The sequence below is a fragment of the Ursus maritimus genome, unplaced genomic scaffold (assembly GCF_017311325.1).
Source record: "Ursus maritimus isolate PB19 unplaced genomic scaffold, ASM1731132v1 scaffold_19, whole genome shotgun sequence".
NCBI lineage: Eukaryota > Metazoa > Chordata > Mammalia > Carnivora > Ursidae > Ursus > Ursus maritimus.
The window spans coordinates 15,181,339-15,252,001 of NW_024424341.1; the positions used below are offsets into that span (position 1 = coordinate 15,181,339).

At 49.4% G+C, this 70,663-nt stretch overlaps 2 protein-coding genes across 4 annotated transcripts in view; both read left to right on the top strand.

The window, feature by feature from the left end:
• Window positions 1-9,171: 9,171 nt before the first annotated feature.
• Window positions 9,172-19,450, top strand: GINS3 (GINS complex subunit 3). 2 transcript variants are annotated; one of them, XR_571450.2, is made up of 4 exons: window positions 9,172-9,583; window positions 16,091-16,324; window positions 17,946-18,559; window positions 19,100-19,450. XR_571450.2 is itself a non-coding variant. In XM_008702577.2 (3 exons), exons 1-3 carry the CDS (start codon window positions 9,398-9,400, stop codon window positions 18,174-18,176), a joined length of 651 nt encoding a protein of 216 aa, XP_008700799.1. In that variant the 5' UTR covers window positions 9,172-9,397; the 3' UTR covers window positions 18,177-19,450. The 2 variants fall into 2 exon arrangements, 1 of the variants encoding a protein (XP_008700799.1); XM_008702577.2 differs by having other exon boundaries at window positions 17,946-19,450.
• Window positions 19,451-60,882: 41,432 nt separating this feature from the next.
• NDRG4 (NDRG family member 4) overlaps window positions 60,883-70,663 on the top strand; it is a 43,903-nt gene continuing 34,122 nt past the window's right edge. The window contains exon 1 of one of the 2 annotated variants that reach the window (XM_040633382.1): window positions 60,883-60,975. Coding sequence is in view for 1 of the 2 variants with exons in the window: in XM_040633381.1 (XP_040489315.1) it covers window positions 61,569-61,605 (37 nt within the window). In the remaining variant the exon portion in view is untranslated. Of the gene's footprint in view, window positions 60,976-61,491; window positions 61,606-70,663 lie in introns of those variants that run through there. The other variant, XM_040633381.1, reaches the window with a different exon arrangement.

The window sequence follows — 70,663 nt, forward strand, 5'->3', positions numbered from 1 at the left end:
ATAACATTGACAGAAGTCGCTGGCTGGGATTCAGCTGACAGATGGACCTGGCTGGGGGTCCAGGCTGGCTTCATGGTCATGTCTGCTGAGCACCTGGGTTGGGGTGGCTGGAAGGCTGAGCTCAGCTGGGAATGCGCACAGAGCATGTCCATGGAGTCTCTTTACAATGGTGGCCTCAGAGTGGTCAGTTTTCTGATATAACGGCTCATGATCTGGCAACAAGTGTTTAGGTAAACAGGACAGAGGCTGCATGACTTTTTATGACCCAGTTTCAGAGTCACATAGCATCACTTCCACCACGCTGTATGGGTTGAACTAGTCACAAAGCCCAACCAGATTTAAAGAAGTTGAAGTTATGTCTTAAAAATTGCCATGAGAGCACTGTGCCCTCCAGCCACAAATTATTTGCTTTTCTTTCATTTGCAAAAGACACACACCCTTTTCTAGGACTTCTGTAAAATCTTATCCCATTATGACATCAGGACAGGTTCTTCAAGAGATGCCTTTCCTTTTTTTTTCTTTTTAAAGATTTTATTTATTTATTTGACAGAGAGACAGCCAGAGAGAGAGGGAACACAAGCAGGGGGAGTGGGAGAGGAAGAAGCAGGCTCCCAGCAGAGCAGGGAGCCCAATGCAGGGCTCGATCCCAGGACCCTGGGATCACGCCCTGAGCCGAAGGCAGATGCTTAATGACTGAGCCACCCAGGCGCCCCAAGAGATGCCTTTCCTTATCCTGGGCTCCTTGCGAAGCTTCTATTGGACCACATCCTTAGTACAAGCATACCTCCGAGATACTACAGTTTCAGTTCCAGACCACCCCAACAGAGTGAGTCAAATGAACTTTTTGGTTTCCCAGTGCATAGAATATTTATATTTACACTATACTGTAGTCTATTAAATGTGTAAAAGCATTATCTAAAGAATATACTACCTTTATTCCTAAAAAAAATGCTAACCATCATCTGAGCTTTCAGCAAGTCACAATCACTGACCACAGATCACCATACCAAATATAATAATAATGAAAAATTTTGAAATATTGTGGTTATTACCAGTATGTGACACAGAGACATCAAGTGAGCAAATGCTATTGGGAAAATGGCACCAACAGACTTGCTCAATGCAGGGTTGCCAAATCTTCAATTTGAAAAAAAAGATGCAATCTCTGCAAAACTCAATAAAATGAGGTATACCTACCTGTATTAGAAGCACTGCTGTCTAGCTGAGAGGAGCTATAAAACATGCCCTTAAGACTCTCAGAGAGCTTTTTGTACACCTGAGTGGATCATGAAGAACCATCTTGTGTTTCTGAGGTCATAAACATACATCTTACAGTCAGGTATCAGTTTCCCCCAAACAGTATTTTATTAGTTGGCATCCTTATAGAACGGTCCACATTCTGATTCTACCTACTAGTTTCCTCTTGGTATCTTTCAGCTTATTCTCACAGTGCCCCCACCCCCAACCCAACTCCCATATTTCTAGAGGATTGATTGGATTCAGGTTGGAATCATAGGTGAGTCAGCACACATACTGCATATCTACAGGCACAGCGACTGTCCCACTGCTCATGTGTTAGGTTTGAGCTCTTCCATATGGTGGTGACTAGCAGATCTCTCCACTGTAAAAGTTCATTTTCCTCTTTGTGATTAGTGCGTAATCTGTGGGATGATACTATGAAAAATACGGAATGCTTCACAAATTCATGTCATCCCTGTGAGGGTCCATGCTTATCTTTCTGACATCCTCGTAATGTCCTAGGCAAGCAAGCCCTGGCCTTTAAGGCTAAATGCGGTCATAAGGGTCACCCTGATCCAATAATACTAGTGTCCGTATAAGAAGAGGAAGAGAGGGGTGCCTGGGTGGCTCAGTTGGTTAAGCAATGACTCTTGATTTTGACTCAGGTCATGATCTCAGATTCGTGAGATCGAGCCCCTCATCAGGCTCCGTGCTCAGCATGGAGTCTGCTTGTCCCTCTCCCTCTGTTCCTCTTCTCTCTCTCTCAAATAAATAAATAAAATCTTAGAAGAAGAAGAAGAAGAAGAAGAAGAAGAAGAAGAAGAAGAAGGAGGGGAGGAGGAGGAGGGGAAGGGGAAGAAGGAGAAGAAGAGGAAACAGCAAGGATGTGCATGCACAGAGGAAAGGCCATGTGAGGACACAGCAAGAAAGTGGCCATTGGCAAATCAAGGAGAAGAGCCTCGGGAGAAACCAACCCTGCTGACACCTTGATCTTAGACTTTCAGCCTCCAGAATTATGAGAAAAATTTCTGTTGGCTAAGCCACCCAGTCTGTACTATTTTGTTATGGTGGCACTAGCAAACTAATACACAGCTCTTGGAAGACACCTAAGACTTATGGAGGAGTTTAGAATGTATTCTGTGACCAATAGGGGGTGATTTGGGTTGTAGGCTGGGAGTAACAGGGTCAGATCTTTTGGACAGGAAGATAACTGCCAGAGAAGTACAAAGGAACTTTTGGGCAAGGAGAGAGTAGAGACAGAGAAAAATCGGCCAGGAAGGATTTTAAGAGTATGGGTGAGAAATGATGAGGGCTCGAACAAAGGCAATGGGACAGACAAAAGAATGGTAAGAAGGTAGAATCAGCAGAACGTATTGACCAGTTGGACACGTGGAAGCGAGAAAGGAAGCAATATTGAATTCTCCCAGGTTCCTGATTGGGTAGCGATTGTAGTGCACGTTTATTTGTTTCCTGCCCAGCTTCCCCCATCCTAAGAACACCCAGAATTGACACCAAATCTTCCCTATTGTGCAGCTTATGTGCTTTGGGGAAGCTCACCCTATCCCAACAGTAATGGTGGGCTTTCACTGACTTACACTAATTAGCACATTCCATCGGTCTGGCTGTAGTTTTTGGTTCAGGAGCGAGCATGTGGTCTAAACATGCCAATGAAGGGGAATGTCAGAACTCTCGACTGGAAGGTTAAGACTAAATGCTCTCCCTCACTGGACAAGAGCATGGAAGCTTGTAGGCCAGACTTAACTGGCAAACATTTTGTGACCCCAGAATGAGCCATAGACTAGAGCTGACCATAGGCAGAGCAAAGCAAAGATAGATCTCCAGAGACACCCTTGGGCTGTTGGATCAATTGACCATGAAGTCCTGGACTCTCCAGTTATAGAATCTAGAAAGCCCTTGACATTTAAGCTGGTTTGAATTAAATTTTCCTGTTACTTGCTGGATAGATACAGGTGATCAGGTGAATGGTGGAGCCATTAACCCGCATATGCAAGGCAAAAAGAACGGCTCCTTTGAAAAGAAAGAAGTTTCATCTCAAACTTTGCAATCCCACCTCTTTGCTCAAAGATGATCCCTGGGTCTGGAGTGACCCCTCCTCGCATTTGTGGACCTGTTAAAAAAGTCCTCCTCACATCCAGAGGCCCCATTCTTACGCACCTTTCTTTGTAAGGCCTTCGTGGACCCTTATTCTGTCCACATTAGAATTCACCCCTCTTTCTGAGCTTCCATAATATTTTGGACACAGTTCTATCCTAGCTTTTATCACCTCGTGTTACTATTTCCTCTACTGGGTGCCAACCTCCTAGACAGTCCAGAACACGTTATATTCTTCTTCGTGTCCACACCAGTAGTCCTGCAGCCTCTGAGCATCTCAATGAATAAATGATAGCATCCCTCCCCCATATTCTTCTTATACTAATGAATTTACTTGTCACTCCACCCACTTTGGACTGAGGGAAACTCTGGCTATCAGATCATGGATTAAATTATATAAAGATTACCCAAAAAAGATGAAAATACAGGAATGCGGGGAAGGGGTATTTTTATGAAACTGGGAACACAGAAAAAGAAAAGTTGGATCAAACAAGTACCTCGATTATAATGATGTGATCACTGCTCCTTTGCCAAGTTCGGAGGGTGACACACACACTGAATCTCTCTGGATGTATGAGATGGGTTTACAATGTCTCCTAGTACTGCTGAAGACTGTGGGAAGAATCTAAAATCAGCACTACCCACACAGAAGGTCGCATCATGCCTATCAATTTATTTTGATCTCATTGAAGGCGTTTTGGAGCCGTGCTCAAGAAATAGCTCAACCAAAAGAACATTTAAATTATGTAAAAATGAACTCCAGTGATTTAAATCCATTAACCTTACATAATAAAATCTCAAACATAGTACTGTAATTTCAAAATACGAAAAAAAAAGAACTTTAATAATGGGAACTCAGAGGAGATAAGTTCTATCTGAATCTTTGCAGGAAGAAGTTGAAGAATACCGATCTGTCCTCTTCAAGTCCACCTGGAAATGTGACTTTCTGGGGAGGCAAGTGCAGCCAAGCCTAGATCAATGATGATAATAATGAATGATGATAGCCTGGAGCCTCAGAGTGCGTGCTACGTGCCAGGTCTTATTTGAGGTGTGGAGGACACAGCAGTGAACAGACACATCTGAATAATGATGGTGAGAAGGACATTTACTGAGCCCTTGCTACGTATGGGCCAGGCCCTGAACTAAGTGCTCTGAGTATATTGGCTCATTCATTCCACTCCTACCATTATTTGTCCCCATGTTACAGGTGCAAAAACTAAGCTTCAGGTAGGTAACTCCTCCAAGGTCACAAAGCCAACTGAGGTGGTGCAAGTAGGATTCTATTTATGCTGTTGGATTCCAGAAGTCACACAGCAGTTGAGTATAAACGGCTGCTGGAAGTACTCCATGGGTAGGGGGCTAAGCCATTTCAAATCCTGTTCACTACTTTTGCTTACGCCTTCATATTTACAGTTGGCACGAAGGTAAAATTCAGTATAGTTCTGCCAAAACCGCAACAACTTTAAGTCAGGGGAGCTCAACCAATGAGTTCTCATCAGGGCATTTATCAATGACTTAAGTTCACGAATCTAGAAGATTATGCAACCTAATCTGTACCTTGGCAAACTATTTTTTACCACTTTTTAAAAAAGATTTATCTATTTATTTAAGAGAGAAAGTATGTGTGCATGAGTGGGGAGAGGGAGAGAGAGACTCTCAAGCAGACTCCCCACTGAGCACGGAGCCTGATGTGGGGCTTGATCTCATAACTCTGAGATCATGACCTGAGCCAAAATCAAGAGTTGGATACTTAACTGACCGAGCCACCCAGGCGCCCCTATTTTTTTTTTTACCACTTTAATTCAATGTTCTCCGTGTTTCACTACTACCCTTTGTGATGGTCATAATATGTGCACACCACTTGTACTATTATTTACTTAAAATTGATTCATTGTTGTTTGCTTAATGTTTTAAAGGAAAATAATATCACCTCTATAAACAAAGAACCAATAATTCATTCAACAAATATTTACGAAGTGCCTAATATGAACGAGGAAGTGGGGATATAGTAATGAAAAATATACCTCAGGAATCCCTGCCCTCGTGGAGCTAATGTTCAAGTAGGGGTGACAGACAAGAAACAAGTTTAAAAAGTAAAATATATAGTACATAAGAGAGTGATGGTCCTAAAGGAAAAAAAGAAGAGAGGGTCAGTTGGGGAGGGCTAAAATTTTGGATAGGGTGGTGAGGGAGGCCTCACTGAGAAGGTGACTTTTGAGTACAAAGACCTGAAAGGGACCACCCATGTGGAAATTCAAGAGAAAGGCCATCCAGGGAGTGGGAACAGACAGTGCCAAGCCCTGAGATGAGCATGCCTGGGGCTTTCAACCGTAAGAAGGTCATGGGCAGAAGCAAGACTGGACAGGAAGCTGTTGCAAAAATCCAAGCAAGAGATGATGTTGGTGTGGACCACAGTGATGAGAAATAATCAGATTCTAGAAATATTATGAAGGCAAAGCCAACATTTGCTGAGGGACTAGTTATAGAGTATAAGGGGAGATCAGTCAAGAAAAACCCTAGAACTTTTGGCCTAAGAAGCAACTGGAAGGATAGAGTCCAATATATTTCTTTTTTTTTTTTTTTAAATCCCTCCATGGATCCTCCCCCGTCCCCCGGATCTGGATTTCTGTCACTTGCGTCACAGCCTCCCCACTCAGTGGAAGAAATTTAGAAAGCACCAGTATTCAAAAGAACAGATTTTAAGCTGCTTGCGGTTTTAAGCTGTTCAAAAGAACAGATTTTAAGTCTGTGTGTGTCCCACAGTTCTAAGATTCTGCAGTCTTGAAATGATGACGTTGGGAAAAGTAGTGTTTTTTTTTTCTTCAGGGATCCAACAGACACCTTTGGAATACCGAAATTCTGTATATGGTAATATATTGAACATACTCTGAATATCGTAAATATGCTGAAATTCTGTCTAGTGCAATTCTGGTACATAGATTGATTGGCTGGGTAGTAAGGAACACAAGCTTTCAGAGAGAAAAGAAACATTCCTGGCTCTTAAAATAAAGGCTATAAACAGATCTATACTTGACAAACTATGTACCACTTGTGTCAAGTGAATTAATGCAATTAGTTAGCATCATAAGCTCAAACTTTAATTTCACTTTTTCTGGCTTACTCAGTAGTTCAAAAAGAGGAGAGATTAAATAGAGCAAAAATACACAAGAAGTGAATGAGTTTCATGGTGAGCCAAGACATCCCAGAAGAAAAACAAGGGTATCTGATTTTATCTTAAACACTGGCCTGTTACTTTAGTATTAAAATAGCTGTGGTATTTGAGTTTAGAGCCAATGGTCTCTGTACAAAAATAATGCCTTTCTTGGCACTGATAAATCATTAATCATCCATCTTAACAGTTTCAACATCAAAAATAGCTTACTGGCCTTGTCAGTAAATAACCTGCATTGCCTTCAATTAGACAAATTAACATATTCACTGCATCGACCCTACAGTCATTTCATCAAATTATAAATTTTGACTATGAGTTATGTTTACTTTTACATTGGATAGTATAGCAAACTGAACGTTTAAAATATGACAAAGTTAAAGACTCTCCTGTAACTACCTCTAAATAGAGGCCTAACTAAAGGTTCAAGGCTGGTTTCTCTGCAGGGCTGCAGACTTACCTGTCTAGTGGCTCCTGTACTCCATCATAAGTGCCATACTCAAACTCACCTGTTACTCCAAATTGCCCATATTTCTGTGCTCTGTATATCTGTTAGTGACATCTCCACTCATCTGGTGAACCAGGCTAAAAACTCGAATTATCTTTGACCCCTCTCTGCCCTTCACTTCCTATATCCAATTAGTTGCCAGGTATTGTCTAATGAATTTCCAAACTGATGTCCCTCAATCGAATCTCTCCCTTCTTCACCCCACTGCCAGAATTCTCTTCTTAAAGCTCAGATTTATGTTGTCACGTGCTCAAAAAATCTTACTTTTTTCTATTTCCAATGGAATAGTCTAAGGTTTTAGCACCCAAACTTTCTGCAATTTGGCCCTGATTCCCCCACCGCCTCTTGTTTCGATTACACCAGGATTTAATTCATAAAGGTGACTGCGTAATGACAGAGTGGTCAGTGCCCTTGAAAAGTTTTATTGCTCACCTTTCCCAAGAGAAGGGGGCACATCGTGCCATTCAAAGCCACACAGGGAAGTACCAGGGTCAGGAAGAAAGCAAAAGGAGTGAGAGGAGAGCATGACCCAGGGCCTCTATTGTGGTTTCAGTGAGAAGAAATGGGTGAGGCAGAGCAGGTCAATTTGATCGAGCTTAGGATGGGATAGTTTGAGTAATGTCAGTGGACTCTGGGCCATAAAATGTGTCTCTCATGGTCGAGTACTCAGCCCTGGGGTAATTTAGGGCAGGGGAACTGTTGCCTTGGTAAGAGTTAAAGGAAGTGGTTGGTGATATAGGCTTTCGACTGTTTGGTTAATGGAAGATGTGTTCACAGGCAAGTTGTTACTCTAGGAATTAGCTCACCCAAAGAGGGACAGCTGGGGGGGGGGGGGGCTAAGGCCACAAGATGTCACGGCATCTTAAAATGCAGGGAATAAGAAACATGACTAATATACATCTCCCTTCCCATGAACGCTTTGCTCATAGCTCTACTAACCCCAGAAAATGCCTTTCTGTATGAAGTTCCACAGTACATCTCTCAGCACTGCCGCTTTCCATAACTGTGACTGAATAGCACCCCAAGTCTGGTAGCATGGAACTGTTAACCTTAAACATAAAACTGCCAGTTATTTTCCAGCAAAAATAGGTTTATTCGGAAATAGCAGAAAATGGCCATCCAGGGCAAACAACCCATGGCAAAACCAAAGTCAAGACCAGAGAACACACGAGACTTGGCTCATTTATGGGGGAGCCGGGCAGTTGAAGAAGCTGTTATAAACAAGAAGTCCATTGGAGTAAAATGGGAGTTCAAAGTACAGTGGCTTCTCATTGGCTGAGTCGGGACTGTTTCTCATTGGCTGGGCCTTTGGAGGAAAGAAATCCTTTTTTCCTCTGGCTAAGGTAGTAAAATTGTATACATGTGCAAGATCCTTCTCTCCCTGTTGGATTTGCATTTGGCAATGAGTGGTAGGGCATGAGAGCTCCCCCTGCTGAATCTCCTGACTCCATTTTAGTGAGGTTTCTCTTTATTTTCACATCACCATGATGCCTTCCTTACCCCTCTCCCCCAACTAGACAAGCGATTGCACCTGACACAGATACCCATTCAATCTATAGGGTGGCTGGCAACATATGACGGCTATGACCCAAAGACAAACTGGGCCAATCAGATTTCCTCTTTTAAGGATTCAAATTAAGAGCCACAAAGGGAGATTTCCAGGGGATGGTAAGGTGAACTAGGAGGCCCTGAAGTAAACTCAGGACCTTTGTGAGCCAGACATAGCCTAGTGCTCCCCCCCTCCCCATCCCTTATCCACGTCAAAATACTACAAATAGTCCATAACTCTCTGGGGCTAGTGCGGGAGGTTTTGTTTTGTTTTAATGTTTCTTTGAAGTACGAAGATTAACAGATTCAGTGACAAAACTGTAGTAAATAGGTATGATTTGATCAGGCCTGAGACGGAGGCCACAATGATGCCCTTTTATAAGCCCCCAAACGTGTCGCAAAGTGTTTTTTAACTTCGTGAAAGCATTAAAGGCCCACATAAACAAAATCTAGTACAAATGCATCCGGCAACTTCAGTGGGCATTTCCAGCTCCTTTCTAAGGTTCCCACAGTGAGCTTACACTCTGCGGGATAGAAATCCTCGGGGCGGGGGTGGGGGGGTGGGTACTGCGCCCTGCCCCTGATCACGTGGGAACACGTCCGCAGGCTGTCGATTGCTTCTGCCTGGGCAGATCCGCCCGGATCGATTGCTCTAGTCTGACCCGTCCCCGGCGCGGGAAAAATTTCAATCCCGCCTGGCGGCCGCAGCGACCACCACAATCTTCACAACTCTCACCTGCCTCCGCTTTTTAGGCTTTTACATCCCGGACTCCCGGCATCACACGAGTGGAAGCAGAGAAGTTCAAGCCGCGGCCGCCGCCATGTCTGAGGCTTATTTCCGGGTGGAGTCGGGTGCGCTGGGGCCCGAGGAAAACTTTCTGTCCTTGGACGACATCCTCATGTCCCACGAGAAGCTCCCGGTGCGCACAGAGACCCCCATGCCTCGCCTCGGTGCTTTCTTCCTGGAGCGGAGCGGAGGGGCCGAGACTGACCACGCGATCCCTCAGGTAAGCCTTGAGACGCGAGCTCCCCGCGGAAAGACTGCAATTCCCGGTGGGCCTCGCGGCCGTGCCCCGACCGTGCTACCCCTGGGATTTGACGTTTTAGGGGGCAGCCGGGCCTTACGCACAAACGAGTTCTATCGGCCGGCCTCAGCGCGCTGAAGTAGTTTCTTAGCCTTCGCCTCTTGTGTGAAACCAAATTTATCCGAGGTGGTCTGATTCCATTTTTGAAGCTGTCCAAATTGAGCAGTGCCCCCACCCGCCCCGTCCTGTGTCGAAAGCTTAAGGATTGGCTGCTACTGACCACTTCAGGATCGGGGTTCTGATCACGTTTGTCTTAAAACGACAGCTCTGGGTTCTGTAAGAGGTTGTGATACGTCAGGGAACCGCAAATTGCTAGATTCGTTCCTGCGCAATAATGATGGTATCAGACCGTCTACTGAGGGCTTTAGGGCGGGTGTGGGTGGGGGGGAGGAAACTTTCCCACCTATTACCCCTTTAATCCTTCAACGACCCTATAGTCAGATATGGTTACACGCTAGGAATCTGAAGCCCACAAAGGTTGTGTACCTTGCTCAGGGTCCCGCAGCAAATGGTGAGCTTGGGATTAGAGCCTGGACCTGTAGGACTTCACATGCCAGTTTGTCCCAGGAACGGGCTCTTCATGGTTATTTTGTTATTTCCTCTTTAACCTACCTTTTGTTTGGAAGGGTGTGTTAGCTTGGCGTGTTTGTTTTAATTTTTATCAAAGTAAGGCATATACAAAGTTTTAAAGGACAAATGGTACCAACAAAATTTACAACAAAAAATAGTGGGCCCTGCCTTGCTTTCCCCCACTTTTCCTTGGCAGCTCCACCCGGTCTTTCTACTTTTTAAATAGTTTATTCAAGATCGCCTCTGTGTTTTTAAATAATAGTCTTAAGCTTGTTTTTTTGGTTTGTAAAAAATTAAGGCATTATTTCTCAGCTTTGCATTATAGTAGATAAGGATTTTGTTCTGGGACACGCTGGTAAACAGAGATGCGCTGCCCGTACTTTACTCATATTGCCTCCGCTTTACCAAATGCCCTTTCTGTGTGCCATCTAGGTCACCGCATTGCATTTAGCGTCCCGTCTCCTTAGGCTGCTCTTGGCTGTGACGGTTTACCAGATTTTCCTTGTTTTTAATGACCATGACAGTTTTGTGGAGTGCCCGTCAGATAATTTGTGGAATGTTCCTCAACTGGGATGTGTCTGATGATTCCCTCATGGTTAGACTGCGGTGACAGGGTTTGAGGAGGAAGATCACAGAGGTGGAGTGCCGTTTTTATGGCATCCTATCAGGGGCTCATACTGTCAGCATGGCTTATCACATTGATAGGAACCCCGATCACCTGGCTGAGGTAGCGTTTGTCAGGATTCTTCACCCTAAAGTTTTCCAGGGCGCCTGGCTGGCTCAGCTGCTGAAGTGTCCAACTCTTGACTTCTGCTCAGATCGTGATCTCAGGGTTGTGGGATTGAGCCCTTATGTGCTGGGAGTGAAGCCTGCTTAGGATTCTCTCCCTCACCCTCTGCCACTTCCCATTTCTCTCTCTCCCTCTCTCTCTCTTTTTCTCTCTCCCCCTTTCAAAAAAAAAAAAAGTTACTTTTTCCTACCTTTTCATACTGTTCTCTTTGGGAGGGAGCCCTTATGCACAGCCTCACGTGAGGCCTGGGGAGTTATGCTCTACTTCTTCGAGGGCGGTGTCTACATAAATTATTCGGAATTCTATGTGGGAGATTTGTGAGGAGGTTTTTAATGACATGTTTAATTTCATTCATAGATATAGGACTATTCAGATTTTTTATTTCTTCCTGTGGTTCTCTTGGTACATTGTTTTCTCCCCTAGGAATTTGACGATTTCATATACATTTCCAAATATAGTGGTATAAAGTTCAAAATATCCTTTTACTATCTTTCTGACATCTGTGGGATTATATTGGTGTCTTGATTTTTAGTCTCGATATGGAGAAATTATGCTCCTTTCATTAGTCTTGCTAGGAGTTTATCAATTGCATTAGTGTTATATTTTTTTCTTCAAAATTTTATTTAAATTCTAATTAGTTAACATGCAGTGCAATATTAATTTCAGGAGTAGAGTTCAGTGATTCATCACTTACATACAACACCCAGTGTCCCCACAACAAGTGCCCTCCTTAATGCCCATCACCCATCTGGCCCATTCCCCACCTGCCTCCCTCCATCAACCCTCAGTTTGTTCTCTATAGTTAAGAGTCTCTTATGGTTTGTTTCCTTCTCTCTGTCTCTTTTTCCCCCTCCCATATGTTCATCTGTTTTATTAGTCTTTTAAAAGAACTCACTTACAGCTCTGTCAGTTTTCTCCTTTGTACCTTTGTTTTCTAGGTCATTAGTTCTTATAATTAGTTCTTTCCTGCTACTTTATTTAGATTTAATTTTCTATTGTTTCCCATGCCCACAACCCTGCCCATGCATTTTGAGATGGGTCCCAAAGTCATTGATTTTTCAGCCTTCCTTTATGCATTTTTTTAGTTCTACATTTCCTCAGAGCACAGCTTTAATTGCATTCCACAAGTTTTGATTTGTCGTATTTTATTTTCATATCAATGAGTTCAAAATAATTTCTAATTTCTATTGCGATTTCTTGTTTGACTCATGGTTATTTAGAAGACCAGTGCTTAATTCCAAACATGTTGGTATTTTGCTCTTCATCTTCTTTGTTTTTGATTTCTGGTTTAATTCATTCCACTGTGGCCAGAGAATGTAGTCCGAAAGATTTCAGTCTTTTGAAAGTTAAGGCTTGTTTTATACTGCAGCATAAAATCAATTTAACCATTCTGTACGCACTTGAACAGGTGTGTGTGTTACGAAGTCATGGTGTGTGATAAATAATGTAAGTTAGGTCAAGGTTGCTATTTGTTTTATTGAGATCTTGTATATCCTTACTGGGTTTTTTGGCTATTATTTATCTAAACAGGTATGCCAAAGTCTCCCACTATGATTATAGATTCGTCTATTTCTCCTTTTACTTCTGTCAGTTTAGACAGATACGTATCTTTTTCTTGTGGATATGATGACCCTTTTATTATTGTCAAATGTCCCCTTTATCTCTAGTATGCTCTTTCTTTTTTTTTTTTTTTAAAGATTTTATTTATTTATTTGACAGAGAGAGACAGCCAGCGAGAGAGGGAACACAAGCAGGGGGAGTGGGAGAGGAAGAAGCAGGCTCCTAGTGGAGAAGCCTGATGTGGGGCTCGATCCCAGAACGCCGGGATCACGCCCTGAGCCGAAGGCAGACGCTTAACGACTGAGCCACCCAGGCGCCCCTAGTATGCTCTTTCTTTTGATTACTATCTGCATGACATTTTTTCAATCTTTCTGTGTCTTTCTGTTTTAGATTTATCTCTTTTAAGCAGCATATAATTGGGTTTTGTTTTTATTTGGTTAGACAATTTTCTAATTGTATTTAATTTGTTTACATTTAATTTAATTATTGATAAATTTTGTTTATTTTTGCCTTCCTAGTATTTACTTTGTGTCCTGCATTTCCATATTTATTTCTGGGATCATTTTCATTCTCCCTTCAAGATTTCCTTACTTTGTGTCTTGTGGTGATAAATTCTCCATTTCTGCCTGTACACAGGGTCCCCAAGACGAATCCCTGGTTTGATTATTCACTAAGAGAACTCAAAGGACTCAGCATACAGTCATTCTTATGTTTAAATTCTAATACAATAAAAGGATACAGAGTAAAATCAGCCAAGGAGAAAGGGTGTGAGGAATGAAGTTTGCAGAAAGCTGGACACAAGCTTCCAAGAGTCCTGTCTCACTGAACTCACACAGGATGCATTGAATTTCTCCCATAATGTATTATGACAACATGTGTGAAATATCTGTGTACCAGGGAAGCTCATTAGAGACTCAATACCCAAGGTTTTATTGAGGGCTAGTTACATAGGCACTCTACGTAACATATACCAATATTCCAGGCTCCCAGAAGGAAAGCAGGTATTCAACATAAACCACATTGTGCAAACTGTTCAAGCACAGTGAGGCACTCGTATCCATTCTGAGAATAGTGGGAACGCTCCTGAAATTCAGGTTCCGGGACACCCACCAAGGACCAACTTTGCAAGCAGGCCCTTCTAAAGGAGGGCAGTCTTGGGCTTGCTATGTTAACTTTCTGCCCACTTCCTGTGTGAAAATGTCTTTATTTCCCCTTTGCTTTTAAAGAATATTTTCACTGGGTATAGATTTTTAGATTTGCAGTTAATTCAGGCCTTTTTAAAAGATATCATTTGAGGGCACCTGGGTGTCTCAGTCAGTTAAGCATCTGCCTTTGGCTCAGGTCGTGATCCTGGGGTCCCTGGGATTGAGCCCCACATTGGGCTCCCTGCTCAGCGGGGAGTCTGCTTCTCTCTTTGCCCCTCCCCCCACTTGTACTCTTTCTCAAATAAATAAAATGTATTTAAAAATAAATAAAATAGGGGCGCCTGGGTAGCGCAGTCGTTAAGCATCTGCCTTCAGCTCAGGGTGTGATCCCAGCATTCTGGGATCGAGCCCCACGTCAGGCTCCTCCGCTGGGAGCCTGCTTCTTCCTCTCCTACTCCCCCTGCTTGTGTTCCCTCTCTTGCTGACTGACTCTCTCTCTGTCAAATAAATAAATGAAATCTTTAAAAAATAATAATTAAATAAATAAATAAATAAACAAATAAAATAAAAGATGTCATTCCATTTTCATTGTTTTGTGTCTTCCATCATTTCAGTCGAGAGGTTGGTTTTGACTCTTCTAGCTCTTTTTGTAAAGGAGATGTGTTCTCACCCCCACCAGCAGTGCCTTCTGAGATTTTCTCTAGGTCTTCATTTTTCAGCAATTTGATTAAGATGTGCTGAGTTGTGGTTTTATTAGTATTTATCCTATTTGGTGTCATAATGTTCTTTGCATCTGTGATTTTATAACTCTTTAATTTTGGAAAATCCCATGACCATTGTCTTTTCAGATACTACCTTTGCTTCAATCTATTTCTCCTCTCTTTCTGGGCTTCAAATTACATGCAGGTTAGACTGACTTACTTACTTTCTTTCTTTCTTTCTTTCTTCCATATTCCATATGTCTTTCATGCTCTTTTCTGTATTTTCTTTCTGTGCTTCAGTTGGATATTTTCTGTTCACCGTTTTTTCAATTCATGACCCTCTATCTGTGTCATATCTGGTAAGCCAGTCAAATATGACTTAACCTATCAAGTTCTTTTTTTTTTTAAGTGGGGAGGGGCAGAGGGAGAGGGAGAATCCCAACGGAGGGCTTAATCTCACAACTCTGAGATCATGACCTGAGCCAAAATCAAGAGTCAGATGCTTAACCAACTGAGCCACCCACGTGCCCCCCCCCCCATTGAGTTCTTAAAGTTCAATTCTTGCGTTGATCTGGAATTTCCATTTGATTTTTTAAAATTTATTTTAAAGTTGGTGCCTACTTACTCTTGATATTTGGTACAGAAATTGAACTTAGGAGTGCCTGGGTGGCTCGGTCGTTAAGCGTCTGCCTTCGGCTCAGGGCATGATCCCAGGGTCCTAGGATCGAGCCCCACGTCGGACTCCCTGCTCCGCTGGGAGCCTGCTTCTTCCTCTCCCACTCTCCCTACTTGTGTTCCCTCTCTTGCTGGCTGTCTCTCTGTCAAATAAATAAATAAAATCTTAAAAAAAAAAATTGAACTTAATTGTCTCTTTTTTTCTCAAATCTTGGTCCCTTATGTTCTGGCTGCTTTGGCAGCCTTGAACTCAACATTTGTCTCCTCAGCCCAGGCAGGTTGGCAGAAAGCTCTGCTCACACACACTGCAAAGCCACTCCCACCTTGTGCAACAGTTCTGCTCTGTGAGAGTTCTATGCTGTTGTTGCCTCCTTTGACTTAGTTAGGTTTGACTTTTATTTTTTTGGATATTTCTCTTAATTTCGGGTCTATCGTGGCCAGCTCACTATATTTTCCAATTCTGTTAAGGCTTTAAAAATATAGAGAGATTTATCTTTTCTGTCATCTCTGAAGCTATGAAGTGGGATACAGAGGGGCTGTGGTCTGAGCTCAGGCTGATACTGTTTTTCCTCATAGTCCCCAGCACCCAGGGTGGTGCTTCTTAGCACATAGCAGGCCCCCAATAAGTGTATGTGAGGAATAGATGTTGAATATTCAAAGAAAGCAGAAATGTTTATTATATTTCTCAAGTGTCTGCGATTGGAAGTTTTTGTTTATGTGAGTTAGAAAACTTTCCCTTTATACCACATTTTTGTTCTGTATTATGCTTTTGTTGAATAAATCCATTTCTCTCGCCATTCCATCATGACATAAAACTTCAGCCCCTACAGTTCAGTTTTTCAGGTCACAGCCAGATCTGCATGTGATAGCCCTGCCCCCAAAGAGAAAAGGCAACACTGATATTTGCCCAGGGCATGTGTATTTCCTTTCTGCCACACACATTTACTATGTGATTTATTTTTAAAATCTGCTTTCTTGTCTGATGCAGGGCTCAAAGCTTGAGCTCCCCTTGTGGCTGGCAAAGGGACTTTTTGACAACAAGCGGCGGATCCTTTCCGTGGACCTTCCCAAGATCTACCAACAAGGTTGGAGGACGGTGTTCAGTGCCGACGCCAACGTGGTGGACCTGCACAAGCTGGGGCCACACTTCTACGGGTTTGGCTCTCAGCTCCTGCATTTCGACAGTCCGGAGAATGCAGACATTTCCCAGTCTCTGCTACAGGCAAGTGATTGATGTGAAAACCTAGGGCTCTGCACGTGCCTCAGGAGCCAGCGTGGCAGCCACCAGACTTCACTGTTACCCAGGGAAGTGTATCATTTACACAGTTTATTCGTTTTTCCACGTCAGCCGACAATTAGAGTGTGTTTGCCGATTATATACATACTTCAAAATGATTGGTCTGCAGCTCTTCATATTTGCTTGTTAAGACTTGGGACTAACAGGAAGTCCTGGAAGTAAGAAAGGGGTGTCGGTTGATCACGGGGGACAGGCACTCAGATGCACCAGCCCAGCCCCGGACTGGCCTGAGGGCTCCTGTCAGAATGCGTATGCTACTTGTTCCCTTCCCTTGCTCTGGGGTTAAGACGCAGCTCTGCCAGGTACTCACAGAGTGATCTGGTCAAGCTACTTGACCTCTCTAGGCTTCTCGGTTTTTCACCTGTTAAATGGAGATATAATAGTGCCAAAATTATGGCATCGCAGTGACATTACGTCGTGCTGTTTTATACTATCACGTTCCGTGGACGAAACAGTGTTATACACATACTACCATCCTTTAGATACGACCGTACTTTAACTTTTTATTCTGCTAGTATTAGAAGAAACCACCTTTTCTACCTCTTGTTTTACTCCCTCATTTCCAGCTTTATAAGAACTGGTGGCTGAAGACACGTTTTTCTCCCTGGACCACGCACATGCCCTCCGTCAGGCTCAAGGATTGTTTGGCCTAACGTGTACCGGTGCTGTTTTTAATGTGGGTAGTAAAGGAAAACTTCGTTGCTATCCATTCAGATAAAGAAGTCAATGCACTATAGCCTATAGACAGTTGGAGCTTTGGAAACTCTTGTGAGCAGAAAGCTAAAAATGAGGAGGACTGTTTGACTTACAGTGTCTCCAGGACATGTTCCTGAACTGGGGCACTGCCCTTTGCTAGTGAGTTCCGTGTTTTCTTTTCCCGTCACGGCTTTGAAGTCCTATAAAGTTGCTGATACATAAGGTCACATCGCCACGAGGCGGTGGAAGAAACTGAAGCAGGGGCTTGTGGCTTGGTCTTGGAGCCCTGGGGAAGAATGACACCCCTAGATCACATGTGTCTCTGTCCTGCTCTCAGACTGGAAAAAGTAGAAAATGCGTTCAGTTAGATCGGGAGTCTTCTCTGGTTGAAACCTGTCTGCACGTGTCACAGTACATTATTATGGCCTTTGTCACTAACAACAATAACGGGTAATGCTTTTCGAGGGGCTTCCTCTTGCCAGCCATTTGCGAGATGCTCTACATGTGTTCCTTCAATGGTTTCCATAACAGCCCATTGGATTTTCCTAATAGTCCATTTCACAGACGGGGAAATCAAGGTGTGCCAATGTGATATAACTTCAAGTGGTAAAGTCGCCTCAGACCTCCTTCCTGCTGAGTCCTAGACCAAACTTTCCCTTCGTGACATTTAAATGTTCCGGGATGGGGCACCTGGCTGGTTCAGTTGGTGAAGCGTGCAACTCTTGATTTCAGGGTTGTGAGATGGAGCCCCGCTTGAACTTGGTGTAGAGATTACTTAGGAATAAAATCTTTAACATCAACATGTTCAGGGATAAAAATGGATCTGATTTCTCACTCCTTTCTCCTTCAGACGTTCATTGGACGTTTTCGCCGCATCATGGACTCTTCCCAGAACGCTTACAATGAAGACACTTCAGCACTGGTAGCCAGGCTGGACGAGATGGAGAGGGGCTTATTTCAAACAGGACAGAAAGGACTGAACGACTTCCAGTGTTGGGAGAAGGGGCAGGCTTCTCAGATCACAGCCTCCAGCCTCGTTCAGAACTATAAGAAGAGAAAACTCACTGACATGGACAACTGAAGGCCAGAAGAACACAGAAGTGCTCCCGGTGGAGTGAACCACTCTGTGTGTCCTTGATAGGAGCCTCGTTGACCTTGTATAGGACCAGAACCGTGTCCCATGTCATGGCTTATTTCCTGCAGCAGTCCCGGGAGTGGTACCATCTGGTTGGGAAAGGACATGCGGGAGGGTGTCTCTGGCCTATAAGGCATATGAGACTGTCCCACCCTGCTGACCCACCAGCCCAGGCCTACTTAACCCATGAACCCCCAGCCAGGGAGAAACCAAAGTCCTTCATAAAGAAGTGGATAATACGTGCATCACAGTACAGTTGGAACTGGGGTCCCTTGTGCCCAGGAGTGTGATAGCCTCCGATGTCCAGTTTCACTAGCTCCAAAGGACAGGTACAAATGGGCCATCTTCGCCTGCTCACAAATGTTCTCTTGAGCTTACTTGCCCCATCTTTCTCGTGGTTGGTCAGAGGACAGCACCCCCAGGATGCCAGCCTTACTTATGTTCTGTGCCTGTGGGGAATTACCCCAATTTCCAAAGACAGTTGCCAAGAATAAAGAAGAAAAAGGAGAAGGCAGATGAATGGAGGGGCTTTTACTAAAAGGAAGGCATTGCTTTCCTTCTCTGTCATCGGGGCTTTAGGGTCCGGGCGTCACAGCACTCTGCAGTCAGCCTGGAGGGGAAATGGTTAACCCGAGCCTGGCTTTTGTCTTGAGATCTTCAGAGCCACCTGCACAGCAGTTCCTTCCCTCCCTAGAAAAGCTGTCAGGGAGTCATCTGGAATCACAAAGTAGTTATTAAAGGGTGTTAAGCAGCCCTTTTTACAGTGAAAGCTGGACTTTAGAGTTGCTGGTTAGGAAGGGCCCTATTTGAGAAGCTTCGTAGGACAAATGTAAGTAGGCAGAGACCTTGACTGTGTTTTTCCTCTTCAGTAAATTCGGCAGCATTATTACTAGAGGATTCCTGGCCGTTTACTGAGGATCTGTTTCAGCAAGCACAAGCTCTTCCCCGGAGACCAAGGCGGAAACCTCTGGCTGAGTAAGACGCATCGTTCCCTGCAGGCCACCCTGTGTGAAGGGTGGTTGTCTCCGAGCCCACTTCCCACAACGAGTGACAATTGTCTTTGTCATTAGAAATTATAGAGGGATTTGGGTATCCAGATTGTGCAGATATCTCCCTGCAAACTTAGAATGCCAGAACGGCTTTTAAAATGCATGTTTCATGATGGAACCAGTGTTTTTATAATTTGACTTTGGTGCTAAATAAATGATCCGTTTTGCACATGAATACATTCTGTACAAGTACTATTTCTGTAACTCGAGTACTACAGATGATCAGACAGTGATCAGAGAATTTTGTCTTTGATCGTATTCGACAATAATGCCCAACTAAATCTGAGTTTTAGTGGCTGCTTTTCTGTTTGCACCAGACTCATGAATATGAGGGATGTTCGTGTAGGAATGAGATGTGTCCCAGAAAGGTGGGCCTTCCATCGCCAGCACAGCATTTACATATAGCCAGGGCCCCAGAGACGATTCATAGTCAGTGAGAAAGCGTATTATTTCTTCTTTGGATTTACAGTTTTCACAGATAGCTTTGTATTTAAAGTCCGTCCTAAGGCTGCTGCCATTTTTTTTCTCTATTAGGAAAAAAAAAAAATTGAGTCACATGCAGGGAATATGTGGGTATGCATGTGCAGAATTTAGTCCCTGTTTTACATTTTGAACAGATTATTATAAGTAGCTTTTGAAACCTATTTCCAGTTACAAGGTTGCCTTCAAGGCTTTCAATTACTACCCCTTTCCCCTGCAGTCCTCCCCAAATCAGGCTTATCACTATTTGATCCCTTCAAAGAGGTGAATTTTTCAAAATGAGTCCACAAATGACTCAAATAGCAAATGACTCTTAATCAAGCGGGGAAATGTGTATCCTTTCCCCTTAAGGCTCTGTTCCCAGGTAACTCTGGCCGTAACTGCATACAAAGACCTCACCATATTCAGCTTTTCCCTGGGACCATGTGGGCTGCCAGGGGAGTGGGGCAAGTCTTGGTCTCCTGGGTCGGTCCCTCCTGCTCTCCTTGACCTCTGAACTTTGGATGGCCCCAGGCTCTGTCCTTGGGTCTCTCCTAGCCATTCTCATTCCTGAGGGCATCTCATCCCATCTCAAGCTTTAAATACCATCTAGTGCTGTTGATTACCCAAAGTTCCATCTCCAGCTCAGACCCTTCCCTCCAATTCCAGACTTGGATGCAGCCACCCGCTTGACATTTCTACTTCAACATCTGACCTAACGTGGCTGAAATGGGACTAATCTTCCTCAGTCTGCTCCTCCTATAATCTTTCTCTTCTCTGTTTCTGACAACGCCATCCTTCCCTGTTGCACGGGACAAAAACCTAGGTGCCTCCTTGGCCCTGCCCTTCCCTCCTGTCTTTTGGGTCTCCCTTCAAATCACCTGCACAATCTGACCGTGTCTTCCCCACCTCCAGTCTTGCACTGGATGGTTGTGGTTGCCTCTCAACTGCCCCCCTGCAGCGACCCTCCCCCCCTACGTTGAGACTTCTCACCGTAGCAGCCTGAATGGTCTTGTTTAGAAATAAATCAGATCTTATTCATTCTCAGCTCAAAACCCTCCCATCTCCGAGAAAAAGGTCATTCCACCATCCCAGTCCTTTTAGTTTAAAAAAGTTCACTTAGCCCCAGTGATCTGGTATAGAAATTTTTTAATCTATTTTTTTAAGATTATTTATTTATTTTAGAGAGAGGGTGAGCAGGAGGAGGGGCAGAGGGAGAGAATCTCTAGCAGACTCCACACGGAGCACGGAGCCCGATGGAGGGCTCAATCCCAAAACCTTGAGATCATGGCCTGCGCCGAAATCAAGAGTCTGATGCTTAACCGACTGTGCCACCCAGGCGCCCCTGGTGCGGAAATTTTTTAATGCTTCTGTAGCAGAAGTAATTTGTTTCTTATTTTAAATAAAAATTTCACCTTCTGCCTAAAAGATTTCTCAGTATCTTGCAGAGTTTCTCATTAATCTCTCAGCACCACTGGACCTGGGAAGTTTCTGGAACACTGCTTCTGAAGTAGTGCAGTTAGAATTCAGAAGTACTGAGTGACTTGCTCAGGTCAGTCTACTGTGAGTCTGTCTGTTCTCTTCTGTTCCCCCATCATTCAAAAACCCCCAAAAGAGCTCTTCATCTTTATGCTTGAAACAGTCGTGCTTAAATGAAAATATAATATTTTACACATCTTAACAAAAGCAAATAACTATGCAGAGGCCGTATGTGTATTTCAGAAAGCAAATATCTTTGTGTTTAAAAGAAAAATCTATACCTGAAGGAACTTGTTGAACAAAATGTAGGATGGATGCTTAACTGTAAGAACCTTAATCTTAAAATCCTTACCGAGTATGGGTAAGCTGAAATTTTTAATTCAGATACACACAGATAATTTCTAAAAGACAAATACCCTAAAACCTGAAGAAAAGTGTCTGAATTTGGAGTTCTGTTGCTCACTCTTGATATCACTATTTTGAATGAGCAGTAAAGCTCTGATCCTGAATGAATGTGACTAGAATGTATACGAATCAAGGGGAAGCCCGAGACAATGTATAACTCCCTCTCCTGCTGAGAGCAAATGATTAACAAAGGCCACAGGCCCCGCCTGCTTTTGTTTGAGCTCATTTTGTTGATTTTTCCAGGCTTGGGCATTGATGTCTAGCACAGGGACACTGAGACACAGCTCACTTGCCTGGCAACCTTCCTTAGGACACGAGCATTCTCCTTCTGGGGTACCCTCTCCCATTGCCTGTGCTGTGGTCTAGGGGAAGCTACATATGGGGCTGCCCTCTGAAGCCAGAGGTCTCCTTTGTCTACTCTTCGGAGATCAGAGTCAAGTCAACTGAGGGGGCACCATCCCACTACACCTTTTGTATTTGGGAGTAGTAGAGATTTCTACGGCAGTTGTGAAGTGTAGCATAGAGAGGCGCCCTGTATCCTTCACCCAGCGTTCCCCCCCCATCTTACGTAACCGTGTGCATTTATTAACCAAGCCACAGGCTTTATTCACGTTTCACTAGTTTTTCCACTAATGTCCTTTTCCTGCTCCAGAATGCAATTTAAAATCCTCCATTGCATTTAGGGGGCAATCGTTTTTTCAAAGCAAAAAGAACATCAGACTCTTCCGAATGTTAATTTCAGGAGTTTAGCTTATTGGGAACGTTTCATTGCCTTGATGTAGGTCGGGGCGGCCAGCTAGGGGCCTGGTAGGCTTTGCCCAGGAGCAAACTGCTGGTTAGCTCCTCAAGAAAGCAGAGTATTTGCTTTTCACCTGAAAATGTCGTTCCCTGGTACTTGGATCTGATGGGAAAGGGGCTCTCTGATTTTACTTGAAGCTTTTCGCATTCTCTCTCTGACAGCAATAACATGATTTTCTCCCCTTTCCCTCTGGCACATACTAGCTAATTTTCTTTGTCTCTAAATGAGTTTAAAAAGAGCACAGCTTTATACCAGCATTATTAACAAGTGTCAGGACAGCTCTGAAAATAGTGCCTGGGAACTGCTGTTTCAGAATCCATAAAGGGAGCACACAGAACCAGCTAATCCTTGCAAACATCTCCCACCTATGCCCAATTAAAAAAAAAAAAAATCCCAGAGTTTTAAATCTTTATGACATTCTCTGCTCCTGTATCACCCTTGAAAGTTTATTTGATTCCCACACAATTTCTGTGACTCCCTTTGTGCAATGAACATTCTTCCCTGAGGACAGTTTCTTTTCTTTGGCTGCAGAACAGCAAATGAGTGGCTAAGGAATATAGATTCAAGTGCACCCAGTGAGACAGGTCAGGTAAGGGGGGTGTGATTTATTGAAGGGAACGCGTGTTGAAGATGCACGTTGACGCTCGAAGACTGGAAACAGAAACCAGTAATAAGAGTCGGCATTTGCCAGAACCATCGTTTGGGAGAGGTGACAACAGTTGCTCCCAGAGAGTGGCCTTATCTTAATGGGAACAAGAAGGCTTGGCACTCGGCTATCTTGTAGGCTCAGGAGCAAAACACTTAACAAAACTTTTCAAAAGACACTGTCATTTTCTAATTTAACATTAGAAATGTTCACATCGTGTTCATGTCTTTAAGATTCCAGATAAATATTAAGTAATGTGCCTCTTTTCAAATCATTGAGAAGTCCAGGAGAGGTTTTCTTGGGTTCTGAGCCAGCTCAGGCCTTGATCCACGTTTCAGAGGATTCTCCTGGCTGAATGTCCGGATCATTTCAAAGATCTTTAGGGGGAGCTGTCCGTATACCATGATACATCATGTTTATGTCTGGTCAGCAGTGAAAATTAAGTTCCGCAATGTTTAAGGCATTTTTCAAAAGACACTGATAAAAACTGACAAACCTCACTGCATTTTGAGAGACTAGTTGTCTCCATAAACTGTTCTGATTTTAAAAGACTTTTCTGCCACTGCGATAAGACAGAGAAACCATAGGGAAAAATGTGTCAGGTTACGTATTTGTATTTGTCGAGAGAGCAGGGTGTAGCTGAGTTACATGGAGATGGGGGGATTGTCTCGCTTAATGACAGCGGAAGCATACCCACGTCCTTCCATGTCGCCCAGGAGATGCGGCAAGGTTCCGTGGGGACCCGCACCGCACAACAGATCTCTCAGGAAAGAGGTGATGTCTTCAGGTCTTCAGGCCCCTGACATGGTCATTAACTCTGGGGAGCCAAAGAAAGAGAACGAACGTAGGGGTGGCTTCTTGATAGCGTTCTCCACGGGACCCCTTTGTTTAGTGATTCCACCCCTGTTCCTTCCCAGAAATGTAATGGTTGGGAGATGGCTGCCTGATGACCCACTCATTCTCTGTCTGACTTGGGCCGAAGTGCAGGAAGGCGCAGCCTGAAGAGTTCTCGTGATCTTGGGGGCAGTGGGGGCGCTGGGTCAGTCACAGTTCGCCATCTGGCTCTTTCCTCCTGGCTCAGGGGTCTTTCCTGGTGCCTCTTCTTACCAGCCTTCAGCCTCCACTCTGGCTTCTGTGCCCGGACTTTGTTTTAGAAGCAGTGACACACCTGCTTCTTCCAAATTCTTTCCCCAAATAACCAGATGTTGGAATAATGGAGTGTTTCTTTTTTTTTCTTTCTTTCTTTTTTTAAGATTTTATTTATTTATTTGATAGAGAGAGACAGTCAGTAAGAGAGGGAACACAAGCAGGGGGAGTGGGAGAGGAAGAAGCAGGCTCCCAGCAGAGGAGCCCGATGTGGGGCTCAATCCCAGAACGCAGGGATCACGCCCTGAGCCAAAGGCAGACGCTTAATGACTGAGCCACCCAGGCGAGTGTTTCTTATCAGATCACCCTAAATTGGCGGCTGTGATGCGGTAGCTTAGAGCCAAAGGGGCCCGTGAGGATTAACTAGTACAGGCTGTAAAAAATACTTGTTTTTTTTTTAAGTAATCTTTGTACCCAAGGTGGGGCTCGAACTCATGACCCTGAGATCAATAGTTGCATGCTCTACCGATTGGGCCAGCCGGGCGCCCCTGTAAAAAATACTTTTTATCATGTTATATTTACATGTCAATACGTGTAAACATATCTTTAGATTATGAAGTATTGCAACATGAACACCCGTGAACGTCCACTCATTTAAGTTCTGGAACATAATCAATGCTTCTGGGTTCCTTCTGCATGGTGTCCCAGCTGCCCCCCACCCCAGAGGAACTACTATCCTGGATTTTATGTTTATGACTCCCTTGCATTATACATCTAATGAATATATTGTTTTGGTTTGGTTTCAAACTGTGTCAAATACCGCGCTGCATGCACCTTGCCTCTCTTACTCAATTTTGCGTTTGAACTTCCAGCCACCCTAGTGCAGCTCCTTGTTACTGCTGAACGACATCCTATTGTGGGAACATGCCATGATTTCCAGAAGCCTTCTCTCATCATCGGACATTTGGTTCACGTCCCACAAATATTGTCACCGTGCACATTCTTCGACACATCTGGGTCATTCATTTGAGAGTTTCTCCTGGGTGAGTTTCATCCAAGAGTGAAATTGCTGGCTTGTGAGCTCTTTGGGTGCTTGACCTCACAAGATAGTGCCGAAAAGTACCGATCTGCTCTCCAATCAGCTGTGCTAAGAGTCCTCACTGTTAGAGCTCCTAACTTTTGCCGATTTAATGGGTATAAAATAACTCATTGTGATGCTGATTTGCGTTTTGCTCAACACTGAGGTTGATTTTTTTTTTTTCATATGTTCACTGGCCGTTCTTATTTCCTCCCTCCCCCTTTCTCTGAAATGTCTTTTTATGTATCTTGCCTAATTTTCTACTAGGTTCTTTGTCTTCTCCTTACTGATCTATAGGACTATTCTGGATACTGATCCTTTGTCGGTTATCCGTGTTGCAAAAATATCTCTCAGTTTGTGACCTGTCTTTTAATCTTTGTTGTATCTGTTGATGAATAGAAAAGTTCTTCACCTACTTTAATAGAAGAGAGAATAGGCACAAAGATGTGATAGGAATTCCTGAGTATAAAAGTGTCACTATAGAAGAATGAAGTTGGACCCTTACCTAACTCAAATTTAACTCAAAATGGATTAAAAATCTAAACATAAGACCTAAAAGTATAAAACTCCTAGAAAAAAAAGCATAGGGAAAATCTTGATGATATTGGATTTGGTAATGATTTCTTGGATCTGACACCAAAAGCCCAGGCAACAGAAGCAAAAATAGGCAAATGGACTACATCAAACGCGAAGCACTTCTGCACATCAAAGGAGATAATCAACAGCATGAAAAGGAAAACACAGAATGAGAGAAAATATTTGCAAATCACGTATCTGAGGTGGAGTTAATGTTCTGAATATATAACCAAGTCCTACAACTCAACAACAGCAAACCAACCCGATTAAAAGTTGGGCAGAGGACTGCATAGACTTTTCTGTAAAGATGACGTACACATGGCCAACAAGCGTGAAAAGATGCCCAACATCCCTACTCGTCAAGGAAATGCTAATCAAAGCCGCAGCGAGAGAGCACCTCACCTCATCAGGATGGCCACTGTCCAAAAAAACAAAAAAACAGAAAACAACAATTGTTGGTGAGGATATGGAGACATTGGAGCTCTTGTGTGCTGTTGGTGTGAATGTAGAATGGTGCAGCCACTGTGGAAAACAGTATGAAGTTTCCTCAAAACATTAGAAATGGAACTGCGACACGATCCAATAATCCTACTTCCGGATATATACCCCAAAGAACTGAAAGCAGGACTTTGAAGCGGTATTTGCATACTCACGTTCATCGCGGCATTGTTCCCAAAAGCCACGAGCTAGAAGCAACTCAAGTGTGTATGGATGGATGGGTGGATAAGATGTGGTTTATGCAGACAGTGGAATATTATCCAGCCTTAAAAACAAAGGAAATTCGTAGCCCTGCTACAACGTGGATGAACCTCAAGGACATCATGGTGAGTGAAATAAGCCAGTCGCAGACAGACACGCACTTCTATGAGATATCTAAAATAGTCAACCTCGGGGGCGCCTGGATGGCTCAGTTGGTTGGGCATCTGACTTTGGCTCAGGTCATGATCTCGGGATCCTGGGATCGGTCCCACCATGCCCCCGGCTAAGCGGGGAGTCTGCCTTTCCTTCTGACCCTCCGCCTGCTCTTTCTCTCTCTCAAATAAGACAAATAAAATATTTTTAAAAATTAAAAAAATAAAATAGTCAAATTCTTAGGCAGTAGAATGGTGGTTGTCAGGGGCTGGGGCACAAGGAATGGGGAGTTGTTCGGCCCTATAGCGTTTCAGTTTGCAAGATTCAACAGTTCTGGAGCTCGGTGGCTCAGCAATGTGAATATGCATCGTGCTACTGAACTATACACTTAAAAGTGGTTAAGATGGTAAGTTTTATGCTATATATTTTTAACCACAATTTAATTTTTTTTATTTTTAAATGCGATTGCTAATAATAGCTGTCATTTATCGAGCGCTTACTCTGAGCGCTTACACTGTGACACCGGCTGTGTGTGCATTTTCTCATTGACTCTTCACAACAACCCTGAGGTGCGAGTCACTGTTTCCCCTCAATTTCCTGGGAAAGTGGCTCAGTGAGGTTAAGCCACTGCTCGGTGTCACACAGCAGCAAGGGCCGAGCCCAGGGCTGGAACCCAGGTCCGGCTGCGTCTGAAGGTTGAGCTCTTCTCCGCTCTGCTGTGCGGTCCAGTGGGCAGCAGAGCCAGGCCAGGCGCCGAGGGAAGCCCTCTTCCCAGCACATCGCCAGGTGTCTCGTTCTTCAGCTGTGGTCCTTCCAACTTCTGCAGTCCTCACCATGCTCCCCCTGCTCCGAAGCGTCTCCTTCGGGGAAATCGGCCCAACACAGGCCTATGTCGCACCACCACTATCTGCTATATAAATAGGACTCCTCTTTCTGTTTCAAAACACTGCTCATGTCTTTGACAATTCATGCTCATTCCTGAGATTGCAAGCTGCTATTTTTGAAAAGATATTTTGCATGGCGTCTTGCCCCAGGGGCCCTTGGTATCTCAATTGGCAGAACACAGTGCAGCCCTCTGGATTTGATTATAGGTGTCTAATCTGCAGCTTGGGCTGTTCCCAAAACTCCCCTCTCGTCCCCTGCATCCCCGTCCCAACGCCTTGTTCAAAACAAAGTGCTGGGTCGTTGGCCTGATGGAAGGGAGGTTGGCAGAAAGAAGAGCCCCTAGGGCAAGGCTGTCTGGTTTCTGGCCTCTTCCAATGTGGGTTTCACTGAGTACAGAAACCCCATTCATTTGCTTCTCTGATGAGGATCCACTCTGGGCCAGTGTTGGGCGCTGGGTCCACAGTGAGGAGTGGAATGGTCACCCCTGCTGGCTCTTGGGGGTTTATATCTGACTGCGACAAGATCTGTCATAGGAATTAAGGGGCATGCGAAGGGGAACAGCTGGAGGGAACTTCTTTAAGTGATATATTCTCAGGAGGCCTTTCTGAGGAAGGATGTGGAGTCTGCCAAGTGAAGAGCCCAGAGAAGAATGCTCCAGGCCATGAATGTAGCAAGTGCCAAGGTCCTGGGGCAGAAAAGGCTGAGGTCTGTAGCCTGGCCTATTCTGAGGAAGGAAAGCAGGCCTGGGTGGCAGGAGCGTGGAAGGCAAGGGGTAGGAAGTAGCAGCCAGATCCTTTGAGGGGTAAATACAACAGACCCCCACCCTGTGCATGGAGCTGATAGGTAGGGGGTGGGGGAACATTACTAAATCATCGCAAGCAAGAGGCCATATAGATTGCCTAAGAACCTGCGGCAGGAGCCCCCTCCCAAGTCAGTGTGTGTCTCAGAGGGGAGTGACATTTAAGCAAGATCCTAAAGCAGTGGTTCTCAAAGTGTGGTTCCTGACTAAGGGGAAGGACTAAGTCCAGGACTAAGCACCACCTGTGCGATCATTAGGAATGAAAATTCTCAGGCCCCACCCCAGACCCACCGGATCCCCCAGAACACAAAGCACAGAACCTTGAACCCAGTGAGTGCTCTGTCGTGGAGCGGTTGACTCGCAAGCCGTCCAGTTCCGGAAGGCGCTCCCGTGTTAAGACACCGAAGTGTGGGGGGCACAGCGCACCAGCAGGTCGCACCCACCCCGTGCGGAAGGAGGACAGGGCCGGGCTCACGTGGGTGTAGCTGACTTCAAGGCGCAAAGGTAGAGACAGAAACGCATCTCTGTAGCTCCGCCAAGTGAAACTTCACACTTGGCCTCCTGGGGCCCTGGGGCGGTGCTTAAGCTCTGACAAGTGTGAAAGGAACGAACATTTGCTGCCGCTGGTTGGAAGCCTTTAAACCGGTTTCAAGTTATAAAAATCTGGCAAAAAAAAAACCAACAAAAAAAAAAAGCAGAAGGGAAATGATGTTATGTTCAACCTCCATTAACTCAAGACCAGCTGCGGATGATGTAGCCAGATGACCTGCTAAGAAAGCCCAGCACAGGCTAAGAACGAGCCTGAGACTCCGCCACCCCCCACGCCAGGGTCCTTTAGAAAAGAAAGTTCTCTGCCGCGAACAGAACGCTTCCCTTTAAAAGGGCGCCTGTTCACGACGGGAGCATCGGGCCTCGACGCCGGAAGTGCTCTGGTAGACAAGTGAACGGGCTTTAATAAAAATAGCCCCCACACGGGCATGGAGTCCGCCAGGTTTGCAAGCAGAGGGTTCGGGCCCGCAGGCCTGAGGGCTGGTCCCCCTTGGCAGCCGGACCCCGTGGAGGGTCACAGAAAGGGAGCGAGTTCATGGACTCGGTACTCTGAGAGTCAGCAAAAGGCAGAACCCATGGCCTGTTTATCCTAGATCCGGGCAAACGCAGGCCAAAGCATGGCCCTCAATCACCCCAGTGAGAGCTCTGGGGCGGCGGCCCCACGGCTGTGCGCCCAGCTCCCCGGCAACGCGTAGCCCTGCGGCTGCTCCTCCAGCCCCTTCAAACCTTCACAGTGAAGAAGGGCTCGGTTTTGACCTCATTCGTGGTGTGGGGCAGGGTCGTTTGGTAGTGAAGGGCCCTGGCTCCGGGCTGAGGCTGCCTGCGTTCGGATCCCTGCTTTGCCAGTTTTTTGCTGCCCGACCTGGGGGCGAGTCCTCACCTCTGTGCCTCACTTTCTTCCTCTGTAAGATGGGCTCATAGTCGTACTTCCCGTGTAGGGTTTTGAGGAACACTAAATGGGTTGTCTGTGGCGCCGAGCACGGGGGAGGCTCTGGAATCATGCTGGCTGGTGGGGACACTGGGAACTGAAGGGGACATGGAGAGGAGATCAGCTGGCCGATGTGACAGAGCCCGGGGGCAGCCCGGGAGGGTTGATCTAGAGGGGCCTTCGCTCGGGGGTCTAAGGAGCAGCGGTCAAGGTCACAGGAGGCCAGGAAGCACTCCCCGGGGCAGACAGGAGCATGGAAAGGCAGCAGGGCTGGACTGTGGTGGTGGAACGTTCGGGATGAGAGGTGGTTGTAGACATGGGCGGGAGTGAGACCATGCAAGGCGTTGGAGCCCGGGGCAAAGACGTGATTCTAGAAGCAGTTGGGAACCAGGGAATTGGCCCTTGGCAGAGGCTGGAGGCCATGCTGGCTGCTGGGCGGGCAGGAACACCGGGCAGGAGGCAGGGCCTTTGAGAACAGAAGATGTGGGGTAGGAGGCCCCTGTGATAATGGAGTGAGGGGCGAAGGGGCCAGAGGAGCAGCGGGGGTGGCGTGGGGTGGGGGGGGTGGGGTGAGAAGAAGTGAGGAGGATGTGTAACCACTGACTGTGGGGAGTGAGAGACGGGTGGGGTCCAGCCGACCTTCAGGTTCGAGAAAGCCCCAGAAGGAACCAGGTTTGGGCCGAGATAATAGGATCCCATCAGGTTTACAAAGCTACTGTGGCCCCTCTCCCTTCTCGCTGGCTGTGCTGTGTCCCACTTGACTTTTGTCACTTGGTTTCCACACGGCCCCACCTGCACCACCTTTTAGAAAACCATTTGCCCCTTGCTGGCAACGGAGCCTGTTTCTAGTCCCGAAAGTAACCGAGATCCCAGGCCTCCCTTCTGAGACTTCCCATCAGCTCGGAAATGGAGCTCTTGAGCGGCCAATGGTGGGACATTTGGGAGTTTAGAGGCTTTTTTTATTTTAAAACGATTTCATAGTTTGACCGTGTGCTTTTTAAATGATTACATAAGTAATATGTGTTCATGCGTATACAGACTCGTGAGAGATTCAAATCATGCCGAACAAAACATAAGGTCCCCTCCTCCGCCACCTCCCACACCCCACGCCCAGCTCCTGGTGCCTCCCCAGAGTAACGCCCGGCAACAAACAGCGGGCTTTCCGCCAGGCCCCGGCAGCTCCCTGGTACCTTCCGCTTGTCCTCGACGTGTGTCGGACCTCATCATACATCCTGTCCTGCTCCTTCCCTTCTTGACCTAACAATGTATGTCGAACATCTATCTACTTAGGCTTTTTTTTTTCCTCTTTAACAGCTAATGCAGTTTTTAGGGAATGGAGATAATTAAATTTTTTTAACCACTCACCTTCTCTGAAGGTTTTAGGCTTTTTAGAAATTTTCACAAGAGTGCAGTGAACGTCACTGGACCTGAATTCAGACTCACGTGCAAAGATTTCTATAGAGCACATTCCTGGAAATGCAATTGCTGCATCCAAAGGGGGTGTCACACCTAAAATTTTGGTACCTACTCTCCAATTATCTTCCCAAGAGTTGCCTTTGCCTTAAAAAAAAAAAATCTCCTTAATTACAAAAATAATTCAAGTTCTTATAAAAACTATAAAGAATACAAACGAGACCAGAAAATAAATTCTAAAACACTCATCATCCCATTACCCAGAAATGACAACTGCTAACATGATTTTTTTGAGACCTTTTACTGTGTCTATATGCATGCACAAATTGTTATGAAAATGTGGTCATATGGATACCCCTTTTTTAGAAACCTGCCTTTTGCAGTTAACTATATACCACAACGATCTTTCCAAGTCATTCAAGATTCTTCCTTGGTGACATTCGAGATTGCTAACTCGGTTTGGGGGCAAGAAAAGCAAAGCTTATGTGGAAGGTGGGAAGCTAAAAAGTTTTTTTGAAAGGCTGTGCTAAAAACAATATTGACAACCCATGTGTAGGATATATTCACATGACTCGGTTTATGTAGAAAAATTATTCTACAGCCCTGGTTCTTGGACATCTTTTAGAATCTGGTAAATCTGTTTTCCTCCTGCAATGTGTATGAGCTCATAATTTGTATGTAATTTCAGGGGTCCATCCTCCCCCACCAAAAAATTCCTAGTCTACACCATCATTTTATTTTGTTTTACTTTATATATATGTGTGTGTGTGTGTGTGTGTGTGTGTGTATATATATATATATATATAATTTTTTTTTTTTTAGAGAGAGGAGCACGTGAGCGAGGGGGAGGGAGAGGGAGAGAAAGAATCTTAAGCAGGCGTGGAACCTGACACGGGGCTTGATCTTATCACCCAGAGATCGTGACCTGAGCCGAATTCAAGAGGCAGGCGCTTAACCGACTGAGTCACCCAGGTACCCCTACACCATCATTTTAAATGTTGCATTAAATGCGTCAGTGGAACATAGATTATTTAACCCATAGAGTGTTTAAGAATATGGGCTCTTGAGTCAGACGCCAGGTCAAGTGCTGGCTCTATTTCATATTCCTCAGTCCCTCTGTCTGTCTGGGTCCTGGCTTGTAAAATCCAAACAACAACAGGGGCGTTATAGGGTAGTTGTGAGGTTAAAAGAGTTCGTATGCGTAAGATGTTTAGAACAGGGTCTGGCACATGCTAAGTGCTAATTAAATGTCAGCTCTTATTATTTCCAGTGTTTTGCCTTTGCAACATTTCTAACCATATCTTTGCACACATCTGTGATTACTTCCCAGGGATAAATTTCTAGATAGGGACTCACTGGGTGGGATTAGCATATTTATAAGATTTGAGATACATAATGCAAAGCTCCTCTCTAAAGATTCAGATTCAATAATGATTCTATGACTGGGTTTATAATGGTAAGCGAATGGACCAAACTCCTTGCCCTCCTGGGGCTTGCATTAAAAGTTGGGTAGACAATAAGCAAAATAAAGAAGTAACATATTTGAAAGTGACAAATACTATGGAGAAAAATTAAGCAGGGTTGGGAATTGGGAAAGCTGGGACAGAGTTGGGGTTGCAATTCTAAAGAGGGTGGTGAGAGAAGCGACCTGAAAAGATGACACTGGAGCAGAGACCTAAAGGCAGACTGCAAACGTGAGGACAGCTGGGGGAAGAGTGTTCAGGCAGCGGGAATAGCAAGTTCAAAGGGCCTGGGGCAGGAAGGTGCCAGGGTATGCATTAGGAGGAGGGCAGGGACATGTCACAGAGGGCTGGGCTGACTGAATCCAACTCCACTTTGGGAGCAATTTTGCTTTTGTGCAACTAGAGGTCTAGAAAGGATGAGGTAGGTGTTCAAAGAGACATTTAGAACAAATTGCAATTATGTTTTCTTGTTGCATTCTGTGCTGAAAGGAAGTGATAATTCTCACTGTTCCCCTCAAGAAAATCCGGGGTTCTTTGTTTTCTGAGTAAAACACGTTAATGTTTCAGATACTCAATCCAGTCTCTTTTTCCTAGAACAGTGAGAACCATGAGGAAAACGAAAAGACACAAGCCTGTTTTGTTGTTCCTGGGCCACGTTCCCAGACAGCCTGTTTCCCAGGTGTGCGACTCTGAGACAGTATTCACCAGGGGCATTTAGGGCTGTGAGTCTGAGATGACATTGCCAGGGTCGAGGGTCCCTGGGCCCCAGGCCCTCCCTTCCTGTTTTCCCTGCACCCCACGAAGCACCAGCCCCAGAGACACATGCAGAGGGCAGAAAGGCCAGCTCGGTGAGGCTTCAGGGCAAAGAAGTAGCGAACCACAAGTTCATGGTGGGGACCACCGTGGCTGAAATCATGACCTTGAATCTCCACCCATTTCCTCGAACTGCTTGGGATATATGAGAACATTCCAGGGGCTTGGGTAGGACCAGGCGCTGCGCTGAAACTGCTATAAAGGAGGGAAGACGAATCTCTCTCGAGTCTCTGTGCAGAGCTGAGGCTGGGGGAGGCGTCTGTTGCCACGCGCTGTCAGAGCCGAGCTCTGGCAGGACGCTGGCTTCTGCTGTTCAGGCTTCATCTACACCTTGACGGGCGTTCCCCTTTGTGATTTGGCTTGTCGCGGATATGTCACTGATCACCTACTGCGGACAGACACAGGGCCGGGTGCCATGGGACGGCTCTGAAAGACTGCGCCTGGCCAGGGGAGGGGGACGCGCTGCTCCGCGAGCAGCTGGCTCAGGGCCGCAGAGCCTTGCCTTCTCCGCGTGAACCCCAAGCTGCTTGTTCTCTTTCTCTGCCCTTCCTTCCCTCCTTTCTTCTTCTTTTTTCTCCCCCATTGTCTCCCTTCCCTTCCTCCCTCCTCCCCCTTTCTGTTTTGCAGATGGTTTTCTCAGGCTGAAACGCGATGGGACAGAAAAACTTGCCCTCTGATCTGTATCTTAGTTTACTATTTCAGCAGAAATAATAAATCCTTGCTGGAAAAAAAGAGAACTGTGAAAACATCCAAATAAAAAGAGCAAATCTTCATTGCATTGACTCCCTGCTTTTCCTCTCCCAAGTTACTCACCGTTAACAATTTCGTGTTTACTTTCCAGACATTTTTCCCCATGCACACACGCATTTGGGTACATCGCTTTCATACAGCAAGGGACTATAAAGTCCTCCTGTTAATTTACTGCTGTGTTCCCTGGCACACGGTAGACACTGAAAATATTGGCAGAACAAATGAAGTTTGAATTTCTGAACTGTGTCTGTCTCACTCAAACGTACACCATGGACATCCGTCCGTGTCGTCTAGCTCATTCTTTTTACAAACTCGTGCATTCTTGGTAACCAGACACCAGGCTGCCTGTGTGTTTTCAATATTCAAATCCTCAGCACCTGGGGGTCTGTTTCCTTATGTGGAGAAGGGCTTGCAGGTGTGAGGAGTTAAGGCTCCCAAAATGGGCCCCATAGAATCATAGGGCTCCTTATAAGAGGAGTGACACCAGGTGACAGGAGAGGAAGCAGGGGTTGGAGGAAGGAGCCGGAGAACACAGCCAGCCTCTAGAAGCCTGGAAAGGAGGGGAAATGGCTTCTCTAGAGCCTCCAGAGAGAACGCAGCCTTGCAAGCCTATTTTGGACTTCTGACCTTCAGAACTGTAAGATAATCAGTTTATGGACTTTTTTCAGAATTTTTTTTCCTGTGGTAAAATATGTGTAACATAAAATTTACTCTCTTAACCGTGTTTAAGGATACTGTTCAGTGGCATTAAATACATTCATGATGTCGTGCAACCAACAACAGCATCCACCTGCAGGACCCTTTGGCTTGTAAAACAGAAACTCTACACCTCTCCGTAACTCCCCCTCCTCCCTTCCCCGCCGCCAACAATCTTGCCGTCTCTCTGGTTTTACTACGCTAAGAATCTCACGTAGAGGAATCCTACCGTGTCGGTCTTTGGGGGACTGACTTACTTCACTTAATATAATGTCCTCGAGGTTCATCCATGTTGTAGCAGGTGACTCAGAGTTTCCTTTTTAAGGCTGAATGATACTCCATAGTGTGGTGGTGGGTTTCCGGGGGGAACTGAGTCAGGTACTCTTAGCTGAGACACCAAGAGGTGGCAGCTGGCTCCAAGCAGAAAAAGCCAGCTGACAATGTATCAACGAATTGGAATCAGCCGACAATGTAAAAGGCTATCCATGAAAAAAAAAATGTGACGATTTTATCTAACTTGTGATATTTAAACTTAACAAAAGGGTTTATAACCGATTTCAGAAGGAAGTCAAGTCTGTTTTTAGTTCTGTTTTTTAAAACGTACAAGTGGGCTAGACCAAAGCTGACTTGATGCAGAATTCTAAAAAACAAGTGGGTAACTATTAAGGGCTCTACCAGCCGTTGGAGAGGAAAATATACATGAGAAATTCTGCACTCTTGGAGGGCCAAAAACGAGTGTGTGAAATCCTAGAAAAGCTTTATAACAGTTCAGAAAAAGTAGCTCCTTTCCACAGGTGTTCTACAGAATTTGGGTAGCTGTGGATTCTTTTCATTGCTGTGCTGTTTAATTTTTTTTTTCCAGTTTTAAAATTACCCACTCATCTGTCAGTGGACATTTGGGTTTCCTCTGTTCTAGTGATTGTGAATAATGCTACTATGAACATGGGTCTACAAATACCTTTTTGAGACCCTGCTTTCAGTTCTTCGGGGTATATAGACCCAGAATCGGAATTGCTGGGTCACGTGGTAACTTTAATCTACATGTTTTGAGGACCCTTCATACTGTTAGCCTTAGCGGCTATGCCATTTTACATTCCCACCCGCAAACACACAAGGGTTCCAATTTCTCCACGTCTTTCCCGACACCTGTTGTTTCCTGGTTTCTGATCGTAGCCATCCCAGTGGGTGCGGGGGGGGGGGTGTTACCCTGTAGTTTCCAGCAGCATCTCCCTAACAACGAGTCATGTTGAACAGCTTTTCATGCGCTCTTTGGCCGTGTGTTTACAAGTATCCCCTGCTTTTCAAAAGTTCGTGTTACGCCACTTTTCTTTTATGAAAGACCTACATTAGTACCTGTTCTCACTAACCGAAAGAAGCATGAAGAGGATTTTTCGCCTTTTACGAGAAAAGCGGAAATAGCGTCGGGCATTGTTTTGCAGCGAGCCTTTATAAAGGCTCCAAGCAGCCTCAGCGGCGCCGAGGGGCCCCGCCAAGCTCCTCAGCCTCAAGCTGACCCAGCTTGGAACTGCGCCTCTGAGCACCTGTGCTCTACCTCCATGTATTTTGTGCATCCATTGGCAAGATGCGTCCGAAAGTATCAGAGAAGCCTAAGGGGCGTTATATTTTGAGTCTGGGAACGCTCAAAAAGTCTTCCATATAACGTAATGGTAACTGCTTCTTGCCTTTACACCACGTCAGCTTCCGAAAGGTTTTCTAGGAAGGCTCTGCTTCTGGGTAGTGGGGGAAACCTCAATCCTCTTTGGAGAAATACTATTCGAGTCCTTTGCCCATTTTTTTTTTTAAGATTTTATTTATTTATTCAACAGAAATAGAGACAGCCAGCGAGAGAGGGAACACAAGCAGGGGGAGTGGGAGAGGAAGAAGCAGGCTCATAGCAGAGGAGCCTGATGTGGGGCTCGATCCCATAACGCCAGGATCACGCCCTGAGCCGAAGGCGGACGCTTAACCGCTGTGCCACCCAGGCGCCCCTCTTTGCCCATTTTTTTGAAGATTTTATTTATTTGAGAGAGCAGAGAATTGGGGGGGTGCAGGGGGAAAAGCAAACTCCCCACTGAGCAGGGAGCCTGACTCAGGGCTCAATCCCAGGATCCCGGGATCATGACTGGAGCCGAAGGCAGACGCTTAACCGACTGAGCCACCCAGGTGCCCCGTGTCTTTTGATGGTTGATGTGTCTTGGTGTGGGTCTCTTTGAATGCATTTTACTTAGTTTGTTCAGCTTCTTGGATGTTTACATTCATGGCTTTCATAAAATTTGGGAACATTTCTTCGAATGTTCTCTCTGCCCTTCCCCCCCATTCTTTTTCTCCTTTTCATGCTGACTCTTCCTTCTGGGACTCCCACAATGTGTATCTTGTCCGCTCGATGGTATCCCACAGGTTCCTCAGCCTCTGTTCACTTTTCTTCAATCTCTTTCTATTCCTCAGGCTTGACCATTTCCTTTGTCCTAGCTTCTAGACCATTCAAGATTCTTCTGCCAGCTCAACTCTGCCTTTGAATCCCTCTAGTGAATTTTTCACTTCAATTACTGTACTTTCCAGCTCAAATTCTTATTTTCTTAGGCTTTCTATCTTCTTATTAATGTTTGGATTTTGTTCATACGTCATTTTCTTCAATATCTCCCATCTTCCTTTTAGCTCTTTGAGTATTTTTAAGATAGTCCTTTTTAAAGTGTTTTAAGACTGTTGTTTTCTCTAGTATATCTGCCACCAGGTCTTTGTCAGAGACTGTGTTGATATACTTTTTTCCTTTGGATGGACTGTACTTTTCTGTTTCTTTATAGGCTTTGTAATTTTTTGGGAAAAATTTGGATATTTGAATTTAATGATGTGGTAACTGTAGAGATCAGATGCTCCCCCTTCCCCAGGGTTTGCTGGTGTTTTGTTTTTAAACTTTTGTTTATAACTTTTTTTCTCTTTAATTATTAGAGACTGTCTCTCAGTGTCAAGTGTAAATTTAAGTCTTGGGTCTTTTTTAGCCTTTCCTTGGGTATACATGGTCCTTTTCCATTTTCCCCCAAATATGCAGCTGTTTTTGAATGTCTGTGATTGCTTAATTCTATGTGTCAACTTGACTGTAATACGGGATGCCCAAATAGTAATGGTATACGTTACTTCTGGGTGTGTTTGTGAGGGTGTTTTCAGAAGAGATTAGAAGAGGATCAGTAGACTGAGTAAAGAAGATCTGTCCTCACCAATGTGAGCAGGTATCATCCAATCCATTGGGGATCCAAATAGAACAAATCGTTAGCAGAAAGCAAATTCTCTCTTTTCTTGAGCTGGGACGTCTATCCTCTCCCGCCTTCAGATATTCGCCCTTCTGGTTCTTGGGCCTTCAGACTCAAGGATTCACACAAACAGCCCCTCGCCTCCCTGGTTCTTAGGTCTTCAGCCTCAGACTGAATTATACCAGTGGCTTTCCAGATTCTCCAGTGTATAGACAGAAATCACTGGACTCCTGAACCTCCATAGCATGAGGTAATTCTTAGGTACACATATATGGGAGATTTATTATATCTACATGTAACGTATTGGTTCGTTGGAGAACCCTGACTAATACAACATCCCAGTCTTAATATCTGGCTCCCAAGAGTAGAAAAAAGTAGAAATGAAGGGGGGTGAGAGGAAGGGTGCTGGGCCTTTAAATCCCTTGGAAGTCACTTCGGCTGGAGGGGGAGGGGTTGCAGTACCAGGGGAGGTGCCACAACCCTGGCTCCCTGCTGCCTTTGTCAACACCTCTGTGATCAACAGCAGTAATCAGCAATCAGGGCACGGGGTCTCTGATATTTGGAGGACAAGGTCCTTTTTCACCCACTCCAGCCCCTCAAACCTTATATAAACTGTTCCAGGAATATGGGCACAATGGTCTACCATGGGGGTGGGGGATGGGAGCTTCTAAGCTCAGAGCTGAATAACCAAATTAACTGCAATTTACCTGCCCAAACCTGTCCCCCGGAAGTTACGAACCTTTGATAGACTCCAGAGTTCCAAAATAGATCAGACAGATTCTGCCAGTGCAACTGCTGTCTGGGTGGGAGGACCTATTTCGGCTGTCTCCTACTCCACCATCTTCCAGAGTCCGCTTAGTGTGTATTGTTTTCGTCGACCTAGTCTGTAGTAATTTGTGATAGCAGCAATGAGAAAATAATTGAACAGGAGACCCGAAATGACCTTGCTGGTTCAAAAGATAAGGTCATTTTTCCATTCACTTATCGTCCTTCATGTACCCATGGTCTCCATCCCAGGCCCTGCCTTGCAGATAATTTCCGAGGTATCTGTGTCCTTCTCAAAATGTCAATCCAAAGAAAATGTCGATCCCCGAATGACCCATCACTCCAGACCCTGCTGACCGGAGCAAAGTAAGAATTTTGCTAGATTTGATCAGCACATCTGGGCATCTCACATTAAATTATGCTCATCGAGCTGGAAATGAACTGACCACCTAAAACTTCTTCTGTCACCTCTCTTCTGTCCTGTTCTTGAGTCCTTGGTCTGTTTTTTGACTTTGGGGCAGGACTCGACTTTGCTTCCTCCTAAACCCCATGTGGTCTAAATACACAGTGAAATATTAGACTCTCCCGCATCACACTACTGATGAGTTCTTTGTTGCCATTTCAATTCCGTGTGCTTTCGGAGAAAGGAAAGAGCAGGTAGATTTGGCCCCTTAAGTCTCAGAGAAAGGAAGCTAATAGAGGCAACATCATAAATAATAGAGTAGGTGAAAGCCTCTCTCTCTCTCTCTCTCATATATATATATATACATACATAAAATGGCTCAACTTCAGGGCCTAAGATGTGATTTACATGGGAAAGCTTCACAGGAAAGCCAGCCTAACATGCTCCTAGGCTTGTGCCTTTCTCCATTTGACCTCAGAATGGCAGACACCCTCTCTCCCCCACCCCCAGTATTTCATGGAGCACAGGGGTCACATTGGCCAGGAAGAAGTAAGTGTGAGTGGGTCCCTCTCAGGGGCCATAAATGTGAGATTACAGGTAAGTGACATTTTCCATAATTATTATGCTACCCAGAGGCCCCTGGTTGTGTCTATTCTGAAGCAAGAACAGATAAGGATCGGGGCTGTAGAATCTGCCCTGGGTTTGAGTCCTGGTTCCTCTATGCTATTGGCCTATGACCTCAGGCAGGTCAGCCAGGCTGGCCAGATTCTGGCCTTGGACTCAGCTCACCCTCGCCGCTGTTTGCAGGGCCCATTCCCCCAAACAGCACACCAATGTGCCACGACATGCCCAGAGTGTGGGGCTCAAGCAGCCCACAGAGGAGAAGTCCTCTGCTGCCTGACCAAAGCAGCTGGAGAAGGGGCAATACCAACTCCCAGGGCTTCCCCCCACCTGCCATTGTAGGCATCTCTTGGTTTCTCCATCCATTGAACATTCGTTCATCTACCCCGTGCTAAGTGGGAGCCAGCCAGGCGTGCGCTAGGCTCTGCTGCGGGCCACGGCGGTGGACGGCGTAGCTCCTCCCTCCTAGAGCTTTGCTGCGGTTGATGCCCTTGAGCCTGCAGCCGACCTGCAACCCACCTGGCCAAGAAGAGCAAGCAAGTCTCTGACCCTCAGGCTCAGCGCCTCCTCGGTCAGTAGAGGTCACGACGGTCCCCAGCTCCTAGTGTGGTCACGAAGGTCCGCAGGAGATGGAGAAGCGAGGGCTAGTCGCTGGAAATAGACTAGCATCTAGTAAATGGTAAATATCTTGATACCATGATTGTATAATCATCGTATTCTGCTAGAATAACTAACCTCAGGGCAGGTCCGGTGTCAGACTCTGGTTCATTTTCCTTCCAGAACATAAGAAGGTGGAAAAACGCTGAATTAGTAGTGGCAAGACTCCAGTTCAGTGACTTTGCCCTTTATTTCCGTAATCACGCAATGACTCCGGATCGAGCTCCACTCTGCTGGAGCTACGGTGGTGAACGCGGCAGACGAGGTCCCTGGCCTCACGGAGCTCACCGTCCGCGGGGACTAAGCGCCTAAGTTACTTTCAGAGAGTGACCAGGGCGGGCAGAGAACACAGGGGCAGCCCAGGCAGTGAGCCAGAGGGGCCGTACCTCGCGTGGTACCTCGGTGGGCTGCACCCAGACCCGGCCCACTCAAGCCTAGAGGTGCGGGCACAGTAGCGCCGCCGGGACTAGCCCCGATGGGATGCCAGTTCCTCTCCGGGCTGAAACGTTAAGGAGAGGAAGCCACACGGGAACCAGGAAGACCTGCAGAAGAGGACTCAGCCCCACCAAACCACGGCCTGGAAGGCAAGGCTTCAGGAGAAGAGTCCCACCTCCCTCTGCGTCCTCCCTCCACTCTCCCGCCAGCCTTCCTGTTGACTGTAGCCACAAAGCAAGGGAGGCTGGGTGATGGAGGACGCAGGGGTCAGCAGGCGAGGGCGCAGAGCGAGCTGCGGGAGGACGGCAGATCTGGAGAGGCAAATGAAGAACCGTCTAGCATTGCAAATGTAAAACCGGATGGAACGCCTGGAACATAGCCCTTCGCTTGTCTGGGCCTCGCTTTCCCAATCTGTAAAATGAGGACCGGAACCTGAAGAGCACGAGTTGCCCCCCTTGTGCTTACCTCCTGGGACCTGGGCTTCTGCTCTCTGTGCCCCGCTGCGCCTCTCAGAGAAGCAGACTAGCACGTGTTTTCAGGATGTGAGGATGAAGCCCTACACTTGACTGTGGACGAGATGGACCGAATTAAAAGACCGTCACCGCAAATGACAACTTATCTTCAAACGTGGAGCATATATAGAATACCTGTGTTAAAATTCTAAAAGCAGGGGCGCCTGGGTGGCACAGCGGTTGAACGTCTGCCTTCGGCTCAGGGCGTGATCCCGGCGTTATGGGATCGAGCCCCACATCAGGCTCCTCTGCTATGAGCCAGCTTCTTCCTCTCCCACTCCCCCTGCTTGTGTTCTCTCTCTCACTGGCTGTCTCTATCTCTGTCAAATAAATAAAATCTTAAAAAAAAAATTCTAAAAGCATGTGAGCATTATAAAAACAAGACTGGAAGGAAAAACAACCACAAAGGCTAACAGCCATGGTCTAAATGTGTTTGAGTGTGGGAAGAAAAAGTTAAAAAAAAAAAAAGAAAAGAAACAACTCTCTGGACCTTAAGGATGAGTTAAAGCGCTCTCAGCTAGGGCCAGGGAACATTAAAGGGTTGGTACCCAAATGTGGTCCAAATCAGAGATGCTCCCTGCCCTTCCCTCCTCCCCCCTCCACATCCACCAAGCTCTAAGCCTGTGCCAAGTGCTGAGCGTCACTAGAAATGCAACGACCCAGGGCAGGAACCCCTTGGCCTGTCATCAACAAAGGAGATCAAACCATTTTCTTTTCTTTTTTTTTCCTTTTTTTAAGTGAGTCCCTGCTACGTGTTTTCTGGTCTCAGACAGACAGTAAGGTGGTGGTGGCACTTGGCCCCGGTCTTACTTCCCTGCAGCAGGTCTGGCTTCCACAAGCTGTGGCGAATTTCTGGTCCTTGGAGGGAAGGCTGCAGAGCCCGAGAACTCAGTGTTGGCCTTGCAGCCAGGTGAGCCCGGGGTTCGAATTCTGGCTCTGCCAGTACAGGCTCCCAGACCCAGCTCCCAGACCCAGGCCTGTCCCTGCAAAATAGCGCAGGAGGCCGTGCAGGCGAGGCTGGACGAGGCACTGGAGGAACTCCGCGTGTGTTGCAGACTGAAAGTGTCCCCTGAGTTCATATGTCAAAGTGCTGCCCCCCCACCCCCGCCCAGTGCGATGGCATTTGGAGGTGGGGTCTGTGGGAGGGAGGGAGGTCTTGAGGAGGTCATGAGGGCGGGCCCTCGTGATGAGATCCGTGTCCTAACAGAAGACCCAGCTGGGTCTCTCATCGCATCCCTCCTCCCTACTTCTTCACGTGCCCTCGAAGAAGAGGATCTGTGGGGGCGCCTGGGTGGCACAGCGGTTAAAACGTCTGCCTTCGGCTCAGGGCGTGATCCCGGAGTTCTGGGATCGAGCCCCACATCAGGCTCCTCCGCTATGAGCCTGCTTCTACCTCTCCCACTCCCCCTGCTTGTGTTCCCTCTCTCGCTGGCTGTCTCCATCTCTGTCGAATAAATAAATAAATACATAAAAATCTTAAAAAAAAAAAAAAAAAGAAGAGGATCTGTGAGCCCGCAGCAGAACGGTGGCCACCTCCAAGCCAAGAGGAGAGGCCTCAGAATGAAACCTACCCTACCGGGACCTTGATCTTGGACTTCTGGCCTCCAGAAGTGGCAGAATATACATTTCTGTGGCAGCCGCCCAGTCTATGGTATTTTGCTACGGCAGCCTGCACGCGATGGCCCAGCTCCAGGCATGGGGACAGGACACACTTGGATAGCCTCTGGCTCGTTTCTTCCAGTAGGTTCGAGACTGGGTACCGGTGAGCCAGGGAGCTGTAACCGCTGTCCGTGTTTCCCCGGGGCCAGTGATTTTCCTCAGTGCGCCTCTGCCGTCCACACCGAGCACCCAGCTCATTGGCCACTTGGCATCAGCCTCCCTGCACATGGGCACGGCCCTGAGCTTGGGGGGGGGGGGTTGGTGCCAGGTCGCTGTTCCCACAAGCCCTGCTCCAGGGGAAGCCGCTGCAGGGCTCCCAGGGATTTGACATCACCCCCAGTCCCTTCCCACCACCCCCCAACTCTAAAAGTTGTCTAGAACCTGCAGGTGTGTGTGTGTGTGTGTGTGTGTGTGTGTGTGTGTCCCTCCGTCCCCATAACACAAGAAGTTGCATTCTTTCCTGACCTTTCACTCCAGACCAAGCTTTGCTCCAAAAGCAGAGGGGAGGTTGAGAGGGGCTCACCTTTAGACCAGGACCCAATTTCTAGAGGGTGAGAAGCCAAGCAATGGGAGAATGTCCAGAGACAGAGGGTCTCCCACCAGGCAGGTGAGCAGAGCACAGGCACAGGGAAGTCCCTCACCGCACAGGTATCAAGTGGCTGCTGGTTGCCAGGCATGGGGGGGGGGAGCTCTGGGATTCAGAGGGTCACAGACCACGGAGGCATAGAGGTCAGCATCCCCTCCTCCAAGCTGCCTGACTTAGCATTCATGAGAAGCCAAGAACATCCGTTGTTTTCTGTCAGCATTCTTGACCCACCCTGATACCTCTACCCCTGTTGTGCTCTGGGAAACCACCACTGTGACTCCCATGGTCCCACAGAAGCCTATTTTGAGCCCAGTTCCAGGAAAAGAGCACAGGATCCTCCTTGGCCCAAGCCAGTCCATGCCTCCCCTTCCCCTGGCTGTGACAACAGAGTGTGACACACAATGGAGTCTGAGCCCCAGACGCAGCCCTGGGTGTGCACGAGTGCCGGTTGGACCCATGACCAGAGAGGGGAAGGGGCCAGAACTCCTGTGTCCATCTGGCCACTAAAGAAAACCCAAAGGTAAAGTGAACACAGGAGAAGCAAGAGCCAGAGAGGAGGAGAAACCGAGGCCTAATGGCCTTGGAGACCCTGGGTTAGCTGTGCCTGAACTCGCTGCGTCCCACACCTCCCAGCTCGGTGAGCAGATTAAAGGCTTCTTTAATTTTTTTTTTTTTAAGATTTATTTTAGAGAGAATCTCAAGCAGACACCCCGCTGAGCACAGAGCCCAAAGCAGGGCTTGACCTCACGGCCCTGAGATCATGACCTGAACTGAAATCAAGAGTCGGCCACTCAACCGACTGAGCCACCCAGGCGCCCCTTCACTTATTTTTTATAAGCCCATTTGTTAGGTTTCTGTCACCACTGTTCTAACCCACATACGTACCCAAACCAATCGCAGATTTCTAAAATTGGAGTACAGATAAGACCACAGTATCCAGGTTGTGCCCGACCACTCGGGGTTGGCGGGGACTATTGATAAGGGGCAGATCTGGGATCTGCATTGGGGAATATCTGATGGCAGGCAGGAAGTCCTAGACAGACAGACGGTCCAATGTGAAACAGGCAAAAGACTCGAACGGAGCCTTTGCAAAAGAAGACACGCAAGCGGCCAACAGTACAAGCACTCAGCATCTCATCCGTCAGGGTAACGCACGTTCAAACCACAGGGAAAAGCTAACCCTCGCCGGAAAGGCTAAAATTCAAGACTGACAAGACCAAACGTTGGCAAGGATGTGGAGTTATCATGACTCTGGTAACTAGTTTGCGGGAATGTAAAATGGTTCAACCACTCAGGAAAACAGAATGATGGTGTCTTAAAAACCTAATTATATACCTACTCTATGACTCAGCACGTCCTCTCAGCTACTTAGCCAAGAGAAATGAAGACATATGCTCACCAAAAAAATTGTACAAAAATGTTTATAGCAGCTTTCTTCATAATAACCCCCGAAACTGGAAATGGCCCAAGTGTCCGTCAACAGGAGAGTGGATCAAGTGTGGGGTAGCCAGACAATGGCGTACCGCTCTGCAATGAAAGAGGCACAAACAGGGGACACCTGGGTGGCTCAGTCGGTTGGGTGTCTGCCTTTGGCTCAGGTCATGATCCCAGGGTCCTGGGATCAAGTCCCGCATTGGGCTCCTTGGTCAGTGGTGAGCCTGCTTCTCCCTCTCCCTCTGCCCCTCCCCCCTGCTTGTGCTCTCTCTCAATCTCTCTCTGACAAATAAATCTTTTTTAAAAAAAGGCACAAACAATGATACACAGAACAATGTGGATAGATCTCATAAACATTATGTTAAATGGAAGAAGCCAAATGAAAAAGAATATATTCCAATGACATGAAGGTCTAGGAGAGGCGAGATAAGGCACAGGACAACCTCTGATAACAAAGGTTATTTGGACCACAGTCTCAACGGCCTTGAGGTTGAAAGCCTTGACTCAACTAATTTATGGTGGGGAAAAGTCAGAATTGTAGCTGTCTCTGGGAGACGGAGACAGGGATTGCCTGAGGCCGGGCATGAAGGAATTTTCTAGGCTGATGAAAATGTCTCATAATGTCTCATATTTTGACAGCAATTTGGGTTACACAAGTGTATGCATCTGTCAAAATTCAGCAAACCTGCTGAACATTTTTGCATTTCATTGTAAAATTTACATTAAAAGAAAAACCAGAAAAAAATTGAAGTTTAATTAATGGCATGCATGCTGCGGTGGGAAGGGGATCATTTCCCTTGAAAGACAGTAAAGGAGGAACATGGATGGACGGACAGATGGACGGATGCATGGGTGGGTGGACAGATGGATGGGTAGATAGATACATCTAGTTAATTCTTAAATTCTTTCTATTCCGATAACTGACAGGGCTTCTGTCTCCCACGTGGACCTTCACATCCACTGAGCAGCCATTGTAAAAAGCAAATATGATCAGGCCACTTCGCGGCTTAAAACCTTTTAACAGCGCCCCATCTCCAAGCAGAGAGACTTCTTAGCCTGTCACCCAAGGCTCTTCGCCCCCCAGCCAGTGCATCCAAACACCTACTACTGCCCTAAATTGTGATCACAGTCAGCAGCTGGCTATTTCGTGAACACAACTCTAGCTTTCCTACCACCCCTCGCACACCCAGCTGACTCTCCCATGCTCTTCCCTTCGCCTGGAGTATCTCCCACCTTCTCCTCCTGCTAAACTATTCTAAGTGTTGGTCATCTCCTCTTTGAGACCTTCCTTGATTTTCTCAGGCAGAGAAACGAGACTACCCCTTTCAGCTTCCCCGATGCCATCCCAGAACACTTACCCTACCAGTTGCTGTTGGCATAACTGTCTCCCTCTCAGACCAGGACCTGCTCAAGGCTAGGGATCCATTCGCATTCCTTCCTGAATCCTACGAGCCTAGAACATTGCCTGGCACTGGGCAAACTCAATCCATATTTTGCATGAAAACCATATAGGAGCAGATCCACTCTACAGTGGTAAAGAAAAGTCATATCTGAGGTTTAACTAATGAAGTTAACATTTTAAAAACTTAAGTTCCAGGGCACCTGGGTGGTTTAGTCGGCTAAGCGTCTGCCTTCAGCTCAGGTCATGATCACAGGGTCCTGGGTTTGAGCCCCGCCCTGGGCTTCTTGCTCAGCAGAGAGCCTGCTTCTCTCTCTCCCTCTGCTGCTCCCCCTGCTTGTGCTCTCTCTCTGTCAAATGAATAAATAAAAATCCTTTAAAAAAATAAAAAAATGAAAACTCAAGTTTCACTCCATTTTTTGAAAAATATAAAAATTATTTAATGAACATAATAGCCTGGATCTTGTTTTCTCCTTTTAAGCAGAGTTCTGCTCACTTTCTGCTCCTCTGACTGGCTTTAACCAAGTTCATAAAAGTTCATTGGACAAGTTTATAAAAGTTCATTTCACAAATTCATAAAAGACCGTGATGGTCTGCATGAAGGATCCAAATCCTTCAGGACCTGATACACATTATTTTTAATGATAGTAACTTTATTCTTGTTTTATTATTGAAATCATACATCCTTTTATACAAAAACCATAGGAAATAAAACAGGTAAGAGACACATAAGGAGGAAAATCAGAGACACATAAAGAAGAAACTAAAACTCTTAAAATCCACCACTCAGGGGCACCTGGGTGGCTCAGTCAGTTGAGCGTCGGACTCTTGGTTTCGGCTCAGGTCATGACTTCAGGGTTGTGAGATCGAGCCCCACAGAGGGCTCCACACTCAGCACGGAGCCTTCTGGAGATCCTCTCCCTCCCCTTCTCCCCCTTCCCCTGCTCACGCATTCTCCCTAAAATAAATAAATAACATCTTTAAAAAATCCACCACCCAAAAATAACCACTGTTAGCATTTGGTGAACCAAATGCACCAGTAAGAACCCAAGCTGGTGCGGCTTCCAACAATGATCCGGTACTTTTTATTTTTTATGGTTTCAGACTGTCCTGCCTGGTTGCTGAGCCTGGGCCCACAGACAGCCGAGCCCTGATGCACAGACACTCCAACCACAAGACGCAAGTCCCAGCTCTGAAATCTGCAGGGCTTCTGTGACCGTGAGTTCAAAGGAAAAACAGCAACAGTGGGGAAATATCTGGAGGGTAATAAAATGACAAACAGCCCGATGAACACATTTTAAAAGCACACTCCCATTTGCAAAACAGAGTTATTAAATTAGCAGAAGGGAACGCAATTAGACATGGCAGAGCTGAGTTTCCAAATGTCTTTTTGGAAATAATTAACTCCTGGCGATAGGCACCGAGTACATTCACTGCAAGTGGGAGGTGGCTCTGGGGCTAGAAACTGGAAGGTGGCCCTGGCGAAGGGCTGTGTGGCAGAGGCACGGGGAGGGGCGGGCCCGGGAAAGCGGGCATGGCCACCAACACCAGGAGGTGCTTCGGAAGAATGCGTAAGAGCGCGGGCTGGGAGAGGGGCCCGGCTCTGTTCTCCCACTCAGCAGCGCTAAGATTGCCAGCAAGTTTCTTAGCTTCCCTACACCTTGGTTTTCCTATCTAGAAAACAGGGATACTCTAGATTCCTACTTTGTAGGATAGTGGTGACAAATATTTGCAACGGTTCAGATGAATTAGCAGTCTGTGGTCAACGCTTGAGGCTCGCAGGTGATGACTGTGGTTGCTCCTGTCGTGAATGAGGTGGAAGGAGGGCAGGCGTGCATCCGGGAAGCTCGCAGCCGATGTGGGAGAAGGAAGGGACCAAGCACCGCGAAGCTCACCAAAACCGCTTGGAGCCTTAGAACTAGACTCTTGCTGGTTCGCTCTAGGCAAGAAAGCACGCAGTACGATTTAAAGCCGCAAAGCTAGCCTCAAGAGCCTCCAGGGAAACAGACCGATCCTGGTGAATGGGTCAGCTACTGCTGTAGCATTGCTGGATAACGACCGTCCCCAAATTCAGGTGCCTACACCCACGAGGGTTTGTGTTTTGGTTTGGTTTGGTTTGCTTAGGGGTCTGTAGAAGGGCTGATACAGCTCTGCTCTGGTCCCCAGGGCCTTGCTGGGCCTGCTCTCTGCATCTTTATTTTGTTGGCCCAGGCCCTCTAGGCAGTGGCTATGGAGTGTGCGTCCTTTTCAAGTCAACAGACAGGACAGCAAGAGCCAACCCAACCTCAGAAGCACACGTGTGGCCGCTGCTGACATTGCACTGGCCAAAGCAAATCACGCAGCCAAGCCCGAGGTCGGCGGTGGCAGGAAGTGACACTCACCTGAAGGGGGAGAAGGAGGGAAGGAATACCTAGCAAACAACACGGCCGGCGGTCTCTCCCATCTGAGAGCAGCCCGTGGACCAGGAGGTGTCTAGGCATCTAGGTCCCCGGAGGTGGCTGCAGCAAGTGCGGACGCACTGAGGACACTGGCCCGTGGGGCTCACAGGATGCGGACCGCACAGATTCCCTGCCGTCTCACTGCCGGCAGGCGGGCTCTTCAGGTCAAGCTCCCTTCCTTCTGACGGACACCTTGCTGCAGACCTAGCTCTGCTCCCTCACGGTCCTGTGCCTCTCAGGAGGGGCTTCTGCAAAGCAAATGTCAATTGTCCTGGGTCCAAAAACAGTGCTGGTGGTGGGAAGTTGATCAAGATACAGAATCCAGTGATGCTAAGTCAGAGGAGGTGGGACGCGGTGAGGTTCGGGGAAGCCCATCCCTTCCATCTGCAAGGTCTTAGGATGGAGGAAACGGAGCCTGGAAGACAGGACTCTGGAAGTCTAGGGCTCATTCCGGAGCCATCTGGCATGATCTTCAGCAGAGTGCTTGGTCTCTCGTTTCTCTCGGTGGGCTACCTGCTGATTGAAGACACAGGTCCTTTGGTGGCCCTAGCCCATCCTAACCAGGTTCCCAGGGTCAGAGCAGGGGCTGGGTGGGTCACAGCATCCACAGATGATTCTGAGAACCTTCAGTCAGTCACTCAGGACCTGGGAGTTTTGTAAAAGTGGGGAGGAGAGGGGGCCTGGCTGGCTCAGTCAGTGGAGCGTGTGACTCTTGATCTCGGGGTTGTGAGTTTGAGCCCCACGTTGGGTGGAGAGATTACTTCTAAAAAAATCTTTATAAAAGAGAAAAAGTGGGGAGAAGAAATAGACAGCGATGCCTACTCTCTGGTTTTATGTGCTAATTTCTTTTCCACAATTCCACGGTGCCAGCCACGATGTTAAGCAACTGCTAAATTGAGCTACTGCCCGTTTTATGGACATGGAAACCGAGGGGAAGGCGACCCTGCTGCTGCCTGGATGCCAACCAATTCGGCCTGTGGAACCCTTGGCTTCTCTTTCCTTCCGGGGGCCCTTCCGCCCGAGAGCTTGTGATCAGAGCTCATCCTTCCTTGCTCACAGGAGGCAGGCTACTGAGCGTGGTCAAAGGACATTTATCAGCATTTACCGTCCGTAGGCTCTCTGCTGATTGCTGTACGCGCATTCCCTTTTAGTCCTGCAAGGACCCAGTGAGGGAGTTAATGAGGAGGAAAATAATGTGCAGGGAGGTGAAGCAACTTGCTCGGTGTCACACAGCTCCCACCTGTGGGCTCCGGCAGCCTTGGGGCGTCGTGTCCCCAACCTTAACCCTCACTCCCGGTCCCCACAGTAAGAAGGGAGAGGAAAAGGATCCTTGGTTGGGCTTTCTGCTGCAAGACAGAAGAGGCAACTCGGACGTGTCTAACTGTTAGTGCTTTATCTCTTTCCCCACCATACATCACATACACACACCCCCCCTCCTCTCACAACACACGCACACACATGCACACAGACGCATACCGGCAACCCCTGCGCTTGCACCGGCCCTGTCGGGTGGGGGATGGTGTTTGGGCTTCGCTGCTGCCACAGTCTTGCCCAGGAAGCTGGGAGCTTGCTGAAAGTGTCGCTGGCTTGGCAAAGAGGAGACTGCTCCCCAGGTGGTTCTCGTGGGCGGGAAGAGGGGACAGGCTGTGCCAGACACCAGGATCCTGCTGAGACCCAAAGAAGCTGCAGGGGGAGGGGGAAGGGAGACAAGAGAGCGAAGACCAGGGGAAGGAGCTGCCCTTGGTCCTCTCCAGGGGACACAGCGAGGTCGCAGTTCTGGCAGGCAGCATCTGGGCGCCTGCAGGAGGTGAGTAATGGGTCATAAATAATGCATCAGGGTAAGGCAGGGGGCAGCTGATGCAGGAGAGAGCCTCTGGACTCGGAGCCAGGGAACAGGGGAAGGAATCCCACCCTTGCCTCGAATGGCTGGTGCCTCCCTCTCGTGAGTTCTGTTTCCCATAGTGTAAGCCAGGGGCACTAATCCCAATGACCAGCCACTGGGAGGAGGGCGAGACAGAATGTGTGCGAACAGAAAGATCTTATGCAAACGGGAGGTGGTGTTCCTGCTATTACAGTCACTACAGCATCTAGAGAGGGGGCAGATCGCATTGGCTAGGGCACACTCGGAAGCCCCACAGCCTTTGTTCAGTCCTAGTGTGACAAGTGAGCAGACAAGTGACTTTACCTTTCTAGGCCTCAGTTTCCCAATCAGTAAAATGGACATCATGCTAGCACCCATCGTATGGAGCTATGAAGAGGCCCGAAGGGGTTAAGGTTGCTTAGCACTTGGACCAGTGCCCCACGCAGTGAAGTAGACAAGAGCTGCCTGTTCCCCCCTCTGGCCGATTGTGGCCATCGTGGTCCTTCCACCCTGGGGCTTGTTGTGGACAGATGCCTGCCCCCCCCAATTCATATACTGAAATCCTAACCCCCAAGGTGATGGTCTTAGGAGGTGGGACCTTTGGGAGGCGATGAGGTCATGAGAGTGGAATCCTCCTAAGTGGGGTTAGTGCCCTTATAAAAGAGACCCCAGAGAGCTCTCTCTGCGCTCCACCATGGGAGGGAACAGCTGTCTGAGACCCTGAAGGGGCCCCCCGCAGACCCTAACCCCCACACCCTGACCACGCCGGCAGCCTGGTCTTGGACCTCCAGCCTCCAGAACTGTAGGTAAGCTACTGCAGTACTTGTTAGAGAGACAGGGCTGTTGGAACTGATGTGAGCGCGGTGGCGGGGCGCGCTCAGGACCCTCTCCTGCAGTGCGTGGCGTCCCTGATGATTGTGGAGGCAGCAGGTGCAGGGCCCAGAGATGGCATCCTTAGGCCTGAGGCTGCGGGTGGTCCCGGATGCTGACTCTGCCTGCCCAGCATCGGTGCTCAGTCGCCTGCCAGGGGCTCTGTTCCCCCAGAAGGCCACTCATGTCTTCTCCGCGGCCCCACGCAACCCAGTCTGCTGAGCCAATGGCTTTGTCTCAGGATCGGACTCTAACCCATCTTGAGACTTGACACCTCCCAATTAGGCCTCGGATAAAATAAACCCAAAATAATAATAATAATAAAAGCACTTTATGTGTCTTTTCTGATAGAAAGTGTGAGGCTTACAATCACAATCCAATTCAATTCGACAGTCATGAAAAAAGTGACCACCAGGTGCGATCCTCGGCATGGGGGGGCGGGGGCGGGACCCGGTTTTGGTTGCTGCTGTGAACGATGAGCGCGTTCGTGACTTAGGGCCACACAGATGTATTTTCTTAGAGATCTCCAGGTCCAAGTCTGAAATGGGTCTCCCTGGGCCAAAGTCAAGGTGTCCGCAGGGCTGCATTCTTTTTGGAGGCTCTAGGGGAGAATGCACTCCCTTGCCTTTTCCAGCTTCTAGAGACCATCTGCTTCCCTTGGCCCGGGGCTTCCTTCCTCTGCCACGGCAGCCGCCGGCAAGCCCCATCCTTCTCCTACTGCCACCACTCTCCCGTCTCTCCTCCATGTTGAAGGACCCTTGCAATTATGTCGGGACCCCTCAGAAGGTGCAGGATAAGCTTTGTATGTTAAAATCAGCTGATGAGCAGCCTTCACCCCATCTGCTCCCTTCGTTCCCCTCTGCCAAGTAATGTGACCTATTCCCGGGCTCCAGGGAGTAGGACGTGCACACATCCAGGGGGGCATCGTTCTGCCCACTGCAGGTACTAACATTTCTGGGGTGTCCATGGTGAGCCCAGCACCGGATTGGGGCTTTACAAACTTTCACTCCCTCACTTATTTCTTCAACCAATATTGGCACAGGACTTCCATCCAAGTATGAGGCCCAGCGCTGGGCGCTGGACCTGAACAGCCAATGAGACACGGTCCCTGCCCTCGGGAAGCTGACAGTGCGGGGCAGAGAGGGACCTGCATGTAGACGCTGCTGTACAGGGTTAAGGGAGGGTGGTCAAGCCCTTCACTTCACGTCTCTACACCTGTTACTTCCTCTGTAAAATCAGAAAAATATTCAACGGCCATACCTCCCTGAACATGCTGGATCTTGTCTGATCTCAGAAAAATAAAGTGGCAACTGTCTCTCCAGATGTTGGGAGAATAATGAGATAGCGTATGTACACGCACTCTTGGCACTATGCCTGTCACAGAGTGAGGGCTTAATGAATGGTACACTATTAATACTGGTATATTATTTTTTTTTAAAGATTTTATTTATTTATTTGACATAGAGAGACAGCCAGCAAGAGAGGGAACACAAGCAGGGGGAGTGGGAGAGGAAGAAGCAGGCTCATAGCGGAGGAGCCTGATGTGGGGCTCGATCCCAGAACGCCGGGATCACTCCCTGAGCCAAAGGCAGACGCTTAACGACTGAGCCACCCAGGCGCCCCTGGTATATTATTATTAAGCATGTGGTAGGATGGGCACACAGAGAAGGGGGTCAGGGAATCGGAGAGTCAGGCGAGATCCAAACTGACACCCCAGGGATAAGTGGATTAGCCAGGGGAAGTGTAGGAAGTGAAAGGAAGGATCCCCAGGCAGACAGAATGCATGTGCAAAGGCCCTGTGGTGAACAGGACCCTCGATCCTCATGAGACCCTGATACCACACCAGGTCTCTTCCTGCTATGTAGGTATATGAGTTGTCTCCCTCCCCAGAGATCCAGAAGCCATAGCGATTCCCCAGAGTCTTGGCGTCTAGCTCCACGGTGGCTGGCTACGTCACTGTACCCACTCTACTCATCATGAGGACCCTCGCTGGCCCCACAAGTTGTGGCCTGGAGCCGGAAAATCTGTTGTCCTAACAGCCACTGACCAATGGGCCCTGACAAGGTGCCAGGCCCTGGGCTGGGCCTCTTCGGTTATCAACTTCACTCCTCACGGCGTTATCATTAGACCCCGTGAGAGAGGAGGAACTTCCTACGGTGAGGGAGGTAGTTGATGGTGGAGCCCAGGGCTGTCTGACTTCCCATCAGGAGGGCCGCACAGGCCAGCAGCCTTGGCTTTGATGGCTCAGCCCCAGGCATGGAAGCTGGACAGAGGAAGATGGGATGAGGCGGGGCCTTTGAAGAATAGCTGGTCCACCCTAGATTCGACTTGGGGGGGCCAGAGCCGCCCGGGGGGGAAGGCCAGGGCAGAGGCCAGGGCATTTGTTAAAAAGAACACACTCCTCTCTCTCCCGGGGTAAGTTGCAACAGCAGCAAGCCCCGGGAGTGAGAAGGGTGCGCTGGCTTGGACGCTTGAGGGGGAATCCCAGACTCTGCCCTCCCACCCTCAGCAGAGCCTGGCCTTTCCCAAGAGCGGGGACATCTGATCTCGAGCTAGTGAAGGAGCCAGAGGGAGCGTCTCAGCTCCTCTGCTCCTCACCTGGGGACAAAGCTGGATGGACCGAAAAGAAGAACACACGTGGAGTGTTCCTGCTACATGGCAGGGGCCCCTGGCCCCTTACCTGATCCTCAAAGTACATCATGATATCCAGCTTACCTTCTTGGAGTTAAGCTTCCTTTCTTTTATGAAATCACGTTGCTACTAGAGGGCAGTTCGCGTATACATGTGGTGGAATCAGTGATTGGCATCCGTGCGGTAAGGGTTTAACTCAGCACGCTTGGGTGGCTCGGATCCTGCACGTTCCAAAGAAAGGACTGGCCAGCCCTTGACCGCCCCTGGGAGATAGATAACCTCTGAGCTTCTGCGTAATAGCAGCTTCCGTGTGTCCGGGGCCCTGGGCCACACTCTATTCGTTTGCCCAGCTGGGTGACAGTCACAATATGACTTGGCCCCAGCCATGCTGTATCAGTGGACCTCTCAGAGCCCAGAGACGGAGCAGCTACGGTCGGTCACGCTGGTGCTGTGTTCTTATGTGACCGAAGCCAACTCTGGACACCAAGGCTCGGGTGAGCCTGCCTGGTACTCTGCATGTGTTCTTGCACCTGCTGCCGGAAGTAAGCCTGTCCCGTGTGACTCCACGGCCGGGGGCGGGAGGCGCCCTGGCAGCCCGCGCCTGGAGGCTCCTGGACGCTGCTCCCGCACCTTTCCTCTCCACTGATGTGGCTCCTTTCATTAAAATAAGTGGTAACTGCGAGGGGTGATGGCTTTTCTGAGTTCTGTGAGTTCTTGCAAATCGCTGAGCACGAGGGTGGTCTTGGGGACCCTTGACACAGCATGCTCAGTCATCTCAGTTTGTAGTTCTGGTCATTGCGTGGGGGGGTGGGGAGGACTCTGAGGGGACACTGTGGCCTGGAGAGGGAAGCGCCCCTGCCTCCAGGCAGTCCAGCCACCGGGTGGAGACCCCCAGGTACAGCAGTGGCACCTGCCCGATCTAACCCAAGCCTGGGTGGGGCTGGGACAATGACACTGCAGGAAGGGGACTGCTTCTCCCCAGAGCTTTCCAACAGAGGCTCCTTCAGACACATGTGTCCTCTTTGGGAAGAAAAATGGCTTTACTCTCCTCCAGAAAGAGCATCTCAGCTTTCGTCTGCTTCCCACCAGACTCCTGTCTACCTGGGAGCTTGCTGGAGCCCGCGGGGAAGCTGTGCCTCCTTCTGTCTCTTGGGGCTCCCTCCCGCCCCTAGAGCTGGGCCAGCAGGAGAGTTAGGATAGAGGACAGCCTGGAGGGCCACCCCACCAGCAGGGCCGCCTTTCCCTAGAACAATTCCTACCCTTCAGGGGAAACTGAGGCAAATTCACCTAAGCCAAACTTAGCTCTGGTCCTTGTGACAAAGTATAGACATAAAAACATTAGTTCTTGAGATTGGGGCCAAACAGCTTACCGTCAGGCCTGCCTCAGCTTTGTTTTCTTGCTATTTGAAATGATTATAGATTTATAGGAAGTGGCAAAAAAGTACGGGAAGTTACCAAAGAAAATGTCCTGCGTACTCTTCACTCAGTGTTCCCCAATGGGAACATCTTACAAGTACGAGCAAAACCTCGGGCTTTAAAATGATATTGGCCCAGTCAGGAAGGTGAGGGCTGGTAACCGGTTTACCCCTTCCCGAGTTCCCCCAGGAACCTGCAGAGGTGTGAGGACAATCAGGGCCTTTAGGCATGCATTGGCCTCCTCCTGAGCATAGATGGGCTGGTGTTGGCAGAAGTCAGAGACCAAGGAGCCAGGCCACACGAGGCTGCAGAGTGGCCTCAGGAGGTCATCCAAGAGATGCAGGCAAAGCGGTGTCTCTGGGAGGACTGGTTGCAACACTGTTTCCAGTAGTGAAAACTTGGGAACGTCCTGCGTGCCTGGCCGCCTGGCGAGTGAGACTGGCCCAGAAAATAATGAAGCCCCACACAGTAAAGACAGTGCAGCTATTGTGATCACGCTGTGGAAGAATAACTGTGATCAGGGTAAATGTTCACGATATACTGGCCCGGGAAAAAAGATGGAGCAGCAGAAAGAATATGTGCAGTAGGATTCTTTGGGGGGAAACACACACACACACACACACACACACACACGCACATGCACACGCACGCACCTGCTAAAGGATATAACCCCCAAGATACTAACATGTTAACACGGGTTATCTTTAGACAATAGAATTATGAGAGATTTTTATTTTTCCCTCTGCATCTTACAGGTTTTCTGTATTGACTATATATGACTATTAGAATCCTATATGACTATTAGAATTCTATATATGACTATTAGAAAATATTGCCAGATCCACCCCTTGTCTTGACTCAGCACAAACTCAGGCTCCGTGTGTCTGGTAAAACATTCGGCAGGGGGATGCGGGGCGGTGGGGAGGGCTTCTGCTGCCCTCTAGGGCAGGGGAGGAGGTGGAAGGGTGTCTGGAGTTACCTGGAGAGCAAGGGCTGGCCCTGCGGGAGAGGGTCTTTGTATGCATGGGAGAAAGCGGGCAGCGAGATCGTCAGTGAGTGGTCCGGGTGGCCCGGGAGCAGGGAGCAGGTAATCTGGTACTTGGTGAAATTCCAGAGCCAGGTTGAGGGCAGATGCTCACTCTCGCCCACTTCCTTGTTCCAGCTTCTTTACCTTCTGCTCACGCACACCCGGCATTCTCCACCTCCATTCAGGAGCTCCTGGCAGGGGCAGGGCTGCCTCGAGCTTAGCTGAGCCTCCCTGAACTTTGCAAAAGGCCTGGCTGACCCAATGGATGGTGGATGGATGGTATCTCCCCCACCATCCCTTTTCCCATCTCTATCTGCTGACTTTCCACCTCTCTGTTGTCTCAGATGCCTCTTCCTCCAGGAAGCCCTTGCTGACCCCTGCAGGCCCCCACTGTACTGCATGCTAACCTCAATCACGCATTTTTGCGGAGTCAGCCTAGTACCTAGATTATGGGACTCTGAGCTGGTTTCTTCCATCAGTGCATAAACCTTAGCAAGGTCAATGCCCCGGACAGCTCTGGTTCTCTGATGCACGCCACAGCACAGGGCTTTGCACCAAAGAGGCACTCAACCAATCCTACAAAGGAAGAGAAAAGATCCTCTCTTCTCCCCCTGAGGCCCTTTCACTCACAGTCCGTGAGTGGGGAGTGTGAGTGGGGCTGGGGGCACTTCCCGCCTCACCCTCCCTGCTAAGAGAGCATGCTGCCGGGGCCCCAGGCTCATCTGCACCTCCGACCCCACCTGCTAGTTCCTTTACTTGCTCCAGTCATGGTCACGAGGCGACTGGAGAGGAATGGTGACTCAGCCCAATTCATCACCACAATGGAAAAACCCAGTCACCTGTGCTCCTGGCAATAGAACCGGAGCTGCCTCTGCATCTGGAAGGGCAGCAAGCCACCCTGTTTTCAAGGTCCTTTTGCCTTTCACCTGCTGCAAAATCAAAGACTCGGAAGCTGGAGGAGCCCCGCCAGCGGACACTACAGACTTGCAGGGCGCTATGCATCTTGGCAAGCGGGGCTGCTGTGTTCCCTGCAAGCCAGCCTCTCGACGGCCTCACAAGTCCACTGTGGTCGGAAGTGGGCACTGTCATGCTTTCGGCCACCAGCATCTGAGTCGCCCTTCCTACAAGTCAGAGACCACCTTCTCCTAGAGGATCGGAGAGCGTCTTTTCCCAGCCTTCCTTGCAGCTTGGGCAGATTACCTGCTCTGGGCGCCTCCGAGCAGACACGCCCATGCTTGACCAGGATTGAGAAGCGAGTGGCACAAGGAAGCCAAGGCCACACCCAATGCATTCTGGCGAGGACACAGAAGTGACAGCAACACCACCTGAGGCTTCAGAGGCAGCCACGGTCCCGCTGGACGGAGTGTCCAGTGTCCTTGCCCACGGGTGGAGCCAGCTGCAGTGGCTGTGCCCAGGGATGGCAGTGGCGGTTTTGACACCAGACCAACACTGCAGTGTTCGGCCTGGCTCTGAGATCGCCAGCGCTGCCCGCCCTCCTTTTATCAAAGCCCTTTTCTGCATCAACTAGCCGGTGTCAGGCCCTATTTCTTGCAACTGCCCAGAATTTCCAGATGGGGAAACGAAGGCTCAGAGGGGTCTTCGGAAAGGCTGTGTCTCGTCTCCAGCGGAGATGCAGGCCGGTCTCCTGCCCATTTCACAGCTGGCAAAGGGGAAGTCCAGCAAAGGCAGTGACTTAGGCAGCACCTTTCAGGTAATTAGGAGCAAGGGGGGACACGTCTTAGAGCAACCCCGTCCCAGCCACCAGCTTGGCCCTCTGCCGCACTCTGCTTTCCTCTGTTCAAAGCCCTCCATCCGGCCTGTCCTCAAACAGCACTGCCTCCTGCTCGGGTGTTAAAGATGAAGAGAGCCCGAGAGCGGAAGGGACTGAGGGCTGGCCCTTCTGCTGACTCAGCAGGGACTCCTCCTTTCCTGGCATGACTGACTGTCTCCTCCAGAAGGGGCCAGGGCCCCCCCCACCTGCTGGTTCCTCAAGCTAAGTACCTGTGCTTGGTGCAACAGCCCCCCTCCCCAGGGGTGGGGGTTCTTACAGTTACATTTCTTCACCATCTACTAAGTGTCCACTTTTAAGGGTCCAAACCTGCAACCTGACCCACCTGAATGCCTGCTTGGGGTTCGTGAATTACCTGAGCCTGGAGAATTGTACATATCAGTTCAAGGCCATGGTAGATGCCATTCTGCACACAGACATGCCATAGTGTCAAAGCTTTTGTTAGGCAGCCCTAAGACCCTCCTGGGGCCTGTGTCCGCCCCCCCCCCCAGAGAATTCAGAACAGGTTAGGCCTCCTGAATTATGTTACTAGAATATCCACAATTAGTTTTGTTGATGACTAGGTCTGAATTTATTGAAAAGGGTAGAACTCAGGGAAGGCTGAATCTCTAATACAATAATAATTTAATCATCAATAACAGCAACTATTCAGTGAACACTTAAACCACGTGTCAGACACTACACTAAGTATTTTATGATCCGTCACTTAATTCTTACAAGAACCCTCTGAAGTTTCAACACCCCAATTTCAGAATGTGTCATGAAGGCTCAGAGAGGGTAAGTAACTTGCTGGACATCACACAGCCAGGAAATTAGAGACCCAGCCTGTGCTCTTAAGGACTGGCTCCAGACTTGTATACATAGAACCACAGTCTCCTGGATGCTTTGGACACATAGGCTCACTGTCACCACCAACCTCCCCTATCCCCTTTACAAAGATGGAAAGTGAGAGGCAGGATTTCCCCAAGGTGAGCCCCAGGGCTGTAAGGAGAACCCAAGCGTGCTGCCTTCTATGTGGTTTATATACTGTACCCCAAGCAGGAGCAGGCACCCCATCTCAGGCGGCCAAATCTTACCAGCTTCTTCAAGACGGGTGAGCCACTTAATTCAATGCCATGGCAGCCTGGAGCTGAGGGAAAGCCAGGACCTTACCACAAGCCAGCCCAGACAAAGGGGAGGAGGTGCTGCAGGATCTTCTTGACCTCCCACCCAATGCCATCCTGGACCTCTGGGATGACTGGCCCAACTCCTTCAGTCGGCACAGAATAGGCTGGAATCCGGGAGAGGCAGATCCCCGACCAAGGTAACTGGCAGGGCCTCCACAGAACCGTGGTCAGAGGAGTACTGTTCCGAGCTGTCTTGCCCAAGTAAATTCTTTCAGGTCATCAGATTTCCTGTCTCCCTACAGTTGGACTCCACCTAGGGACTTTAGCGCTGCCTCATTTGGGGTGACAGGTGAGAGCAACGTCACTGGGCCAGGCCAGAGTGAGCCTGAGGAAGACAAGGCTGGGGCAGTTCCCCTCCCTGAGGAGAGCAGAGACTCCGACACTCTGAGCGGGACCCTGGGGGCCCAGAACACCTTTACCTGGAGGCCATCACTCCCCACGAGCTCCCCCAAGGAAACCCTGGGGTTCTGAAGACTGCACAGGGCTCCAAGACCCTTGAGCACCAGGTTCTTCCTGAACCCCTTGTCCCGGGGTTCTTCCCGCTCGGCTCCCAGGCGGCAGCGGGAGGGGCCGAGCGGCAGGGGCGGACGGTGGAGGCTGCTGTCCCCGCCGCCCGCTGGGGTTCCCCTCGGGAATTTAAACAAAGACGGGCGCAGAGGCCTCCCCCTCCCCGGGAGCCCGACGCCGCACGGCCGCAGGTGGACCGGAGGGGCGGGCGGGGGCCTTCCACCGCACCCCGCCGACACCGAGCGGTTGGGCCCCCTTCCCCCGGACGCCCGCGGAAAGAGAGCAGCGTGCGGCTCCGCACGGGGTCTCCGCTAGGCTCGCGGGCCCCGCGCTCCCGCCGCGGCAGGAGGCGGAAGCCGAGCGCCCGGGACCGCCTGGGGCGCGGCCACCCGCTGGGCCCAGGCTGCGGGCCGAGCGCCCACGCCCGCCACACCCACGTGGGCACGCCCCCCGCGGCGCACCGCCCCCAGCCCGGCCCCGGCCCCCGGCAGCGCGGCGGAGGGGCTCCCGGCTGCCCGCACCTGCACACGCGCGTTGGCGGCCGCGGCGCCGAGGCCCGGCTTCCCGCCTGCGCGTCTGTCTCGCTCACATCATCCTCGGTGAGTCGGCTGCGCCCTCGGTCCTTCTCCCCCTCTCCCCCTGCCGCGGCGGCTGCGGCCAGCCCCCCCACCCGGCGCCGCCTCCCGGCGGGCCGCGAGGCTCGCGAAACGCGCGCCCCCTCGCTCGGGCCACGTTTTGCTTAAGAGGGCGGCGCCCCCTCGCTCGGGCCACGTTTTGCTTACGAGGGCGGCGCCCCCTCCCTCCTTCTCAGCCAGACGCGGGGACCCCCGGGTGTCGCGGTGGGGGAGGCGCGGGCGGCACGGCTTCTTTGTTAGGGCGACAGGAGCCGGGGCCCCCCGCCCGCCGCCGCCGAGAGTGTCACCCGCACCCACCCTGCGCGCTCCCTCCGCCTCCCGGAGCTCACCCCGACCAGGTGGCGGCGCGCGCCTTTTAGGGGTGCGCGGTCGTGCAATTGGTGGATTTTTTTAACCCGTTTTGGGGGGGGGAGCGCGGCGAGGGGGGCGGTGAGAGCGCTCCTGGCTCCCGGCAGCTCCGCCCGCCTCGCTCCTGGCTCTCCTGCTGCCTCGCTCCTCGCCTCCCGCGCTCCTCTCCCGGCCCGGCCGAGCGCGCTCCCCGACGCCGCAGCGCGGAGATGAAGGTGTTGGGACACAAGATCGAACTGCTGACAGGTACCGCCCGCCCTGCCCCGCGGCCGCCCCGGGGCGCGGCCCTCGCCGCCCGCTACTTTCCGAGTTCGAGCGGGAGCCCGGGGCGCCGGCGGTGGTTTGGGGCGGCTCGCTTTCGAGCCGGAGGAGGGGGTGCGGATGCCAGCTGATTCCGAGCTTGTGCGCTCTGTTCCTGTGCGGAGCCCGGCCGCGGGAGAGGACGTGGGGCTGTGCTCCGCCTGGCTCCGCTCCAGTCCACGGGCCGGCGTCCCGCCAGCGGGAGCGCGGGTCAGGGGAGCGGCCTCTTGGAGTCTCCGACTAGCCAGCTCTAGTCCGGTCACCGAAGGGTACCTCAAAGCCCCTGCCCTCCAGTCAGTGTCCCCCGTCCCCTATAAAGGAGCTCTCTGGGCTCCCACCAGGACCCCTGCCAAAGGCCTCTTATTTCCTGCTCCCCATGACAATCTGAGCGGCTCTCCCTAGCAGGAGAAGTTTCTTCCTGGGAGTAGAGGCCAGGTGGTCTGAGAAGCGGGAAACCAGATGGGACCCAGCTGACGGGGGACCCTCAGCCTTGGGGCCCCGCTGGAAACCACCTCCAGGTGGCTGTGGCTGGAGATCAACAGAGGACACTGGGTATGCCCAGAAGTGGAGGCAGGGAAGAGAACAGGGACAGGGGAGCTGGCGTCTGGAAGGTGGGAGAGCCCTCGCAGGCATGAGGTCCTGGAGACACTCAGGCAGGAGGAAGGGGGCTAGAAAGGGAACATCATGGATCCCCTTCCACCAGCCCCAGGGCCCCAGCGGTGGAGGCACTCGGTCAGTGTGTCCTGGGTGGATAAGGGGAGTCCTCTATGAGCCCTCTGGCACCTGGAAGGCTTTGGTTCCTGACCTCCAGGACTGAAACTGCTTGGAACCCTACAAGACAGGGAAGGGGGCACCAGTGTGGGGGTGCACTCAGGAAACAGGTTGGAGTCTGAGTCGGGGCGCTGGATGGGAGCAGAGAGATTTGAGCACGTGGCAGTGTTTGAACTGGACCCTAAATGACAGAATTTCTATTACTGGAGAGAGAGGTGGCGTTCCACGCTGCGGCTGGAGGGACGTGCTGATACATACAGGCCCTGGGAGTGGCGCGGTGGCTGGAGGGCCCAGAGCAGGGAGGACCGAGCTGTGGTGAGGTTTCAGGCTGTGAGAGCTCACTCAGCTGCGGCTCATGACAGGCTCACCAACACCGGAAGCCCTGGAAAATCTGGCCAGGGCCTCAGTGGTGCCCCCTGTGAGCCCTGTTAGTTAGCCCGAGGGGGTGGGGGCTGGCCTGCCCTCCCCCCCCTTCCCCTCCCCAGCCAGCTTTTCCTTGTAGAGCTCACTTGAGGCAGGCCAGCCCACGGACTTCAAAGGGAATGGCACAGGCCACTGCACTTGCTAACGCCCTTGAGGGAAGTTTTTACAAGCCCCTGGGTGTTCAGAGCCCTACATGGAAGACAGAACTCCTGGAACCTCCCCTTCTCCTCTTTGGCCCCAGAAGGGCCTGGAGAAAGAATGCTCTGGGGAGGCCCGTGTGGGGGCTCCAGTGGAGGTCCGGCTTTGGGGTCCCTGGCGCAGTGTGCCATTATCTCCTGAGTACTGGGGTCAGGGCCCCTCTTCCCTCATCAGACAGGCTTGCCCCGTTCCGGCAGACTCTTTAAGCCCCCGTAACAAGATCCCCTTGGGCACTGTCGTGGGTCACAGGCCCCCCTTGCATTTCTCACCAGGCCCTGGGAGCCAGGGCATCCCTTCAGTCTCTGCCTTGTGGTCTTTGTAGCCATACCCCCCCCCCCCCCGCCAACTCCTTCCTGTCCTCTTCTTTGTCCCATAGACAGGGGTTCAAATCCCAACCTTACTGCAGGCCAGCTGTGTGATTTGAGACAGCTTGCTTAACCTCTCTGACTTCAGTGTTCTCATCTTAGAGATGCAACTGTTGACCCCTTCCTCTGAGGGTCGGCATGAGACTCGCTGAGGTAGCACAGGTGAGGGCCCCCCTGCCAACTCCTTCCTGTCCTCTTCTTTGTCCCATAGACAGGGGTTCAAATCCCAACCTTACTGCAGGCCAGCTGTGTGATTTGAGACAGCTTGCTTAACCTCTCTGACTTCAGTGTTCTCATCTTAGAGATGCAACTGTTGACCCCTTCCTCTGAGGGTCGGCATGAGACTCGCTGAGGTAGCACAGGTGAGGGGCCTGGCCCTGGTGGCACCTCTTGGGCTTCATCTTCCTTCTGGTTCCTTGATCTTGCTGTTCCTATAATGCAGAAGCTGCCCCCCCCCCCAGCTGGTTGGCCACTAGGAAGTTTGGTTCTGTCCCTACCCCACCTTGTTCCAGCTCACACGCATCTGTGAGATTTTGACCCATCTCTCCCGCTGCAAGCTGAACAGGTCAAGGTCAGTGCGGTGCCCAGTTTGGTGGCATACAGCAAGTGCCCCATAATTGTCCACTGAGTCCAGGCACACATAGCCCACCCATCCGGTAGTCTCCAGGATAATTTCTTAGAGACCTACAACTCCCTGCCCCCCATGTCAGCATTAGGGAACTGTTTCATTAAACCTGTTTGCTGAATTCCTGTTTCTCTAGCTGTTTATAGTTTTCACATTCTTCCCGTTTGTTATTATGCCCATTTTCCCAGTGAGGTCAGTCCCTTCTTCCTACAGCTGGGAAGAGGTGGACCTCAGCTTCAGACCTGAGTCCTGAGCCCTGAGTCATCCTGTGTGTTTAGACTGCCTGGCTTCGGGCCAGTCTTTGAGCTGCCCTACATTTTCCCATCTGTAAAATGGGATCATCATGGTGCCTGCCCGGTTGTGGTCTTCAGCAGTGAGCTGTGAGGGCATGCATGAATGTTGCGTGCAGTGTCCAGCAGGCGGTCAGCAAATGGCAGTTGTAGGGCTGATGCTCCCGAGCTGCTCCTCAGTGTCCTGGGGTCTCTTCTTCTGGAATCTTCCAGTTCCTTCTCTGGCTTGTCCACACAACCCAGATCTCCCTGAGATGTACCCCTGGGGGACTCTGCTAAGACCTCAGGTTCCCATCACGTGGGACGAATTGGGGCGTGGCATCTGGAGTGACATCACAGCTCTGACATCAGGTGCGGAAAACCAGGTGCCCCTCACCTGTGGGGCTGGGAGGATGTCCATAGGTTGTCTGCCCAGCCTGAGCATGTCTTTTTGTTGCAGAGAGAGGTGGGTGATGGGGGCCGTTCTAGGAAGTCTCACGGGTGACTGATGCATGTGGTGGCCGGCATTTTCCAGACGCCCTCAGTGTCTTGAAGTGTAGGGAGGGCAGGGGTCTGGTGACCAGAGGATGTAATGTCAGGGTCTCCTCTCTTTTTCTCAGCGCCTCAGAATATTCTTAATTTCTCTGAGTCTCAGTCTCCCGATCAGCAAAAGGGGAATAAGGGCCGTCCCTCATGAGTGCTGCGAGAAGGAGCCCAGTGCACTGCCATGCCCACACACAAGCTTGGTACAGTGCTCAGAGGGCAGGCTCTTGGTGCCTTCTGTAGCTGGGCGCCGTTTTTTAGTGTGGCGTGGGGAAGTGGGGCATCGGTCTTCTTGCAGACAGGGAGGCGATGGCTGGTGCGCATTTGCCCTCAAGCACTATGTCTCCAGGGTGGTCTGGAGTCCAGGGAGAGCTCTAAAACGGCAGATTTGGGGCTCTGGTGGGGTCCCTTGGGAGCCTTGATATTAGATGCTGGAAATGGTTTTAAAATATCCAAAATTTAATCACTCGATGTGTGATAAAAAAACCAAACTTTTGCCTGTTCCGTCTGGAATTTTGGTGTCATTTTAAAGCACGGGATATGTAGTCCCACACGATTTCATAGACTACCTTTAAATAGCGTTTGATTCTTGGCAGGTGTGTTGACCCACATTTTACATGTGGGGGAAAATGAGAAGCATAGATTTATCCCAGGAGGCTGAAAATAGGATCCCCAAACCTCATCTCCAGTTCATCCATTTCAGCAAACTTCACCGCCTCGCTGCGGGGGGGAGGGGCTGCAGCGTGGGTGCGGGGGACACGCAGACGGGTAAGGAGGCAGCTCTGCGGGAGGGAGAGACTTCAGCATAGACCCAGGGCCCAGGTGAGGGGGGAGGGGTGTGCGGAGGGGAGCGCGCCGTCCCACCGCGCATGCGCAGGGTAAGCAGTGCAACTTTTACGAAGGGCAAGTTGGCAGTGATGTATCAGAAGTTTAAAAATATGTGTGATCTGTGACTCAGCAGTTGAAGTTTTAGGAACAAATAAAGATGTGTGCAGAGGTGTTTGTTCAAGGATGTTTATCCCGTAGTTGTTTATAGAAGGAAAAAAACTGGAACAATGTCAATGCCTACCAGCAGTTAAATGAATGCGAGTACCGTCATACCAGGGAACCCCAGCAGCTGCAAATTATGCCACCAAAGGTGACTGGGCCACCTGAGCAGACATTCGCTTACATATCTAATAACAGTAACAGTGGTGACAGCTCACGCTTGTATAGCATTTGCTGTGTGCCGGGCACAGCCCTGAGCGCTTTCTGTACGTTAATTTATCATCCTAACAACCCTAGGAGGGATGCGCTAGTATTTCCTCCTTTTTAGAGATAAGGCCACTGAGGCACAGAGAGGTTAAGCAACTTTCCGAAGGTCACACAGATGGTAAGTGGCTAGCTGGAATTTGAACCAGGATATCTGGCTCCAGAGCCCAAAAATATGTTTCAAAACAATGTGGTATTTTTGTGTTTAGAAAAACCCTTTTTCAGCATGTTGATCAGCCGTGGAAAATGATGAAAGAGCATAAGTAAAAATGTTAACGGTGGTTTCCTCTGGCGAGTAGGGTTTATATGTGCTTTTTACTTCTTTTTGCTCTTCTGTGTCTCACTGACTTTTCTCAGTGAATGTGTGTTACATGAAACTCAAGGTCTATTTTTAAAAACTAAAAATGAACAAACGCAGAGGGGAAAGTGCTAAGTGCTGGGATTCTGATGAAATGGGGACTCTGAGGGAGAGCTAAAGCCCAGTGCTATGGAGGGGGTGTGTTCTTGGAAAACTTGAGGGAGGAGCAGTCCTTCAAGGTGGATGTTGAAGTCGGTTTTCTGTAAGTGTAGGGAGGAGGAAGTCCGGGGGAGGGGCACAGTGAACAAGTCTGACACCCTTAAGGACTGCAAGACCACGGGGAAGGGGGTGCGCCAGGCTGAGTAACGGCCCCGAAAGATACTCAGATCCTAACCCCTAGATCCTGTGAATGTTACCTTATAGGGCAAGAGACTTTGCAGGCGTGATTAAGTTAAGGCACCGAGATGGGGTCCTTCTCCTGGAATAGCCAGGTGGACCCTAAATGCAGCCACGTGTTTCCTTACGAGGGGGAGGCAGAGGGAGATTCGACCACAGAGCACGGAAGAAGGTGAGCGGACACCTGCAGCAGGACTCTTCCCTTGCACGCTGCTGGCCTTGAAGGTAGAGGATGGGCCATCCGTCAAGGAGCACAAGGAACAGGGTTCTAGAAGTTGGAAAAAGCAGGAAAATAGATTCTCCCCCAGAACTTACAGGGGAAGAATGGTCCTGCCAACACCTTGATTTCCGCCCAGTGCAGTGGAGTTTGGATTTCCGACCTCCGGAACCAAAAGACAATGAATGGGTCTTGTTTGAAGCTGGCAGCACGGGCTGGGGCTGGGGTCTGGAAAGCTGGTTCTGATCAGCCCCAGCCATGTGGGCTGAGCCGGCAGGGTCCGCTGAGAGCGCACGGAGGTGCTGTTTTGTAAGCAGAAGCGGGTCACATGAGCATTGACTCGAACCTGGTCTCTGCATGGTGACAGCGCTCGTTGCGATCACCCTCGAGGGCTCGGAACTCCAAACCGCAGATGACATGCGCACTCCGGCCAGAACGATCGTACATCTTAAGCCCCAGAACAAATACCTTTGAGGACCTGAGTGCTTTTTCAGTCCACCTTTTGGGACAAACGTGGCGGGGCAAGTGCTGCGTGCCTGGCGATGTACCCTATCTTCGGCAGGTGTGATGGGGGGGCCCCAGCCTCCCAGGGGGACGATTTCTGGCCTGTCGTCTCCCTCGACGGGGGGGAGGGGGGGTCCCATAGCCAAGTCCGCAGTTTGTAGCCAGGATCTTACTCTTTGCACCTGAGACCGTTTCCTGACAGCCTGCTCTGCTCCAGGGGCCAGGCTTGTGAGCGCCAGAGCGGCTTTTAACAGTCTTTCCCATGTTGGTGTTCAGGAGTAGAGATGGCCTGTTGGGGCCTGGGGCCTGAGAGTGGAACAGGGAGGCTGGCTGCTTGTCCACCGGGTTGCCTGGAGAATCCTGTCTGTCCCACCCTGAGCCCTCGCACGTGCTTTCCCTCATGCCTACGGTGAGAGCTCTCGGCCCACTGCTCCCAAAGACCCGGCAGGCTGGAGTGTTTGCCGGCATCCTAGGGCAGGGAGGAGGGGGCTGTAGTGGTCGGGGGTGGCCCGGAGGTCCCTTGCGATCTGAAGTGGTCATCCAGGAGGACGGTAGGCCCCAAGAGGTGCTGGGCTGGCAAAGCCCTGAGCACCTAGAGTGGACTGTGATATTGCCATTCGAGTGTGGAGGGGAAGTCCTGCCTCCAAGGCCATGAGTCCTCCAATCCCACACCCGGGCCCGGCTGCCCCTGTGTGAGTGCCAGACAGATGGGTGGATGCCGGGCCATGTGGGAAGGAAGACCCTAGATGTTGTGTTAGGACCCTCGCTGCAGAAACTGAATGTAGAGTGACACGGAGGGGACTGGGGGGTGTCTGTACAGCATGGTGGACCCAGGGCATATGGGGCCACCAGACTCTCTCTCTCTTTCCCCCTCTACCCCCACTCCTGCCTGTTCAGTTCTTTGGGTTGGTTTGGTTCTAAGTCACGCCCTGCCTCGAGATGGCGAGGTGGCTGCGGGCCCACAGACCATCGTCCTCATCACCTTGGTGAAAGAGCATCTCTTCCCCAAGGAGGCCAGCAAAGGCCTGGCCCTGACTGGAGCTCGCAGCCCTCCCTGCCTGGCACATCTCTGAGGCCAGGCCCTCTGTTGCGTCCACAGGGTTCCCACCGCCGCTGTCCTGCCCCGCACCTGCTTTCCCCTCCTCTCCTTTCTCTGGGCTCACTCACCCCCTGGCTGGCCCCACCCGGTCTCATGAGTTTGGGCGCCCCCTCTGCAATGATGTCAGCAGCCCAGACATGTGCAGCTCTACCCGACCAGGCCAAACCTGTCCCCAGCCACCCCCCAGCCTCTTCTTCCCAGCTCTCTTCCTCCAGTAGCTTAGAGCAAAACCCGTCACCCTTGACTCTTGTCCCTCCCTCCTGCCCCACATCTGATGACCCACAGCTCCCACCAGCTGTGCCTACAGGACGCACCCAGAATCCAAAGACTTCACCTGACTGTAGCCGTGAGTCTCTTCTGGATCTTCGCAGCTGGTCTCCCTGTGTCCGCCCCCACGTCTGCTCCACACAGAGCAGGTGGAAGGAGTCTTTAAAGTGCCAGAACCCTCCAGGGCCCCTCACTCAAAGAACCAGCGTTCTTCTCACAACATTCAAGGCAAAATACAGTCTGATGCTCTTGCCCTTCCCTCTTTGTCCCCAGGGCCTTGCAGCCATGCTGGCTTCCTCGCACGCACCTGCACGTGTCAGGCAAACGCCCGCCTCACAGCCCCTGCCCCTCTCTCCGCCCTGAGAGCCCCTCCACATCCGCAGGGCCCTCTCCCTCACCTCCGCGGGCCGGCTCACACCGCAGCCCCGCGGCCCCGCCGTCCAGGCCCTTCTCTGACGCCGCTTCCTCTGTCAGCTTGGCACATCGGACACCATGTGGTTACTCAGGCTTGTTGATTGCAGCCTCCACCAGAAAGTTCCACAAAGGTAGGACGTGTTGTCTGGAATGGTCAGTAGTTCATCTCCAGTGCCTGGAACAGTGCCCGGGACATAGGTGCTCGGCCAATACCTGGCGAATCAGTGACTGCGTGAGGGACTTCCGCCCGAGCCACGTGGCCGGGCCTGGAGCTGCGCTTCTCCCCGCCTGAAGCACGTGGAATGAGGGTAGAGCAGGGGGATGGCTCCCAAACGGAAACCACATTCCGAGTAGAGGGCGCCTGGGTGCTGAGTGGGTCCCGACACGGCGCCTTCTGGAGACGTTGTGTTTCAGGCGGGAAGACTCTGGGAGCAGCCTGGAGGGAGTCCTCCCCTGCTGGGTGAAGGCCGTTCCTGAAAACACTGATGCGTGACGGCATTGCAGAGGGATCGGGGCTTCCGATCCAAAAATGCCCAGCAAGAAAGCTTCTTACTGCCTCTTTAATTCAGACCGTATTGCGGACCCCTGAGCTGGACAAGCCTTGTTGCCCTAGCTTTACCTCTTTAGATCTTGCATGAAGATCCAGGACAAGTATATCTTTGTTTCTGGGAAACTTGCCAAATGAGGCAGATACACAGCTGAATTGAAGCACTGGTGTTAAAGAGGCTTGAGAATGTGTGGCAAAAAATGCCAAGCCGGGCTTTTTAGCTAACTAAGGCAGGTCATGGTTACCCATCTCTGCAGTTACTGCCAGCCTGTGAGGGGTGGGGCAGCAGGGCTGGCTCACTTGTTGAAAAGCAAACGGAGAGGATTGCTTCGTGGATTATGCTGCCCACAGGAGAGAGGAAGCCGCATGTTCAGGCCGAGCTCTAGCATTCCCCTGGTTTCCCCTGGCAAGCCGTTTCCCTTCCGGTTGCTTCCCGCTTCTTCAGCGTGTTAGGGTGGGCCTCCAAGAAAAATGCCCCACGTTTAGATAGTTTCAACAGAATGGGACAGAAAACCTAAGATAACAGGACATTAAACAAGATAAAAGTATATTTCCCTCTTTTATGAACAGCGTCTGAAGATAGGCCATCCGGAATCATAGCTTCATGATTCTCAGGTACCCAGACTCCTTAGTATCCTGCCTCAGGGTCCAAAATGGCTGTTGAAGCTCCCACCATCACATTTGTATTATAGCCAGCAGGAAGGAGGATGGACTGAAGAATGGCATGTCACCTCCCTTTAAATCACATGCTTCCATTTACATCTTACTGGCAGAATGTTGTCATGTGGTCATAAATAAGTTTTATTCCCGTCATCCA

What these genes read in the sequence shown, in the direction of transcription:
- GINS3 (XM_008702577.2), top strand. Translation starts at nt 9,398, where the DNA reads ATGTCTGAGGCTTATTTCCGGGTGGAGTCGGGTGCGCTGGGGCCCGAG. An exon ending in CTGACCACGCGATCCCTCAG is followed by an intron (nt 9,584 to 16,090) that starts GTAAGCCTTGAG and finishes TGTCTGATGCAG; the next exon opens with GGCTCAAAGCTTGAGCTCCC. An exon ending in TTTCCCAGTCTCTGCTACAG is followed by an intron (nt 16,325 to 17,945) that starts GCAAGTGATTGA and finishes TTTCTCCTTCAG; the next exon opens with ACGTTCATTGGACGTTTTCG.